General features: G+C 36.4%; 3 protein-coding genes across 3 annotated transcripts in view; 2 read left to right on the forward strand and 1 right to left on the reverse strand.

Moving 5' to 3' along the window:
• Positions 1-7963: 7963 nt before the first annotated feature.
• On the reverse strand, positions 7964-31516 carry LOC110463211. Its single transcript, XM_021517619.1, has 7 exons — positions 31367-31516; positions 24488-24659; positions 23096-23161; positions 19564-19710; positions 15413-15517; positions 14367-14468; positions 7964-8826 (listed from the first exon to the last, which is right to left on the reverse strand). The coding sequence occupies exons 1-7, from the start codon at positions 31505-31507 to the stop codon at positions 8663-8665; spliced, it is 897 nt and encodes a 298-aa protein (XP_021373294.1). The 5' UTR covers positions 31508-31516; the 3' UTR covers positions 7964-8662.
• A 102-nt stretch (positions 31517-31618) lies between these two features.
• Positions 31619-46245, forward strand: LOC110463212 (ras-related protein Rab-18A-like). Its single transcript, XM_021517620.1, has 7 exons — positions 31619-31705; positions 35344-35399; positions 39329-39390; positions 40594-40666; positions 43317-43435; positions 45316-45441; positions 45902-46245. The coding sequence occupies exons 1-7, from the start codon at positions 31635-31637 to the stop codon at positions 46013-46015; spliced, it is 621 nt and encodes a 206-aa protein (XP_021373295.1). The 5' UTR covers positions 31619-31634; the 3' UTR covers positions 46016-46245.
• A 25470-nt stretch (positions 46246-71715) lies between these two features.
• Positions 71716-72089, forward strand: part of LOC110463207 (cytochrome c-like) — a 4964-nt gene continuing 4590 nt past the window's right edge. Inside the window, exon 1 of the mRNA XM_021517608.1 lies at positions 71716-71821. Coding sequence (XP_021373283.1) covers positions 71820-71821 — 2 coding nt within the window. The 5' untranslated portion in view covers positions 71716-71819. The remainder of the gene's footprint in view (positions 71822-72089) is intronic.

Consider the following 72089-nt stretch of genomic DNA (forward strand, 5'->3'; position numbering starts at 1 on the left):
TCATCCCAGGATGCTACAGGCCCAATATCAGTACCCTGGGCCTTTTGGTTATTGAGAAGTCGTTTGAAGATTTTACGACATTTGACCCCTGTGACCCTGAAAATTGGTCAAGGTCATTCTTTGAACAAACTTGATAGCCCTTCATCCCAGCATGCTACAGGCCTAATATTAGTACCCTGGGCCTTTTGGTTCTTGAGAAGATGTTGTTTGAAGATTTTAAGACATCTGACCCTGTGACCTTCAAAGTTGGTCAAGGTCATTCATTTGAACAATGATACAGGCCTAATATCAGTTCCCTTGGTCTTTTGGTTATTGAGAAGAAGTTGTTTGAAGATTTTAAGACATTTGACCCCTTTGACCTTGAAAGTTGGTCAAGGTCATTCATTTGAACAAACTTAGCAGTCCTTCATCCCAGCATGCTACGGGCCCAATATCATTACCCTGGGCCATTTGATTATTGAGAAGAAGTTGTTTGAAGATTTTACGACATCTGACCCTGTGACCTTGAAAATTGGTCAAGGTCATTCATTTTTAAAAACTTGGTAGTCCTTCATCACAGCATGCTACAGGCCTAAATATCAGTACCCTGGGCCTTTTGGTTATTAAGCAGAAGTTGTTTGAATATTTTAAGACATCTGACCCCAGTGACCTTGAAAGTAGGTCAAGGTCATTCATTTGAACAGACTTGGTAGTCCTTTATCCCAGCATGCTACAGGGTCAATATCAGTACCCTGTAACTTTTGGTTATTGAGAAGAAGTTGTTTGAATATTTTAAGACATCTGACCCCAGTGACCTTGAAAGTAGGTCAAGGTCATTCATTTTAACAGACTTGGTAGTCCTTTATCCCAGCATGCTACAGGGGCAATATCAGTACCCTGTAACTTTTGGTTATTGAGAAGAAGTTGTTTGAATATTTTAAGACATCTAACCCCAGTGACCTTGAAAGTAGGTCAAGGTCATTCATTTTAACAGACTTGGTAGTCCTTTATCCCAGCATGCTACAGGCCCAATATCAGTACCCTGGGCCTTTTGATTATAGAGAAGAAGTCGTTTGAAGATTTTAAAGACATCTGACCCTAGCCACCTTGAAAGTGGGTCAAGATCATTCATTTGAACAAACCTGGTAGCCCTTCATCCCAGCATGCTACAGGGCCAATATCAGTACCCTGGGCCTTTTGATTATTGAGAAGAAGTCGTTTGAAGCTTTTAAAGACATCTGACCCCGGTCACCTTGAAATAGGTCAAGGTCATTAATTTGACCAAACTTGGTAGTCCTTCATCCCAGCATGTTACAGGCCCAATATCAGTACCCTGGGCCTTTTGATTATTGAGAAGAAGTCGTTTGAAGATTTTAAAGACATCTGACCCCGGTCACCTTGAAATAGGTCAAGGTCATTCATTTGAACAAACTTGGTAGTCCTTTATCCCAGCATGCTACAGGCCCAATATCAGTACCCTGGGCCTTTTGGTTATTAAGCAGAAGTTGTTTGAATATTTTAAGACATCTGATCCCAGGGACCTTGAAATAGGTCAAGATCATTCATTTGAACAAACTTGGTAGCCCTTCATCCCAGCATGCTACAGGCCCAATATCAGTACCCTGGGCCTTTTGGTTATTAAGCAGAAGTTGTTTGAATATTTTAAGACATCTAACCCCAGTGACCTTGAAAGTAGGTCAAGGTCATTCATTTGAACAGACTTGGTAGTCCTTTATCCCAGCATGCTACAGGGCCAATATCAGTACCCTGTAACAATTGGTTATTGAGAAGAAGTTGTTTGAATATTTTAAGACATCTGACCCCAGTGACCTTGAAAGTAGGTCAAGGTCATTCATTTGAACAAACCTGGTAGCCCTTCATCCCAGCATGTTACAGGACCGGTATCAGGACCCTGCGCCTTTTTGTTATTGATAAGAAGTCGTTTGAAGATTTTAATATAATTGACCCATGTCACCTTGAAAGTGGGTCAAGGTCAGTTATTTGAACAAACTTGGTAGCCCTTCATCCCAGCATGCTACAGGTCCAATATCAGTACCCTGGGCCTTTTGATTAGTGAGAAGAAGTCGTTTGAAGATTTTAAAGACATCTGGCCCCAGTCACCTTGAAAGTGGGTCAAGATCATTCATTTGAACAAACCTGGTGGCCCTTCATCCCAGCATGCTACAGGCCTAATATCAGTACCCTTGGCCTTTTGGTTTTTGAGAAGAAGTTGTTTGAAGATTTTAACAGTTATTAAGCAGAAGTTGTTTGAATATTTTAAGACATCTAACCCCAGGGACCTTGAAAGTAGGTCAAGGTCATTCATTTGAACAAACTTGGTAGCACTTCATCCCAGCATGCTACAGGCCCAATATCAGTACCCTGGGCCTTTTGATTAGTGAGAAGAAGTCGTTTGAAGATTTTAAAGACATCTGACCCCAGTCACCTTGAAAGTGGGCCAAGTCATTCATTTGAACAAACTTGGTAGTCCTTCATCCCAGCATGCTACAGGCCCAATATCAGGACCCTGGGCCTTTTGATTATTGAGAAGAAGTCGTTTGAAGATTTTAAAGACATCTGGCCCCAGTCACCTTGAAAGTGGGTCAAGATCATTCATTTGAACAAACCTGGTAGCGCTTCATCCCAGCATGCTACAGGCCTAATATCAGTACCCTTGGCCTTTTGGTTTTTGAGAAGAAGTTGTTTGAAGATTTTAACAGTTATTAAGCAGAAGTTGTTTGAATATTTTAAGACATCTGACCCCAGTGACCTTGAAAGTAGGTCAAGGTCATTCATTTGAACAAACCTGGTAGCCCTTCATCCCAGCATGTTACAGGCCCGGTATCAGGACCCTGCGCCTTTTTGTTATTGATAAGAAGTCGTTTGAAGATTTTAATATAATTGACCCATGTGACCTTGAAAGTGGGTCAAGGTCAGTTATTTGAACAAACTTGGTAGCCCTTCATCCCAGCATGCTACTGGCTAAATATCATCAGCCTGGGCCTCTTGGTTATTGAGAAGAAGTTGTTTAAAATAAAAAGTTGACGCCGGACGGACGCCGGATGAAGGATGCTGCAGCATGCCATAAGCTCACTTGGCCAATTCAGAAAGCAACGTCTAGATTATATATTGTGCAAATTCTAAAATTTAAACTCGACAGGCAGACATTACAAAATTTATATTTTTTGATTATTAGACCACTTGTAGAATATGCTGATATTGTCTGGGATAGTATTACCAAAGAATATATTTCTAAACTAGAGAATGTCAATTTGGAAGCTGCTAGGATTGTTTCAGGTGCTACTAAGCTTGCAAACTTAGACAAGCTATATACAGAAGTTGAATGGAATACATTAATAGACCGTAGACTCATCATAAAGGAAATGTTACAATTCCATACGGTAAAATGTTTTATCAAAATACTGTTGAGTATCTGTATAATCTCTTACCTAATTCAGTTAGTGATGTTCATAGTTATAATACCAGACTTTCTCGCACCTCAGACAGAGATATCCCACGTCATACCCCATGCTAGATTTTTCTATCTCATCCGAATAGTCTTGTACCTTTACGTGACATTTCGTTGAATATTTACACTGCGATATGTTCATCCGCACGTTAACTGCTTGAAATTGACAATTTGCATTATAAATGTCCTGTTTTGTCGTTATATGTATAGGTTTGATGTTGTTAGATGTTTGATGTTGTAGATAAAATATAATCTACACTGAAATACGTTGTCATCTATGTAAGGAAAGACTACATTTTTACCCTGAAGTGTTGAAATGTAGCTTAAGTAGTGAAGAGGTCATTATCATTTTAGGCCCAAGGCGGGATACTTTTAGTTTTAAGCAAAATTTAATAGTTTTTTTGGACTAAAAGGTGCGAGAAAATTATCAATTACCTGTAAATGAGCAAGATCGGGTTATCTCAGTCGAGGGTTAAGATTCTTTAACATCCCAACCTCGGCTTACGCCTCGGTTGGGATTTTGTTACAGAATCTTAACCCTCGACTGAGAAAATCCGATCTTGCTCAGTTACAGGTAATAGATTTTATTATTCTGACCCTATTCTTTGTAAAACAAATATTTATCTAAATGCATTTTTTCCATCTGCAATTGGAATTCTCTTCCATTACATGTTAGAAATAACCCTTCCATTTCCAATTTAAAAGGCTTTCTGAAATCTAATAGTAAACAATGTCCACCTTCATACTACTTTCAGGATTCACATCTGGGTCAAACCTACCATGCAAGACTGCGTATGTAATGTAGCCACGAAACACTTGTTTACAAAAAACATCATACCCTCACCGAATTGTTCCTGTGGTGCCAATGAAAACTAAAATGTAATAAATATACAGCACTTAGACAGCTTCATATTCTTAGTTTGCCTTATCAGTTATCTATTAATCTTCTACTCTTTGGTGATGATACTCTAACCCATCAAGAAAACACTACAATTTTTCTAGCCCTTTTACAATTTCATTTTGAAATATCTATATCTATGCTGTGTTGCATTCGTTTTACTTATGTTTTAAAATGTATTTGAATTTGTATGCTTTTTCATTGTTTTTGCCATTGTATTAATATACACCATATTATGTCAGTGACTGGCCATGATTATGATAGATTTATAAAGTGATTTGTTAACTTAAAAGAGCAGGATGTGCCTGGGACGAGATGGGAAAGTGTTCTATGGACATATATTTGATAAGTGTGATGGCTAGTATGTGAACTGCAATTTGTCAATAGTTATTTAGTGGTCATTTATGATATGTAATTTGTATATACATTTCTAACATCCATCGAATGTCCATTTACAGCATTGCTGAACGTATCATCATACATAGTTATATTATACAGAATCGTGTTCCACATACTCATTGCAATATAGCAATACGATATTACCATCTGATGATCACATGTAAATTGATATGTTACTCATTCTTGGTTTCCACTGCATACCAATCCATTACCCCCTCCCCTATTCCCGTAATTGTTCTGTTGTACTTATTACTTCATTCTTGTAGCTAGTGTTGAAAAGTTGATTATAAAGCAGGTAACAAATTTACATAAGTGTCATGACACTTGTTTCTGTTTCCTTCTATAAATTACCATTTGTATTACGATGTGTTGTCAAACATAATTTGAATAAAACAAAGTTTAAACCAAATATCTGCCCAATTTTGAATTTTTCCAGGTCATTATTAATATTTTTTCTCTCGATATTCTGAGGAGATGCAACAGAACATAATAAAGACGTATCGTCAGCAGCAAATTTAGACAAGCTTTCGATATATCATTAATATATAAAATAAAAAGTAGAGGGCCTAGTACTGAGGCTTGAGGGACTCCAGCATTGGTAGTTTTTAAAGATTATTACTAATAAAAATATGCTGCCGTCTATTCCTAACATAATTACTTAACCAGTCTAATATCTTTCCCGATACACCATAACTAGCTAGTTTCACCTTCAGTCCCTTGTGCCACACACACAATGATAAGTAGTTTAGCTAGTCCCATTCTCCATTTTCTTTAAACATAGGATTTTAATGCGAAAAGCTATTTTGATATATTCATGAATTTCTTTTTTATATAATGACAAAATTTGGAATCACCATAGTGTACAGTAGGCTACCTGTACGAGTATTACACTCCAAAATGTATGTATCATATAGTTCTCATTACAATACTTTCCAACCAGTAACAGTTGCATGAAATATGTCTATGGTTCAAACAACCAGTGATAATCGTTAAATTTCAGAATGTATTTCCTAATGAATCCTACCATACTTTATCAGACATTACCACATCATTGCATTTCCATGGAAGTACAGAACTTTCAGACTATCAATTTGTTAATATGAGAGGGCCTAATAAATTGTAACAACTTGTACCCAATTCCTTCCACTGTTTAACGTCAATAAAATAAACAAGAGGCCCTGCATCGCACACCTGGTATTAATCTCACAATTGTAACCTGAAAAGTGGAATAATAAAATTGTTTATAGAGAAGATGACTTTTAAAGACCAGATGTGATCATGGAAGTGTGTCCAGGTTATTCACATCAACAAGCAATCACCCTGTATGCTTTAGTTATCCAGAAGAAGTCGTTTAAAGATATCAATCATTTGACCCCTCTGACCTTGAATATGGGCAGAGGTCATTCATTTAAACAAACTTGGTAGCCCTTCATGCAAACATCTTTCTGGCCAAATATCATCACCCTGAACATTTGGTTATACAGATGAAGTCATTTAAAGGTTTTTAAGACAATTGACCCCTGTGACCTTGATTATGAGTGATGGTCATGTGTTTAAACCAACTTGGTAGCCCTTCATGCCAACATCCTTCTGGCCAAATATCATCACCCTGAACCTTTTGGTTATACAGATGAAAGTCGTTTAAAGTTTTTTAAGACAACTGACCACTTTGACCTTGAATATGAGTAAAGGTCATTTGTTTGAACAAACTTGGTAGCCCTTCATGCAAACATCCTCAACCTGGACCTTTCGGTTATACAGAAGAAGTCATTTTAAAGTTTTTATGACAATTGACCCCTGTGACCTTGTATATGGGCAAAGGTCATTCATTTGAACAAGCTTCGTAGCCCTTCATCGTAACATCCTTCTGACCAAATATCATCACCCTGGACCTTTCGGTTTTACAGAAGAAGTCGTTTAAAGATTTCAACATATTTGACCCCTGTGACCTTGAATATCGGTGAAGATCATTCATTTGAACAAACTTGGTAGTGCTTCATCCTAGCCTCTTGGTTATTCAGAAGAAGTTGTTTAAGGTAAAAAGTTGAAGCCGGCCGGACGCCGCACCAAGCCATAAATTCACTTGGCCCTTCGGGCCAGTTGAGCTAACAATGTTTAAATGAATGAAAGTGTTAATTTGTTACACACAAAATTTGCATTGATATCATTCTAGTGAAATATTCCAGAGTACTTTCTTACATGATGTGAAGTTACCATGGTACTGGGTGTTTTTTCCCTAATACAAACGTTCATGGATGCATGTAAAGTAGTCAAGTATATAAACTAAATTTGTTGTTTATATTATGGTATATTCATAGCAACCACAACAAGAGGCCTAGAGGGCCTGTATCGCTCACCTGTTTCTTTTGTTACATGAAACTGACATATAGGTAACTTAGGACCAAATTTGGTAACTAGAACACAAGACATTCCGCTTCTCAAGATATTGTTGTTTGAAATTGTAATTTTAAAGCTTTTAACCCATATTGACTTTTGACACCGGCTAGCACTTACAGTTGACATTTGACCTCATTACTGTGAATAAGAAAAATATTTGCACTGCTGGTCTACATAACATACTCAAGTATCATGACTCTAGTCCAAATGGTTCTTAGGATATTGTTGTTTGAAGTTTTAATCATATTTGACCCCTGTGACCTTGAAACTAGGTCAAGGTCATTTTAATGAGAAACTTAATAGCACTCTATCCCAGCTACCTACTGGCCAAATATTATGACCGTGGGCTTTATGGAACTTGAGAAGATGATTGTTTAAGCTTTTAACCCATGTTGAGATTTGACCCCCGACTAGCACTTAAAGTTGACCTTTGACCTCTTTATTGTGAAAAAGAACAAGTTTTGCACTGCTGGTCCACATAACATTACTAAGTATCATGACTTTAGTCCAAATGGTTCTAGGGATATTGTTGTTTGAAGTTTTTAACATATTTAAGCCCTGTGACCTTGAAAGTAGGTCATGGTAATTTTAATGAGGAAACGTTATAGCACTCTATCCTAGGTATCATGACACTAGGTCCTCCAGTTCTTTAGAAGTCGGTTAAAAGAAACATTTGACGGACGGACGCCGTACATACGGCATAAGCTCACCTGGCCCTTTGGAGCGATGATTGTTTATACAATATTTAAATATTCTATTTGAGATATAATATGTTTCCTTACTTGAAGGGCGAGACAGACAAAGAAGACAAAGGCAATGTACCGAGTTCATAAATTCTTATTTTAATGAACATAAAAATCAATATTGACGATCTAACAGATACACTATATGAGTAGTTACATGTTAGACTGCAGACATATATTTATAATATCTGATATTTAATGTATACATGACAACCGTTGTCGAAGCATATACTGTAACGCCATGTAACATAAACAATGTACTGTATTACTATTTAAACATATATTCAGCACATTTAATTACCTGGTAAATACATAGCACAGCCTAAGGATATACAAAAAAAAAGTGTTTTGTTCAATAAAGTAGACTTTTTATAGATTATGAATAAACATAACACTATTTTTCAATAGGAATGGTGTTTTCTCTTTGATAAAAATCAAGTACATACTTGTTTTCATGAAAAGGTTATCTCAGTTGTATGGTTCAACAAGAAAAACCCTACATTGCAATTCAAGAAAGTTCCTTCTAATACCTCTTGAAAAAAGCAATAACAAGATTTTTTCTTATGGTAAACACAGACGACTGACCAAAGACAAAAGGCAATTGGTAGTGGGTTAAAACAATAGCATCAAACTTGTTAAAACTATAACAGCAAGCCAAAAGTTCAATTCATCTGCACATTTAAATGTGCCCTAAAAGTATTAAAAACATCAGAATGGTTAAACAGAGAGTTTCTTGCTTCTTTTCGTGTAAAACTGAATGTTTGGTCATGATAAAATTCACTGTTGTGCCTGCTCGCTCGAATGTCTTTGACTTTTCTTATCCTGTACAAGCTGCTGAAATCGCTTCCTCATGCACACAATAAATGATCGCAAATTGTTGGTCTTGTTCAGTTTCTCCGCCAAGATTTCCAATTCAGGTACAGATGGTTCACAGTCTGAAACTACCAAGAAACAGGTGGTTCACAATCTATGAGACAACCTGGTACACAGATACAGGTTAACATGGTTCACAATCTGACACTTCGCAGATACAGGAGGTTCACAATCTGACACTTCACACAGATACAGGGGGTTCACAATTTGACACTTCACAGATACAGTTGGATCACAATCTGACACTACACAGATACAGCTGGATCACAATCTGACACTTCACAGATACAGCTGAATCACAATCTTACACTACACAGATACAGCTGGATCACAATCTTACACTACACAGATACAGCTGGATCACAATCTTACACTACACAGATACAGCTGGATCACAATCTGACACTACACAGATACAGCTGGATCACAATCTGACACTACACAGATACAGCTGGATCACAATCTGACACTACACAGATACAGCTGGATCACAATCTGACACTACACAGATACAGCTGGATCACAATCTGACACTACACAGATACAGCTGGATCACAATCTGACACTACACAGATACAGCTGGATCACAATCTGACACTACACAGATACAGCTGGATCACAATCTGACACTACACAGATACAGCTGGATCACAATCTGACACTACACAGATACAGCTGGATCACAATCTGACACTACACAGATACAGCTGGATCACAATCTGACACTACACAGATACAGCTGGATCACAATCTGACACTACACAGATACAGCTGGATCACAATCTGACACTACACAGATACAGCTGGATCACAATCTGACACTACACAGATACAGCTGGATCACAATCTGACACTACACAGATACAGCTGGATCACAATCTGACACTACACAGATACAGCTGGATCACAATCTGACACTACACAGATACAGCTGGATCACAATCTGACACTACACAGATACAGCTGGATCACAATCTGACACTACACAGATACAGCTGGATCACAATCTGACACTACACAGATACAGCTGGATCACAATCTGACACTACACAGATACAGCTGGATCACAATCTGACACTACACAGATACAGCTGGATCACAATCTGACACTACACAGATACAGCTGGATCACAATCTGACACTACACAGATACAGCTGGATCACAATCTGACACTACACAGATACAGCTGGATCACAATCTGACACTACACAGATACAGCTGGATCACAATCTGACACTACACAGATACAGCTGGATCACAATCTGACACTACACAGATACAGCTGGATCACAATCTGACACTACACAGATACAGCTGGATCACAATCTGACACTACACAGATACAGCTGGATCACAATCTGACACTACACAGATACAGCTGGATCACAATCTGACACTACACAGATACAGCTGGATCACAATCTGACACTACACAGATACAGCTGGATCACAATCTGACACTACACAGATACAGCTGGATCACAATCTGACACTACACAGATACAGCTGGATCACAATCTGACACTACACAGATACAGCTGGATCACAATCTGACACTACACAGATACAGCTGGATCACAATCTGACACTACACAGATACAGCTGGATCACAATCTGACACTACACAGATACAGCTGGATCACAATCTGACACTACACAGATACAGCTGGATCACAATCTGACACTACACAGATACAGCTGGATCACAATCTGACACTACACAGATACAGCTGGATCACAATCTGACACTACACAGATACAGCTGGATCACAATCTGACACTACACAGATACAGCTGGATCACAATCTGACACTACACAGATACAGCTGGATCACAATCTGACACTACACAGATACAGCTGGATCACAATCTGACACTACACAGATACAGCTGGATCACAATCTGACACTACACAGATACAGCTGGATCACAATCTGACACTACACAGATACAGCTGGATCACAATCTGACACTACACAGATACAGCTGGATCACAATCTGACACTACACAGATACAGCTGGATCACAATCTGACACTACACAGATACAGCTGGATCACAATCTGACACTACACAGATACAGCTGGATCACAATCTGACACTACACAGATACAGCTGGATCACAATCTGACACTACACAGATACAGCTGGATCACAATCTGACACTACACAGATACAGCTGGATCACAATCTGACACTACACAGATACAGCTGGATCACAATCTGACACTACACAGATACAGCTGGATCACAATCTGACACTACACAGATACAGCTGGATCACAATCTGACACTACACAGATACAGCTGGATCACAATCTGACACTACACAGATACAGCTGGATCACAATCTGACACTACACAGATACAGGAGGTTTATATATAATTGACTGACACTATACAGATTCAGACGGTTCAAACAGAATGAGTCAGTTCACAATCTGAAACTAGACTAGGCTTTTCTTTATTTAAAACTTTTAACTTTAGGAATCAGGAACGTACAATTCCACTAGCCGTATGGCCTGTGCTAGTTGATTTGATTAAGTTAGTGAACACAACACCCAGAAACAAAAACGGTTAGGGGTATTCTTATCAATAACCTTTTTAGGAAGTGTCAGAGTAACTGTTTGACAATTATTTTTGTTTGGTATTGCTGTATGGCCCATCAACAATTGGAGTCACTAGATTTTGGAAATTAAGTCACTAGACAGTGATTTTGTTTGCCTTGGTTTCCAGTCGAATGCAGGCTACTTCCCTAGCTAAAAAGAACTTTCTTTTCCTCAAATGAAGAAAAAAATCTTGAATATTCTTCCCTGTTTCAATAAAAAATATTTCTATATTATCTCAATTCATGCATGAAGGGAACAGACTGCTCTAAAAATTAGTTTGAAAATCACTGCTACAGTTATGACAAAAAGATGAACCTCTACACACGTACATACATCTATAACTCATTGTGAACCTCTACACACATACATACATCTATAACTCATTGTGAACCTCTACACATGTTATACATCTATAACTCATTATGAACCTCTACACACATACATACATCTATTACTCATTGTGAACCTCTACACACTTACATACATCTATAACTAATTGTGAACCTCTACACACATACATACATCTTTTACTCATTGTGAACCTCTACACACTTACATACATCTTTAACTCATTGTGAACCTCTACACATGTTATACATCTATAACTCATTGTGAACCTCTACACATGTTATACCTCTATAACTCATTGTGAACCTCTACACGCATACATACATCTATAACTCATTGTGAACCTTTACACACGTACATACATCTATTACTCATTGTGAACCTCTACACATGTTATACATCTATAACTCATTGTGAACCTCTACACACTTACATACATCTATAACTCATTGTGAACCTCTACACACGTACATACATCTATAACTCATTGTGAACCTCTACACATGTAATATATCTATAACTCATTGTGAACCTTTACACACGTACATACATCTATAACTCATTGTGAACCTCTACACACGACCATACATCTATAACTCATTGTGAACCTCTACACACATACATACATCTATTACTCATTGTGAACCTCTACACATGTTATACATCTATAACTCATTGTGAACCACTACACACGTACATACATCTATAACTCATTGTGAACCCCTACACTCGTACATACGTCTATAACTCATTGTGAACCTCTACACACGTACATGCATCTATAACTCATTGTGAACCTCTACACACGTACCTACATCTATTACTCATTGTGAACCTCTACACACTTACAGACATCTATAACTCATTGTGAACCTCTACACACGACCATACATCTATAACTCATTGTGAACCTCTACACACTTACATACATCTATAACTCATTGTGAACCACTACACACGTACATACATCTATAACTCATTGTGAACCCCTACACTCGTACATACGTCTATAACTCATTGTGAACCTCTACACATGTTATACATCTATAACTCATTGTGAACCTCTACACACTTACATGCATCTATAACTCATTGTGAACCTCTACACATGTTATACATCTATAACTCATTGTGAACCACTACACACGTACATACATCTATAACTCATTGTGAACCCCTACACACGTACATACGTCTATAACTCATTGTGAACCTCTACACATGTTATACATCTATAACTCATTGTGAACCACTACACACGTACATACATCTATAACTCATTGTGAACCCCTACACACGTACATACGTCTATAACTCATTGTGAACCTCTACACACGTACCTACATCTATTACTCATTGTGAACCTCTACACACTTACATCCATCTATAACTCATTGTGAACCTCTACACACTTACATACATCTATAACTCATTGTGAACCACTACACACGTACATACATCTATAACTCATTGTGAACCTCTACACATTTACATACATCTATAACTCATTGTGAACCTCTACACACGTACATGCATCTATAACTCATTGTGAACCTCTACACATGTTATACATCTATAACTCATTGTGAACCTCTACACACGTACATACATCTATTACTCATTGTGAACCTCTACACATGTTATACAATACACCAAATCATATCATTCTATTAAAAGGCATGTGAAATCATTTTGTCCAATAACTTCACAAAATTCTATAAAAGAATTGTCATCTTTTTAAAATAAAGCATCACAACAATTTGAGACTGTAGGGTGAAATGTATGACAAACGACGTCAGCAATACATGAATTGGTTATTTTTGTACGAAAAGCAGAAATTGATGTTTTGGTTGTAGTTCAACTTTGATATAATGCTTTTTTTCACTTGCCACCTTGCTTTAATATATGTACCACTAACATACTTCAAATTAGGGCTGCAGCGGTTAGAAATAATGTAAGTCTGATAACGGAGTGTATTTATCCTACCGAAACTGGGTAACCCTGTGGGTTTTTGTACAGCAACAAATGGCCCTTTATTTTGATAAAAATATGATACTTAATTCGCTAAATGCATAAATACATTTGTCAAACATTACAAATTCCCAAAATCTTTATGAATCGGCTACATATCGCTAGCCTCCTAACTGGTAAATTTCCCTACTTTTCACTTTACATTTATGTGTTGTCAATGCTATCCACACATATTTCTGTGCATCACTTCCGGTAGAAACACAGACGATAGCTGCCAGTGAATGATAATACATTATTCAACAGAATGTCAGTCAGTATTATGTAAGTTTATTGTATGCATGCACTCAATGGTATGGCAAGTATACTGATCACAAGTGTTTTCAAGGTCTGTCAAACAGCAGTCGGGAAAGACATTTCTGACTGGGAAAACTAATAAATGTTGACCTAAATTTTGGGACGGTTTTCGGGTATGTAGATTTGCTAACCGGATAGTATTCGTAACCAAACCGCAACCGGGTTCTCGGTTACCCATTCCAGCCCTATTTTCCATTTCCATAAAATAAACCGATACAGCCTAACTATTACAGTGGCAGTATAATGAGGTTTAACTGTACTTTGTCTCACATACTTCCATAAATATGCCCACAAGTCAAATCAATTGTCACAGAATTAACACCTACCGACATATCGACGGTCGTCACCTTCCACTTTGATGAAGAAATAAAAGACAGCTTCTGGATCGTCTCTGTCGATGTGTTTGAAGAGGCATTGCAGACGGTTACCTGGTAACACATGAAATCTCAAGATCACTCCCTTTCTCTAACTGATTTTCCTTGTCTTTCAGCTAACATAACAATAATTCTTGACACACAGTTTAAAGTGATGAAGCTGAATTAAACACAAACAACTTTAAACCTTCATTCAGTGACCCATTCATCCAATGACACAATGAACTCCATTAACAATGAACCTTTTACTGACATTTATTGTTTTTATATTGTGAAGCAGGATGTTTCTGCTGGGAGTGATATTTTCACGATATTGCAGGTCAAAAAAAAAAATTCCCCTCTGATTTTTTAAAAACAAGCGGCCCAGAGGGCCTGTATTGCTCACCTGTTTCTTTTGTTACATGAAACTGACATAAAGGTAGCTTCAAACCAAATTTGGTCACTAGAACACAAGAAATTTTAACATTTCTTAAATGCTTCGTAAGATATTATTTGATATTTAAAATTTTAATTTTAAAGCTTTTAACCCACATTGACCTTTGACTCAGGCTAGCACTTAAAGTTGATATTGTTGTTTGAAGTTTTTAACATATTTGACCTGTGACCTTGAAAGAAGATCAAGGTCATTTTAATGAGGAACTTTATAGCACTCTATCCCAGGTACCTGCTGGCAAAATATCAGGACCCTTGGCCTTATGGAACTTGAAAAGACATTGTTAAAGCTTTTAACCCATGTTCACATTTGACTCCTGACAAGCACTTAAATTTGACCTTTGATCTCATTACCGTAATAAAGAAAAAGATTTGCACAGCTGGTCTACATAACATACCAAGTATCATGACCCTAGTCCAAACGCCGAAGTATGGCATAAGCTCACGTGGCCCTTTGGGCCAGGTGAGCTAAGAATAGAATAGATATTTCCCTGAAATTTTACATCGACACCTGGTCATGATTACATTTGACCATTGATTTGTCATTGAGCCTCAAAATAACTAACCTGTGGTCTTTTTGAATGTCAGTCCGAGTCTGCTGTGGAACATGGAGGCTGCCTTGTCCAGCTCCACCAGTTTCTGCTGTGTCACCTTCCCCTGTAGTGACAGGTCTGGAAACATATTTCATACAGAAATATTGTAAGCAATGATTACCTCCAGTCTATCTTAATTTGGATTCTACATTTTTCGGCAGCAAATACACAATCTGGTTTAAGATATGCATGAATGCAAGATGGTAGCCTCCCTATTAAATAAAATGTACAACATCTTAAACTGTGTTGGGCAGAAACACTTCAAACAACCCATATTATAGGTAAACATTATTGAGGTTAGATTTAAACATGTGAGTATCAAGCCGTTGAGACATATGTATAGCTTGAAACTGGAAAAAAAACCACCCACTTATACAGAAGTTAGACTTTTTATAGAACATGTAGGTATTACGGTGAAAATTAATCATTTAATCCATCAGAATTTATTAACCTCATTAACTGTCTGTAAATATGCACAAATCACATCAGTTGGCAAACTAAGCATGAGTCGGATGTGCATACGGAATTTGGTTGAAATATCTGCACAATATCTACAGCAATTATCACACAAAAACCAGAGTGCCCGAGATGGGTGGAAAGACAGAGGAACACAAACATTGTTATCAAGTTTGAAGGAATTTGGTCATCGAACTTGGTCGAGCCCTTTAAGCAATTAAGCCTGGTACCAAGTTTGAAAAAAATCAGTTAACATTTGTTGCAGTTATTGCACGGAAACGGCAGATAATGATGTTTTTCTTTATTCAAGGGGCCATAACTCCTCCAAATAAAGTCCGCTGAAAGTGGTCATCGAACTTGATCGAGCCTTTAATGCATTGAACCCGGTTACTAAGTTTGAAGAAAATCAGTTAACATTTGTTGCAGTTATTGCGCGGAAACAGCAGATAATAACGTTTTTCGTTATTCAAGGGGCCATAACACCCCCAAATAGAGTCTGCTGAAAGTGGTCATCGAAATTGGCAGAGCCCTAATGCATTTAACCCTGTTACCAAGTTTGAAGAAAATCAGTTAACATTTGTTGCAGTTATTGCATGGAAATGAAGCGTGACAGACAGACGGACAAACCGCAATTAATATCCCCTGCTTTCACGATAACAAAATTAAGTGGGACAGACAGGTCACATCTTTGAGGAAAAATTTACGTAGCTAAGTGTTGGTTTACAAATATATTATTCTATATTTTTCTTAAGTATATGGGTAATATTTTTTCCAGGCCCTTTTTGAGGTTAATGCTTTCCAATTGAAAGGTCATCAACTTATCTTGATTTTTCACCAAATGAAAGGTGCAGGGTGTGTACTCACTTTCAGTCAAAAAATATGTAGGAATATAGGATTTTTTTGTTTTTAAAAATATAGGAAACTTATGCCCAAAAATATAGGTAATTTATAGGATTTTCTATCGATGTTTTGTGCCGAGTTTTAAATGCTACATATAATGCATTATCATCATAGACCCCATTCCATGTTACATGTACATGGATCACAGATAAAAATGGTAGTGAACTAAATGATTCCAAACTCTGTAATCAGAATCTGCATACACACACATGATATTTTAATGGTTTCTTGACTTTGGACCAGCTTTTACACAACAAGAGCTGTTGGAGAACTGCACAGCTCACCTATTTGTGATATAATTAAAGTACATGACTACATCTTAATGCTTTGTATGTTGCTTAACTGTTATTTTGAGTTTTTGTTTTGTACAATGTAAGCAAAATTCATTAATTTTTCGACAGTCGCCCAAACTATTTTTGTTCGGCCAGTGACTACCTCACTTTTTGACAACTTTTGGTCACTCGAGCAAGACTTTAACCGCCATTGGCGAGCAGGCGACCGTCCATTTCAGGCACTGCTACACAACAAGCGAACAAGGAGAACCTACATATAAAATTTGAGAAAGATCCCTCTGGTACTTCCCGAGAAATAGCGATAACAAACTTTCACTAACAAAATCCAAGATGGCTGCCCGTCAGCCATGTTGTTTATCTGATCACTGCACAGCTAGGGACCAAGGGAAACCTACATATAAAATTTGAGAAAGATCCCTTTGGTACTTCTTGAAAAATATTGATAACAAGAATTGTTTAAGGACAGACGACGGACCACGGACGCAGGGTGATTTGAATATCCCACCATCAGATGATGGTGGGCTAAAAACAAACAAGAGGCCCAGAGGGCCTGTATCGCTCACCTGAATATGTTTAAAATAATTGGTATGAAGTAGGTGCTGCAAATATATATGAAATTTCAGAAAGATCCATCCAGTACTTGAGATATAGCGAGGAACAAACTTCAAATAGAGCCCCACCCCTATGCAACCTAGGGGGTCATACCCACCATTTATACAAAATTGAGTCCCTTGGTCCATTGATGCTCCAGACTAAATAAGGATAAAATCCCATAATACCGGTAGTTGAAGTAGGGTTTTAAAGGTTTTACCTCTATTTCTCCAATTGAGCCCCGCCCTTCTGCCCCCTGGGAGACCACACCCACTGCTTATACAAAATTGTTTCCCCTTCACCCAAGGCTGCTTCATACCAAATTTGGACAAAATCCTGTCATTCCTACAGAAGAAGGATTTGAAGAATTTGCTGTTTCCCCTATTGGGCCCCTCCCTTCTGTCCACAGGGGGGCCACACTAGCTGTTTTTACGAAATTGTGTCCCTTTTGCCTAAGGATGTTCCAGACTAAATTAGGAAAATATCCCTTTATCCCTATGGTAGAATTGGGATTATAAAGGTTTTATCTATATTTCCCCTATTGGGCCCCGCGCCTCAGGTCCCAGAGGGGCCACCCCCACCGTTTATACAAAATTGGTTCCCCTTTACCAAGGATGCTCCACACCAAATATGGACCAATTCCTACAGAAGAAGGATTTTAGAGAATAATCTGCTATGTTTCCCCTATTGGGCCACGCCTCTCAGGCCCGTGGGGGGCCAGACCCACGGTTTGTACAAAATTGGTTCCCCTTCACCTAAGGATGCCTCAGACCAAATATGGAACAAATTCTTTCATTCCTACAGAAGAAGAAGGATGGTAAAGAATTTGCTATATTCCCCCTATTGGGCCCCGCCCCTCAGGCCCCTGGGGGGCCACACCCACGGTTTAAGCAAAATTGGTTCCCCTTCACCCAAGGATGCCTGAGACCAAATATGGAACAAATCCTTTCATTCCTACAGAAGAAGGATTTTAAAGAATTTGCTACATTTACCCTAATGGGCCCCGCCCCTCAGCCCCTAGGGGGGGCCAGACCCACGGTTTATACAAAATTTGTTCCCCTTTTCCCAAGGATGCTTCAGACCAAATATGAAACAAATCCTTTCATTCCTACAGAAGAAGGATTTTAAAGAATTTGCTACAGTTACCCTAATGGGCCCCGCCCCTCAGCCCCAAGGGGGGGCCAGACCCCCGGTTTATACAAAATTTGTTCCCCTTTTCCCAAGGATGCTTCAGACCAAATATGAAACAAATCCTTTCATTCCTACAGAAGAAGGATTTTAAAGAATTTGCTATATTTCCCCTATTGGGCCCCGCCCCTCAGCCCCCAGGGGGGCCCTACCCACCATTTATACAAAATTTGTTCCCCTTCCCCCAAGGATGGACATTTACTTTGAACATCACTCTAGTACATGGAATTTCATCTTGTATGATTAAAGTACTACATGTACTAATTCTCAACACTACTCAATTTATGAAATTCTGAACAATATGACTGATAATTTTGTTACAATGTACCGGGGTATAGGAATTTATAGGAATTTTAGCAAGATATAGGAAAAATATAGGAATGGCCAAATATATAGGAATTCATAGGAATATTATATACCTATAGGAAATGGACACTCTAAACATTTTTTTTTATGAACTGAATCTTTAAATGGTAAGAAATTCAATATAGAGAAGTACTATGGCTGGTGGATTCAAATCCAGATCTGCCTACTTTTCCTTCCTTATATCAAATCAGTTTAAGTATTTGGTGGGTGGTGGGGCCTCTGAAAAAGTGCCTCCAGTCATATCCCTCCCAAGTATGCACTCCAATACAGTTCTTTTTCGGAAAGAGCCCTTATTGGAAAGACACAGCAATAAACATTTGCGTTACTTACACTCCTTCTCTTTGAGTATCTGTTTTGACTCCTCATTCACCTGTGTGGCTGCATTCTCCTTCATGTGTAGTAAGGTGTCTGCCTCTTCCTGTAGTCTTAGTAAGCTACCTTTTAACTCCTGTAGCTTTTCAACACGTTCCTGTAGTTCTGATACACAAAAATAGTACATGTAGTTATAATCACTAATGCATTTTCAAAATTGAAGATTTCACAAGTTAACTTCAAACTATTCTTTAAACTACCCACCATCACTAGGGGATAGATTTCTCCTTATCTACTCGATTTGCTCTTAATCATTATGACTTTTCAATGATATTAGTACATGTTTTATAAGATTAGCAGTGGTTCAATCATATTATGAGTGGTTTTGTGATATTACGAGTGCTTCATGTGTATTAAGAGAAGTTACCAGGAGATTAAGAGAAAGCGGTAGAGCCTGTTTACTTGTAGGCACCGAGCCAAACTTTAGCGGATCGCTTGCGGGCACTTTTCTTGCTGCGACAGTCATTTGTACCTGTGCTTGTCGGGAGCCTAACGTAAATTCAGTATTGGTTCAAATGAGGGTACCTGTTTTTTGTACATTTAGGAGGGTTGGTGATGAAACAGTGTTTACACAGCGATTTTGGCATTTTCGTGTATATCAGCCAATCGGAGTCAAGGATCGATTGGCAGGTGTAAAACACAGGGGCTTGGCACGAAATCCTGGTGTAAAAGCCAGGTCAATCCCAGTCAAGTAGGCGACGATCCTGTTCTCTTTTGTATGAAAAGACAATCTCTTAATCATGACGATAAAAATACACAAATTCGATCATTTTTCAAAGACAGGTCCATTTTATTTCACAGATATGTGGTACATACACACCTTTTTACCATCCTTTACCACGATCATCAAACCAACACTGTCTGGAATATGAATGGTTAAAGAGTTGGTAGAGTTCACTGCATTTTCAAGCCCGTTTTCCTTAGATTCGTCCGGGTCCTTTTCCACTGAATTGCTGGTGGTTTCACGTGCACCTGAACTTGATTGTAATGGAATAAAGTTCTTCCCAGTATGGGTGTTTTCCAAGTTTCCAACTACAGGGGGGTTCAGAGAGCTAATATCCTGGAGCAAAGGCGTGAGTTTGCACTTGTACAGTTACAGCTTTATCATCAAACCCCTGATTATACATTGTAGTACAGCATTTGACGCGTCCGCTATGATTTGAAATATTTCAAATACTGAAAAATATTGAAAAGTTTCAAATACCAGCGTCATTGTAGAACTTTTTTTTCACCATATTTCTCAATGTCTTTCTCAGGAATATTTGTAGCACTGAAACAAGGATATTTAAATTTATCCGACAATGACATGGGCTTCTTGTAAAAGTTTCTTTTTCCGGGAATAAGTGAATAAGGTTCAATGAATATAATTTTACCAAACATCTGGGATTTTCTGGGCTAGCAAATGTTTTACCTTTTTCGGTGCTATTTTCAGGTGGTTCAGTCCTCCTTGAGTGTTTTGGTGCTTTTTTCCGGTAGTTCAGTCCGCCTCGAGTGTTTTTAATGCTATTTTCCGTTGGTTCAGTCCTCCTTGAGTGTTTTCGGTGCTATTTCCCAATGGTTCAGTCCTCCTTTAGTGTTTTCTGTGGTTTTTCCGGTGGTTCAGTCCTCCCTGAGTGTTTTCTGTGCTATTTTCCGGTGGTTCAGTCCTCCTTTAGTGTTTTCGGTGGTTTTTCCGGTGGTTCAGTCCTCCTTGAGTGTTTTCGGTGCTATTTTCCAGTGGTTCAGTCCTCCTTTAGTGTTTTCGGTGGTTTTTTCCGGTGGTTCAGCTGTCCTTGAGTGTTTTCTGTGCTATTTTCCGGTGGTTCAGTCCTCCTTGAGTGTTTTCGGTGCTATTTCCCGGTGGTTCAGTCCTCCTTTAGTGTTTTCGGTGGTTTTTCCCGGTGGTTCAGTCCTCCCTGAGTGTTTTCTGTGCTATTTTCCAGTGGTTCAGTCCTCCTGGAAGGTTTCGGTTGTATTTTCCGGTGGTTCAGCTGTCCTTGAGTGTTTTCGGTGGTATTTTCCGACGGTTCAGTCGTCCTTGAATGTTTTTGGTGCTATGTTCTGGTGGTTCAGTCCTCCCTGAGTGTTTTTGGTCCTATTTTCTCGTGGTTCAGTCGTCCTCCTCAAGTGTTTTCGGTGCTATTTTCTCCTGGTTCAGTCCTCCTCAAGTGTTTTGGGTGCTATTTTCTCCTGGTTCAGTCCTCCTTAAATCTAACCGCCAAATTACAACATAACACGAGAATTTGCTCCAGAGATCTTCGTGAATTCGAAGAGTTTCCTTGAGGAGGCCAACCCTCAACTGGGCCTGAAAGTATTTATTATATGTAACTGCAGTACATCTCCGTCTCTGTTTGTCTCTTGTGGAGAAAACATTCATGTATTTAAAACAGAACAGAAGTTTATAAAAGACAGTGGTAGGTTCTAAAATCTCTTCTCCTTCTCTGTTTTCTTACTTCTCTCTCTCCCCCTTTTTTTTAATTCTCATTGATGATTTGTGTTATTTTTATTGTTGATGCTGCCATGTACATTGTGCTTAATCCCATTGCAAATTGCAATAAAATATGTTTAAATCAAACACATATTTGTAATTACTCCTACAACAGAAGAGGCTGCAAGTCGGCTCTTTTTTATCAGTTAAAATTATGCCAACTGGGCTTGTCAAAAGTATCTCTCCGTGTTAAACATCTAACATTGTTGTCATATGTAGTGACAATTAGCAAACAGTAAAACAAAAGGCCCAATAAGGTAGGGCATCTTTAAGAAAATGTTTGGGAAGAACTTTGTTATATACCCTCATAAAATTTATAAAGATGCTTTTCGATCCTTATAAATGTACTTCACTTAAACAACAAAGAAAATTGTTTAAAATTTATGGATTTTTTCTTAAGTCCATGATACATTTTACAAAATAGTGGAAAAGTCATCTTTGCAGGAACAAAAGTAAATCAGAAGCTGCTCATTAATTGCCATTATTATTTGACTGGTCCAAAATTACCCCTAGGGTGTGACAGAACCGGAACTGATTCCAATAGGTTTGGTTTTGGAATTATAGGGTTCAAAGTCCTATCGACAGTTAAGGTCATTTAAGGATGTGTTTCTGATAGGGAATCATTTACATATAATAGTTTTTCTGTTATCAATTGATAACAGCATCTGAGGTGGTTAGGTTTATCTAAGGGCTATACAAAGGAAATATAAATATACACACAGGGACCTCTGGGTTTTACACGAGGCAATCCTGATTAAAATACTCCCATTTTCAATTACAGCACCTCTATAATCTGAACACATGTGTCCCCATGACCCCCTGAAATGACAGCTTAAAAACTACCAGTCTCCAAATGTTAATGATGTATATGACTAAAAGCAATGAATACTGAAAATCATCATTTATGAGGACCCCAAATATTTATGTAGAACCCCCAATTTTCAATCAAGTGGGTCCCAAGGACTCTCAAAGTCAAAATGGGACGTAAAACCATGGACACAGTGACAATTGAATGGTTCATACCTTTCATATTGCTTTTACTGAGCTGTTCCATCCTCTTCACATTGCCCTGGTGCTTTTTGATTTCCTCTGCAAAGATAGACAATATACAAAAATCTTAATTTGCATTTTGATTGAAAACTACATGATGACAACTTGACAAGACAATCCACCTGTACAACATTCACAAACATGCTGGGAAACATATATACATTTGATGTACATGGATAATGATTTTAAGAGATTGGTGCCAAATTGCAAACACCTTGATCTTCTTATAGTCCACTGCTTCACATTAGAGGTTTCCTCTACAAACAAGCCTTTCAGATTGATATGTCTCGCCTGTGCCCAGCGTTGACCAGCAATGGTCAAAGCATAATGCACATGTCAAGTTTGGTTGGTCTAGCACTTATAGTTTCAGAGAAACTAACTTAAACACAACAAGCAAATTTGTGGAATTTATATCCCCTGCTTGCAGGACATATTGTAGGTTAACATGATTGAGGTTAGGTTTAAACATGCGAGTATCGTGCTGTTGAGACATAATATATAGCTTGAAACTTGAAGAAAAAAACAACCCTATACCTCATTGATTATCCGTAAATATGTACAAATCAAGTTGGTTGGCAAACTTTGCATGCGAATGTGCATACAGAATTTGGTTAAAACATCTGAACAATATCTACAGCAATTATCACACAAAAACCAAAGAGTGCCCGAGATAGGTGGGAAGACAAAGGAACACAAACTTTGTTATCAAATTTGAACGAATTGGAATTTATTTGCGAGAGTTAATGAACAGAAACGGCCGATAATAAAGTTTTTCATTATTCAACGGGCCATAACTCCTCCAAATCAAGTTCGCTGAAAGCTGTCATCGAACTTGGTCGAGCCCTTAAAGGCATTTAACCAAGTGATCAAGTTTGAAGAAAATCGGTCTACATTTGTGGTAGTTATGGCATGGAAACGAAGTGTGACTGACAGACAGACAGACAGACTGACAGACAAACCCAAATTAATATCCCCTTTCGGTGAAAGCGGGGGATAAAAACTTAATGTTGATGGAGATGCTGACAAGGTTAATGACCATGAATGGTACATTGTAGGTTGCATCCAGTATTGGATGCATGGGCTGAGATGTACTACCTAAGATGCATCTATGGTCCAAGATTGGTTGGTCTAGGATTTATTCAGTGAAACTAACTTAAATGCAAAAGCTTAACGTTGACGCTACCATCGCCAGAAAAGCAACACCTTAGTCTCATTTCCACTTCTTCGTGGCGGCGAAACACAAACTGAATGCATTCCCATTTTCTTTGAATACATTGCAGTATTTTCCCAATTTTGCACATGTATGTGTTGTATCTAAAAAATAATTGAGAGGTGAAATTATTTTGTATACTTATATTGTAGTACCTTGTCCTTTCTGTATCACTTGCTGATGCTTGGTCTGGAGACCAGCGGCCAGCTTCTGGTACTCCTCCCCTGTCCATTTTGTAATTATTTTATCACGTATGCTGGATAACTTTTCTTCAAGTTTGATGGATTCTTCCTGAAGACCTTCAATTTCTGCATTCTTTACTGTTGTCTGAAATATACATACACCATTAGATCCAGAAACATGAATGGCAGAGGGACTAGGAAGTTGGGAAAACTTGCAACTATTCCCTAGCTATGAATCGATCAAATGTTGAATTTTCCAGAAACCTGTAAAGGGTTATATAATACACTCACTTTGTTCCTGGAAATATCATTTCCTGCTTTATTAATCTCAACTATTTTTATTTTATTTATTTATTTCTATATCTAAGTGTATTTGTATACATGCGAATATAGTTAGAAGGTTGTATCTCAATTATTTCCCTGCTATGACTCTTGGACCAAGTCCCCAGGGTTGGGCCAGATCCCTGGGCTCTCTTCATGCTAAATGTAAGCAGCTATGGGATTCTGTTTCTAAGATATGGAACAGGGACTTGAGAAGTTTTCCCAAACTTTAGGTGTGGCAGGTGGAGCTGGGCCCACAGGTCAATCCTTGTAGCATGGATGTATTGGTCTTTCCATGCCTACTAATTTTTGCATGTGGTTATAGGATCATGTGAAATTGTTTGAAATAGTACAGCTGTACATTCATACACTCTAATTTCAATGTTGGTGCAATCTTATATTGACTTTGTCGTGTATAGTTTTGTGTAGTGTTGTCAGTCGCATGACTCTCCTTCTGTCTTCAAGTGATTGCCAGTTCAGGTGTTGGTGACTAATCTGGCTGCTCTACGCTGCACCATTTCTATTTTGCTTATGTCTGTTTTAGTATAAGGGTCCCAAACTGAGCAGGCATATTCTAGGGATGGTCTGACAAGTGTTTTATATGTCTGCTCCTTGACAGATGTAGAGTTTATCTTAACATTTCCCATGAGAAAGCCTAAGCTGGAGTTGGCGTTCCCACAGATGTTATTTATATGACATTTCCACTTGAGATTTGACTGTACAGTGACACCTAAATATTTTGCTTTCTCTACGTGTTGTAATTCCTTTCCGTGCAGCATGTATTTGTGATGCTGTGGGTGTTAGTTGTTGGTGATGGAAAGGACGTTACATTTGTCAGGATGGAAGGACATTTCCCATGCTATCTCCCATAGAGCTAGTTTGTCTAAATCTTGTTGTAATCTTAAAGCTTTGATGAAGACTTGGAGTAGGAGAATTCTTACACCAATAGGGAGAAATATAATAAAGTCTATCCTAATTTTTTCAATTTAATCACTTATTTATCGCTTTACCAAATCCTGATAATACATTTGTCAAAAAGATAAATACAGAAATATATAACTTCCTCTGGAATAGTAAGATTGATAAAATTAAAAGAGATGTAATTATTAAAAAAAATTCTGATGGTGGTTTCAAAATGATTCATAATAAATCATTTATAGACTCATTAAAACTAACTTGGATTAGAAGATTACTCTCAACAACAGGAACATGGCAAATTATTTTTAATTCAACTATTGATAAAAACCTTCTTGTAAACTGTGGACCAGACTATATTTCCTTTTGTCATAATAACTGTACAAATCTTTTCTGGAAAGATGTCTTGCTTGCATGGAAAAATCTTACTATTCTTGAGGAAAAATATACAGATTCAAAACAGATCTCTGACATGCCTATATGGTTTAACGAAAAAATCAAAATAGATAATAATAGTGTTTTTTATAAGGATTGGTAAAGGAAGGGAGTTGTAGTAGTTAATGACTTAAAAAAGGATAGCAACAACTTCTTCAAATATATGGTGTTAGAGCAAATTTCTTACAATATCACGGAATTGTTACAGCTATAAACATTTGTAAAACTGAAATTGAAACAATAGAGCATACGCTATGGAACTGAAAAAGTTCAAATTTTACTTGTTAACTTAGAAAATTTGTTGAATTCACTGTTCATTCCATTTGAATTTAATAAGAACTCTTTTCATTTTTGGTACATATCGTCAGAATGGAATAAACAGAAAAGTGGATAATATGATCATCCTTACAATAAAACAATATATCTACAAATCAATGTGCCTCAAGAACGAACTCTGCATTATTGCCCTGAAAAATACACTAAAAGATACATATACAACTCAAAAATACATTGCTAGAAGTAAGGGAGAAAGCTACTTAAACCAGTTTCAAAGAGAATGGGCCAAAATGGCAAAACATTTTTTGAAACACCCAAACTTGAAATTACGACTGATTTACCATAAGTAACTGATCAATTTATAAATATAATTGTTATATTGAGTAAATGTAAATATTGATTACGCTCACACTGACATGTACAGCTAGCTTAGAAATTCAAAATGTAATACAAATTTTCAACAATCCTACCTTTCCTTTCTGATAATTGTATTGATGTTTGTATGATAATGAATGAGTGTGTGTGTCTTTATATACAATGTATATGTTTGTGTTGTCATGTTATGCATATATATTGTAACTGTATTGTATACTAAATGTAAAAATTTGAAAAAAACCACAAAAAACCCATCTTGTTGTAATAGCTGGGCATCAGATGGTGATTTGATAGTAAGATAGGCAATGGTGTCATCTGCAAATAGACGTACAGTGGAGTGAAGGCAAACAGGAATGTCGTTTATATAAAATAGAAAGAGGGATGGACCAATAACCGAGCCTTGAGGGACACCTGTCTTGACATCGACAATGCTAGATTTTCCCCCTTCAACGAGGACAGCCTGCTTCCTATTATCCAGGAAGTTTTCTATCCAGGTGTTAACCTTCTCATTTACACCATAATAATGAAGCTTATGACAGAGAAGCGAATGACTAACCTTATCAAAAGCTTTGGAAAAGTCCATCATCAAGACGTCCGTTTGTTTTCCCTTGTCAATGTTGGAGCTGACAGCATCAACAAACTCTCACATGATACTAACCTTCGAAAACCGTGTTGGAGTGGTAAAGTATGGTATGTTTGTCAGCGTGGTTCATGATGTTACTGACCACTATCTGTTCTAGAAGTTTACTACAAATACATGTGAGAGAGATTGGCCTGTAATTTTCTGGATTTGATTTAGAGCCCTTTTTATATACAGGAGAGACATGCGCTAACCTCCAATCAGAGGGAACTGTGCCAGAATGAAGAGATTCGTTTAAGGTGGCTCCACACTTTCGCAATTAACCAGCAAAATTTGTTGAAACTTTCATATAATGGTTATGCAACTATGTAGAGTTGATTTTATGAAAATCTAAACATTCCGATAGTTTGGGGCCTTTTTGGAAAATATACCAAAAAATTGAATTTTCGTCAATTTTAATATTTTCCGTTTTTGTGTGTGTGTGGCATTGTTCGGAACAATAACAAAATGAAAAGAAGCATTTCTAATTAACCCTACAAATATTTTATTTATCGCAAAATATGTAACACATGTTAGACAAAGTGTTTTTTTATTGAATTTGTACGGATAAAAGTTATTATCTACAAGCTAAAAGCAAACAGGACACAAAGATCTTTACATATAGAATGGGAAATTGAACAAAATATATACAATGGCTTTATAATTAATTTATTTTACATTTTACAATCACTTCGATCCGGGTGAGAGTTTTCTTCCTTGAAAAAAATCAGGACTTTTTGCAGAGGGGTGACATTTACACAATGACAGTTGTCTCTGTTTACATATAACAAAAATGATGGAAATAAATAAAAAATATGATATCAAAATTATCAATTTATTGTTCTTAAATGGAACCAAATTACCCTCAGTCATGTACACTTTGGACATCATTCCACAGTCCGCTAACTCACGGTATATTTATAATTACATGTCAGGTACATTTGTGACTAGAGGCTATCGCATGGTATGACGTTCTCACGTGCACTCACACATGTATTTCATAGGTATCTTGATATTTTACAAAACATTATTTTCACAGAATAAGTAGACTACATTTGTAAACACGATTTAATCGACAGAGCGAAACTCCCTCAACAGCGAAAAATCGTAACGACCTCAAGCTTATCAACTAGTGTAAGCACGTGATATGCACATGTGAGGTCGATACATCCACATTCCATGCGTTTCCTATATGACCTTCTTGAGGTCGTTTGGTCTCATGTTAATGTCTTCCCGTGAGTTTGTTTATGTCTATGAATTGGAAAGCTTTATTCCTGAAGTACATGTTATTATACATTTCCCGGTAAAATCTCGATATCGGGTGTTGACATATCATCGGCACGCACGTGTACTATTGTTCACCAGGGGCCTGTTCGTTTATGCGGAGCAACCGGTTTGACCGTTTATAAATGTAACAATTTCGGGTGTAAATCCTGGCGGACCTGCAAATGTGTTTGCAGGCCTTGCAAGGCTTTCTCAAGGCTCGCCTGAAAGCAGCATCAGATTACTAGGTCTGACCTTATTTAATAAACGAACAACAGTGGTCTGATCGGTTTGACTGTTTAAACGAAAACGACCCAGGTGTTACTATAATTTGCACTACGATATTGAATGCCCGATACGCAATACGGAAATGACAACACGGTGTACATGCACATTTCGATCAAGATAATTGAGTCCGAGCTTCACGAAAATGGACGCTGATGACGATGTGTGGAGCCACCTTAAGATGATAGAGAGGACAGGGGCAATTTCAGAAGAGAGTTCTTTCAAGATCTTGGGCTTCAACTCGTCAGGTCCAGTTGCTTTACTAGGGTTTAAATTTTGCAGTAGTTTTTGTACGCCATTTGGAGTGATTTCAAATTCTGGCATAATGGGGTACTGGGTGGAAGATGGGAAATTCATTTTTTTAAGGAATTCATCAGAGGATAATTTACCACCCGGGCTAAAAACAGACTGGAATTGAGTGTTAAGGGTCTCAGCCTTACCTACAGGGTCAGTTACAAGTTTACCATGTGATTTTAGAGATGATATACCATTATAGTTGATCTTCTTATGCTTTATTTATGACCAGAATCTTTTGGAGGCACTAAAATTACTGTCATTTTCTTGTGGGGTAAGAATGCCTTCAACATATTGCCAGTAGGACCTTCTGAGTTTCTTTCTTAGAGCCGTGTATTTAGTCCTCATGTTCAGATCACCAGACTTTTTAACCTTTTTGTAGAGTCGATCTCTTTTCCTGAGAATGTGTTTAATGACAGGAGTAACCCAAGGTAGACTAGGTTTGGGTTTGATGGTTTTATGAGGTATGTTGTCCTTAATGAGATCACAGAGGGTTGATTTGAAGAGTTTCCATGTATGTTTTAGCCTTTTGTAGACTTAAATTAAGCTCAAAAAAGACATGCACATGCAGTCGTGGTCTGATATACCAGGCATGACCTTAGATAAAATAACCTGGTTTGGTATGTTTGTAATTACTAGGTCGAGGGTTATCTTTCCTTGTAGCTTGTTCTACGATCTGTGTAAGACCCATATCGTCCAATAAGTTACCAAAATCAAAGTGTAATTTGGGATGATTTGTTTTGGGTTTTAGGATTTTGTTTTTCCAGTCCCAGCCTGGATAGTTAGAGTCCCCACCTAGTAAGATTTGGGCGTTGTTTATGACCTTCCTGAGTGATGTTTCTAGACCCTTTAGACTATTCTCATCTGATGTTTTGGGATTATAAAAGGAAGCTAGGTATAGTGTTTTCATTCCAAAATTTTTTACTTGAGCCCATACTTATTCAGTTGGGTCCTCTTTACTGGTGAGGTCTGTTCTTCATCGCTGACAAAGTCAGATCTTATTGCGACGAGTACCCCACCCCCTTTCTTATCCACATTCGACATTTGACACTTATCTGGTATAAATTCCGAGTCTTTTATTGATGGATCGAGCCATGTTTCTGTTCCGAATATTACATCAGGCTTGGTACTTTCGAGTAGGTTTAGGAAGAGATGTTGCTTATTTTTCTCTGACTGGAAATTTACATTTAGTACCCGCAGGGGCTTTACATTTTTTGGTTTGACCATGTTGTTTCTCCGCTTCTCCGTCGTAACGGAGTCGAGGCATGAAGGGGTCTATTTGGCATATATCATTGCTTTTGTTGAAGCTACCGTCTGTGGGACTCATGATGTTATTGAGTGTATCATAACGATTTGATGTGCTCGATGCCATGTAGATCATAAGCTATGAGCTGTAATTTGGTTGGTCACAAATAATACAATACCAGCTCACCATGCTATCATTGAGGTCCTGGTAAGTTTTACAATGAATATTTTGGCAGCTTGTATGGTACCATTGATCACATGACTCGCACACAATGCCTCGGTGTTCCCAGGTCACTGTATTGTCGCATACATGTGCCACACATATATTTGGTGCTATCATTACTTTTGTCAGACTACAGAAAAGACTGGTTCATGAATGAAATATAAAAGGTTTTTTTCGGGTATGGGTTCATTTTGAGCAAGATAAAAAGTGCATTAAGCAAAACTGCATATTTATGCTTGTTTTTTTAAATCAGTGATTATTTCTTATGTTTTCCGGACGAATTTCCGATAATTCTGGTGTCAGTTTACAGACGATGACCAAACGTCTAAAATATCCTTGTTGATCACGTAGTTACGAGATACAGCTTGATAAAATGGCTGCACGGAAATACATGATACAGTATCTACCCTACTGTACATGATACAGTATAGTACAACTTTGCCAGGTCCCTGTGTCGGATGCTGAAGCAGCCTACCTTTTTAACATGCATGTTAGCATCGTAAAGATTTTGTATTTCACAAAAAACGTTGACACTGGGCTGTAACAATTTTGAAACTTATTACATGATGTGTCAGTATGACTACATTTATGAGCAGTTTACCATTTTAGTAACAACAAGTGCTTCTTCTCTTGTCAAAACAGCCGCCTTCTCTTGTAACTCCCAATTGTTTGACCAATCATATTTGCCGACACAAACGGCACTTTGTTCCCGACAACGCAATTTCTGATGACGTGTACACATATGGACGTAAACTGCGCCATATCATTTTCTGGATTCATACATTGAATCATCGTCTATTTTTACCAGCCTGCGTTCAATTACTCTTGTTTCTTTTTCCAAGTACTCTCATCTGCGTGAAGAAGAAAGCATGGACGAACACGAAGTTTTAACAACATTGAAGATTTTGATAATAGGTGAAAGTGGAGTTGGGAAATCAAGGTACACAAGAGAAAAAAATTGACATTTGATAAAAATGTTGCTTGGCATTCGTTTTATACAATTTATGCTGCACCGTTTACCATAGTTTAAGTTTGACTTGTTTTGAAAACAGGACACCTATAGGTTTGAATGCCATAAGGTTCTGTTATCAAAACAAACTTTTATTCTTGTGTCACGTTCGTTTGTTTTGATGTCTCAAGTCTGTTGTTACTAAAAATAGACATTGGCATATATATGAATAGGGTCATGGTTACTGAACCATGCACATTTTCTATTTAAGTCCGTGATGCACACATATTTAAACAGACAGTTATTTGGGAGTCATTTTGTATCAACAATAAATAAATATTGATTACTTGTGTGCATTTTACAGCACATTTCACTCATCACATGCTTTTAGGTCCACACTGACTAGTAACGTTACTGCTGATTCAGTGATTTAGCAGTGTAGCCTAGGGTCCCCAAAATGGAACGCTTTTGATATATTTGATGCAGCATTTTTCATTTTCCATAAAACTGAACGGTATGCATTCTCAACCAAGATTTATAATATTGAAAAAATTGAAATGAAAAAAACCTCCTGGGAAACAGAACGGTGCTTCAAGTTAACATAAATATTCCATCATATTTCTAAACATGGAAAATTGTATAATTACTAAAATTTGTCAGAAATTGTCAAAACTTTTTTGAAATATAGAAATATTATTTCAAATGCTGTCAGTTATTTTCATAAACTGACTTATATGATGAATTGTTCCATTTTGGTTTCTCAAATTTTCTTAAGATTCTGTCTTCTGTGATCAACATAATGATGAGATGTTTGTTAAATTCAACTGAGTGTCAATTTCTTAAAAATAGAAGAAAAAAAGCTCAAAAGAGCTATTTCAGGAAGGTGGATATACAGCTAGAGATTTACATACAATAGAGCTCAGTAGGTATACATATTAGCCAGGCCAGACTAATACCGCATTTCTTGTATAACAATACATGTTCCCCTCTAGGATTATATAATCCGTTTCATACATGCACACCTGTCAACTCACCCAGGTTGTCCGGGTCACACCCGGAAACAAGACCCCAGGCCCCCACCAAGAAAAAATTATGTAACATGACATGTGGTTCTGTTTATCTCTTGTCTGTTTTATATAACATCACTTCATTTGGACCATCAAAAAGAATTGAAAGATTTACCTGTGTTGAGGTACACAACCAGGTGTTCATTTATATAATTATCAGTGTCATTAATTACTTTTGGCTTACTGCCCACCAATGAACCATGAAACTTAACTAGGGTATATTATCTCTATACAGGGTGTATGATCTATTATGTGAGAGTTTACATATTTGTAGGTATCTGTACTTTCACATGACCTTATTAAATTTCTCAAAAAACTTTTTATCAATTGGAAATAAGGAAGCTATAGGCAATGTTAAATTTCAGAAAACAAATCTGATTATTAATTTCCTGTTTATTTATTATAATTGTTTATTATTCCAAAAAAGAATTTATTGATTTCCTGCTCATTTTTAGCTCGCCTGTTCTAAGAACATTAATACCCCCGGCGTGAGCGTCAGGGTGAAAATATTAAAGTTTTACCTGCAAGTTATTTAGACGCTTGTCATTCATTAAATTTGTGTATTAGGATGCTGATATTTTGCATGGAGGTTCCTGTGGGGTAAGATATAAGAAGTCAAGTTAAAATTAAAAAGTAATTTCAAATATTTTAGACTTTTGACCTGTTTTGAACTTAACATTTTTAGCTTACCTGGCCTGGAGGGCTGGCTAAGTGAGCTTATGGCATGGTGCGGCTTCCAGCGTCCGGTGTCCGTCAGGTGTCCGGCTACCGTCCGGTGTCAACTTTTTACTTTAAACAACTTCTTCTGAATTCCCAAAAGGCCCAGGGTACTGATATTGGACCTGTAGCATGCTGGGATGAAGGGCTACCAAGTTTGTTCAAATGAATGACCTTGACCCACTTTCAAGGTCACAGGGGTCAAATGTCGTAATATCTTTAAACCACTTCTCAATAACCAAAGGTCCAGGGTACTGATATTGGACCTGTAGCATGTTCGGATAAAGGGCTACCAAGTTTGTTCAAATGAATGACCTTGACCCACTTTGAAGGTCACAGGGGTCAAATTTTGTAAAATCTTCAAACCACTTCTCAATAACCAAAAGGCCCAGCGTACTGAAATTTGGGCCTGCAGTAGCATCATGGGTCAAATGTCGTAATATCTTTAAACCACTTCTCAATAACCAAAGGCCCAGGGTACTGATATTGGACCTGTAGCATGCTGGGATGAAGGGCTACCAAGTTTGTTCAAATGAATGACCTTGACCCACTTTCAAGGTCACAGGGGTCAAATGTCGTAATATCTTTAAACCACTTCTCAATAACCAAAGGCCCAGGGTACTGATATTGGACCTGTAGCATGTTCGGATAAAGGGCTACCAAGTTTCTTCAAATGAATGACCTTGACCCACTTTGAAGGTCACAGGGGTCAAATTTCATTAAATCTTCAAACCACTTCTCAATAACCAAAAGGCCCAGCGTACTGAAATTTGGGCCTGCAGTAGCATCACGGGTCAAATGTCGTAATATCTTTAAACCACTTCTTCTCAATAACCAAAGGCCCAGGATACTGATATTGGACCTGTAGCATGCTGGGATGAAGGGCTACCAAGTTTGTTCAAATGAATGACCTTGACCCACTTTCAAGGTCACAGGGGTCAAATGTCGTAAAATCTTCAAACCACTTCTCAATAACCAAAAGGCCCAGCGTACTGAAATTGGGCCTGTAGCATGTTTGGATAAAGGACTTCCAAGTTTGTTCAAATGAATGACCTTGACCAACTTTCAAGGTCACAGGGGTCAAATGTCCCTACAAAATGATATGGTTAATAAAACTTAGGTAAAACAATCTTTAAATTATTTTCCATGAAACCGCAGTTATCCCATGCCAACAATTCGTTCGATTACATTAAAAGAAGACCGCATTAAGCGGAAGCGGCAAAATCAGGAAATTTGGGAGGGGTGTGATATCACTTTTCTAGGGGGTGTGATATCAGTTTTCTAGGGGGTTTGATATCACTTTTCTAGGGGGTGTGATATCACTTTTCTAGGGGGTGTGATATCACTTTCAAGGGTGTGTGCTATCACTCTAAGGGGTTGTGATATCACCCGGGCTGATATCAACTTGTGGAAATTTTAGACTTATTACACATACAAAAAGGGTGTTATTATTAGTAAACATATGATAAATAGATTAATCAAACAGAAAATTGCTAAAAAGTTAAAAACCATAGCAGATATAGTTTTATTACCAAACAGAAATTACTTGTAGATATGGGTGAAGGATGGAGGTGCAACCAAACTTCAATAAAAGCTTACACCAGTTTCCCCTTAATAAAAAAACCTTTTAATTACTGACATCTTTATTTGAAATACTGTATCCTTGATATTGTACCATATTCTTGTAAGAATTATGATTGTACCTGTAATTATCAATCCAAAATTCACTTCAAATTATTAGATCCTGTGAGGTATTTGTTTTGATTAGTTATTAGGCCTGTACCGTTATTAGGCCTGTACCCAGACTTTGAACTCTTATTACAATAGATCTATTGTTTGTTGTAGTTTGTTGCTGAGATTCACAGATGACACATTTGACCCAGAGCAGGCAGCCACAATAGGTCAGTATTACATGTTTACCTGTTTGTCAATCCATATCACTATGTCCCCACCACAGTTCGTTTACCTTTTCCATTGAATCTTCATCTGTCTGTACAAAATCTTGGTTAGACGTAGCATTTTGCTCCATTACATAAAGATGAATTAGCCTTAACCCTTTCACCCCTATGTAAATTTTTAGAAAACTCTTCCATGCATTGATCTGGATAAGTCTATCATGGTCTACAGTGGTGAAGGGTTAGAGGGGAAAATTGAAAGAAGTACTCTGTACTACACATTTCTTCACAAATGTTAAAATATAAATGTTGCAGTACAAGTATCCTAACCTGCCTCAAATATATTCCTGGCAGTACAGATTTAACTGATCTTATTAAAATGGAAGTATTTTTGTTAGCTTATAATTGCTATAGTATTAGTACATTGGCGGGCAAATTTTAACAAACAGGGTTACCAGTAGTGTACTATACTGTTTAAAAGTTCAATAGTCATCATATTTCATATGTGGGTGCATCTTAAGGAGTACAACACCAATATTTTAAAGGTACAGTAGGCCACTGTGACATATATTTTCTGTTGAAATATAATATCTATGAAAATCCTTGATCTAAAATTCTTGCTCTTATTAATAAGTCTTATAATATATGACTGTTGTCTATTCCTACTTACAAAGAGATTATTTTCAGACTTGTGTCATATACTATTAAGTTAGATTCTTTACAAAGTGTAACATAAGTTATCCATTTCTTGTAAACCTACTCTTTCAGTTTTTTGGTAACTTCCAGATCACTTTAGCTATTAGCTAGGCACCTTTGGTCAGCTGCAGTCAAAGTAATGCGACTCCTAGCTGTCGCCTATCCCTCATTAGGAGGAAGACTCCCTCATTTTGACCAAAATTTACCAATCTCTCTTGAAACTCCCCATTCAAGTCCAAACTCACACAAACTTGAATTCTACATTTTGTGGTCAAATGATCTCCTAGTTACTGCAGGGTGTGTTATTATCTCCTAGTTACTGCAGGGTGTGTTATTATCAAAACAGGCGTGTCTGTATCTAATGAATGCTTTTCTGAGTTATTTTGATACACAAAATGGAAAGATAAGTCGAGCAAAGCAGTTTCAGTCGCGTTTCACACTCTTTCATTTCACACTCTTTCGTCACACACTTTCGTTTCACACTCTTTCGTTTCACACTCTTTCGTTTCACACTCTTTCGTTTTACACTCTTTCATTTCAAACTCTTTTGTTTCACACACTTTTGTTTCACACTCTTTCATTTCACACACTTTCATTTCACACTCTTTCGTTTCACACTCTTTCGTTTCACACTCTTTCGTTTCACACTTTTTCGTGTCACACTCTTTCGTTTCACACACTTTTGTTTCACACTCTTTCGTTTCTCATTATTTCGTTTCACACTTTTTTGTTTCACACACTTTCGTTTTACACTCTTTTGTTTCACACACTTTCGTCACACACTTTTGTTTCACACTTTTGTTTCACACACTTTGGTTTCACACTTTTTCGTTTTACACACTTTCGTTTCACACACTTTCGTTTCACACTCTTTCATTTCACATTCTTTCGTTTTACAGGCTTTCATTTCACACTCTTTCGTTTCACACACTTTCGTTTCACACTCTTTCGTTTAACACTCTTTCATTTCACACACTTTCGTTTCACACTCTTTCGTTTCACACTCTTTCGTTTCACACTCTTTCATTTCACACTCTTTCGTTTCACATTCTTTCATTTCACACTCTTTTGTTTCACACTCTTTCATTTCACACACTTTCGTTTCACACTCTTTCATTTCACACACTATCGTTTCACACTCTTTCATTTCACACACTTTCGTTTCACACTCTTTCGTTTCACACTCTTTCATTTCACACACTTTCGTGTCACACTCTTTCGTTTCAAATACTTTCGTTTCACACTCTTTCGTTTCACACTTCCGTTTCACATTCTTTCGTTTCACACACTTTCGTTTCACACTCTTTCGTTTCACACACTTTCGTTTCACACTCTTTCGTTTCACACTCTTTCGTTTCACACACTTTCGTTTCACATTCTTTCGTTTCACACACTTTCATTATGAAATTTCAGGGGTGAATGAGTTAAAGGCACCCAGCAGAATAAGTGAACAGGTTAATGGCATTTCAGTGAGATAGCGCATTCAAGCGTCCCTTTGAACTTAATAGTCATGATTTTGCTCCATCGTCTAGATCTTTGGACAACATATCCATATGACTAGAAATTAAACTTAACTTGGTTCCGAAGATGGCATACCTAGTGTGCCAAAACATATAAACTATAATAAATAGTGCTGAATAACCTCCCGTCGGATGTTGTATAGCCCATTACACCTGAATTACGGTAAACCTTCGGTCAGTTCGAACAAAATTAAATAAATATTGAAGAACCTGTTCGGATTATACAAAATTATGCTTCAGAAAATAAGCGTGAGTTCGAACTATCGGCAAAAATTTCGGCAAAGTGCAAATGAAGTCACAAACATATACCCGACATATTTTCTTCACCAGAGTAATATGCCTCTATATATCCAATGTAAGGTCGATACGTAACAACGACGGCCTGGCATAGAACAATGGCACATTTATAAATGGGTAAAATGATAGTATATTATTTAATTGAATGTTAATTGATCATTAAACTTTCTTCATTTCGTGATAATTATGATCGTTATTGCGAAGCAGAGGCCCTTGTGTAGGCCCCGAAACAGTACACGTTTCATTTGTGACACAAAAGTTAAGACTACCTATACTAGCTTGTATCAGAGACCTAAATATCTGCGTGGTTAGGTTTTATTTGAATCAGAAACTATTGTATATGTTATTTCGTAATGAATGGTCCGTTTAATAAATTGAAAACATAGTCTACATAACCTGTTGCGTTTACAAGGCGCTACTGTACAGTAAATATAGGTCTATATGTTAGTAAAATTATGTCAGAACATCAACATGTCTGCTTTAAATTATAAGTGATATAGTCCTAATACCTACCAAATTTATTTGAAACCTTCAAAATTACCCATCGCTAATTGGGACACCTGTGGATTGTTTGGGCTTTGACATGAATGCTAATCTCGTCGCTCACCATGACCATATACTGTCCCTGCCATGGCTGGGCGGCCGATTCCTACCGCGACATCGTGTCCTGCCCTACGGTACCCAGATACCTGGTGTGAGGGCACACGTTTACAGGTAATACCTTGATTGGCAATAATTAAGGGATGTCTGGTCGCAATAAAATAATCATAATGCTTAGTTAACACTGTATTTGACAACACACGGGCGATTTCTTAGCGTACAGCCATACAGCGTGACATCAGTTCGTACTGATCGCATGTTATTTATACATTGTCGGGGCCTAAGTTGCAATTGGCTGTCTCGTGCACGATGTATTTTTCAAACAATGTAAAAAAAATGAATCAACGCTAAAATCTGTGACATATATTTATGGTTTGTCTGTCACAGCTGTACTGCAATGCTCACACATACAACCCATTACCCTTATAGACGTGTCTGTTGATCAAAGCATTTTTCCGGGGCCGATCGCCGCAAGCTTTCAATGGAGTTTGCCGAAAAAAATCTTACTTTACGTTTTCATTTGACAAGTTCAGACTATCCGAAATAGGGTCAATCAGAGTTTGAACTATCACTAGCTAGAAAATTATTGTTTTAATTGAAAAAAATATGTGTTCGAACTATCCGCCGATTCGAACTGACCGGAGGTTTACCGTAAATTTAACGTTGTTATTACGACACAAACCAGTAAATAAACATTCGCTTTGAAGAGAAAACAAGAATTACATTTAGATGACCTATTGGAGTATTACCATTATAATGTAATGTATACATGCATGTACTCAAAGATATGGATCGTTACTTTGATTCTCGCATTTCTGACAGGTGTCGACTTTAAAGTGAAAACTCTACAGGTTGATGGTAACAAAGCAAAACTTGCAATCTGGGTATGTATCTTTTTGAAATAAACTGTAAGTATGTACTCTTAACGTGAAATGTTCATGTCCCACAACATGATATGGCAGTGTTGGCTTATATTGATCAAAGTGTTAACTTTTTCCTGGGTCTGTACGAAGGTTCATCTGTCCGTATGATGTCTTGGTTTAGTTCCAATATATGATATCAGACTGTCAACTGAACTGTCATCAAACTTTGAATTTGGTTATATATATATATATATTTATCTTGAAGAGAACTTCATCAACATTTCAAATGTAGGTTATTGTTATCTATATTGTCTAGTTTAGATCCTAAGAGTTCTTTTCTATCAAACAGGGAGTGGAGATTTATGAACTGTTTACAAATATTTTCTGGTTTTGGGGAGATATTTTTTCACTGTCAGTAGATATGTGTTAAGCTTTGAATTTTTCTTTCATATCTTTCCTACAATTTATGTAAAATCTACATATCAGATGAAAATACTGGTGACTGCAGGGCATGACATCACGTCATCTGATTGTAGGGCATGACATCACGTCATCTGATTGTAGGGCATGACATCACGTCATCTAATTGTAGAGCATGACATCATGTCATCTGATTGTAGGGCGTGACATCACGTCATCTGATTGTAGGGCTGACATCACATTATCTGATTGTAGGGCATGACATCATGTCATCTGAATGTAGGGCATGACATCACGTCATCTGATTGTAGGGCATGACATCACGTCATCTGATTGTAGGGCATGACATCACGTCATCTGATTGTAGGGCAAGACATCATGTCATCTGATTGTAGGGCATGACATCACGTCATCTGATTGTAGGGCATGATATCACGTCATCTGATTGTAGGGCATGACATCACGTCATCTGATTGTAGGGCATGACATCACGTCATCTGATTGTAGGGCATGATGTCATTGATTCCATTCCATTATGACGTCACACTTAATGCTCCACGCTCCACTTGTAAATGGCATATAAGATAGAGATTTCTTGCACCCCTACATGACTGCTTATTTATAAACATATAATTATAATTACATAGAATAATATACAAACACAAAAATGCGAGCCCATCTTGTTTTACTGCAGTTTTATTCCATGGCTACAATAAAATGTCTGTTTCCTGAGATAGTAGCAAGTGACTAGATACAACATGTACATATATGATAACTAAGAATGTCTTACTGTGTTTATTATAGGACACTGCAGGTCAAGAGCGATTCCGAACACTGACACCAAGCTACTACAGAGGAGCTCAGGGTGTCATTCTAGGTATGTTTATATCTGATCAGTAAATATATTTCATATATGCAGAAATAATTGATGAAAGGCTCCAATATACACAATACCGTACTACTTATATTCTGTAAAGGCTGATACATGTTGACTCGGATACATAGAGCTGTCAACAATATAATTCTACTATTATTTCCAAAGTAAACATTGATATATACAATGGAACATATAGCACAATTTTTTACATTAATTATCTCCAGTGCTTGACATATTTCCTCCAGCACTCAACTTAGACTTTACATATGAATCGCTTCATAATAGTATTGTTTGCACTCAGGTGTGTCGACCACTTCACTTCCAGCATTCAAGAAAATAAGTTGAGCACTCGAGAGCAAGTTGTCAGTGATGTGTGTTATTCAATGACAATTATAGTATTGAGAGAAATAGTTTGATGTAAATAATTTTCTTTCTGTCTTAATAATTACACATATTTTCTTAATTTCCTGTCATCAAGAATTAATTGAAACTAAGTAAACATATTTGGTCCGAGTCTGGTCTATGAAAATTGCAGTAGGTCTACAAGTGGATATCATCTTCTACTGTATACAAAGTGGATATCATCTACTACTGTATACAAAGTGGATATCATCTACTACTGTATACAAAGTGGATATCATCTACTACTGTATACAAAGTGGATATCATCTACTACTGTATACAAAGTGGATATCATCTACTACTGTATACAAAGTGGATATCATCTACTACTGTATACAAAGTGGATATCATCTACTACTGTATACAAAGTGGATATCATCTACTACTGTATACAAAGTGGATATCATCTACTACTGTATACAAAGTGGATATCATCTACTACTGTATACAAAGTGGATATCATCTACTACTGTATACAAAGTGGATATCATCTACTACTGTATACAAAGTGGATATCATCTACTACTGTATACAAAGTGGATATCATCTACTACTGTATACAAAGTGGATATCATCTACTACTGTATACAAAGTGGATATCATCTACTACTGTATACAAAGTGGATATCATCTACTACTGTATACAAAGTGGATATCATCTACTACTGTATACAAAGTGGATATCATCTACTACTGTATACAAAGTGGATATCATCTACTACTGTATACAAAGTGGATATCATCTACTACTGTATACAAAGTGGATATCATCTACTACTGTATACAAAGTGGATATCATCTACTACTGTATACAAAGTGGATATCATCTACTACTGTATACAAAGTGGATATCATCTACTACTGTATACAAAGTGGATATCATCTACTACTGTATACAAAGTGGATATCATCTACTACTGTATACAAAGTGGATATCATCTACTACTGTATACAAAGTGGATATCATCTACTACTGTATACAAAGTGGATATCATCTACTACTGTATACAAAGTGGATATCATCTACTACTGTATACAAAGTGGATATCATCTACTACTGTATACAAAGTGGATATCATCTACTACTGTATACAAAGTGGATATCATCTACTACTGTATACAAAGTGGATATCATCTACTACTGTATACAAAGTGGATATCATCTACTACTGTATACAAAGTGGATATCATCTACTACTGTATACAAAGTGGATATCATCTACTACTGTATACAAAGTGGATATCATCTACTACTGTATACAAAGTGGATATCATCTACTACTGTATACAAAGTGGATATCATCTACTACTGTATACAAAGTGGATATCATCTACTACTGTATACAAAGTGGATATCATCTACTACTGTATACAAAGTGGATATCATCTACTACTGTATACAAAGTGGATATCATCTACTACTGTATACAAAGTGGATATCATCTACTACTGTATACAAAGTGGATATCATCTACTACTGTATACAAAGTGGATATCATCTACTACTGTATACAAAGTGGATATCATCTACTACTGTATACAAAGTGGATATCATCTACTACTGTATACAAAGTGGATATCATCTACTACTGTATACAAAGTGGATATCATCTACTACTGTATACAAAGTGGATATCATCTACTACTGTATACAAAGTGGATATCATCTACTACTGTATACAAAGTGGATATCATCTACTACTGTATACAAAGTGGATATCATCTACTACTGTATACAAAGTGGATATCATCTACTACTGTATACAAAGTGGATATCATCTACTACTGTATACAAAGTGGATATCATCTACTACTGTATACAAAGTGGATATCATCTACTACTGTATACAAAGTGGATATCATCTACTACTGTATACAAAGTGGATATCATCTACTACTGTATACAAAGTGGATATCATCTACTACTGTATACAAAGTGGATATCATCTACTACTGTATACAAAGTGGATATCATCTACTACTGTATGCAAACACATTTTCACTGCAGTTTAACTCTCGCTGTTTTTGCCCTCTGTAATGAGGACGAATTTATCATAACAGCAAATATTAGTTCACATTATATGGTGCATAGTAATTAAATATTAAGGGCGACGAATATGGATTTTACCAATGAAGGGCGAAGATTTTCTGCTCTACGCTGCAGTATTTATTTGCACAAGGAACTATTCATCTGTTAGACTTAAACAATGTCTAATCTAAGTAATGTTTGTCTTCTCATTATGTACAGTGTATGATGTCACCAGCAAGGCCTCTTTCAACAAACTAGAACAATGGCTAAATGAATTGGAGACTTTCTCAACAAAACATGATCTCATCAAAATGCTTGTCGGAAACAAGATAGACAATGTAAGAACATTGATTATGGTATATATATATAATGTTGATTATGGTATATATATAATGCCAATTGTGAGTCGCAAAACATTTTTTATCATCAAAGGATAAGGCTTGATTTAAAATTTTCAAGTAAGATATAAATGAAGAACCTGTTTGGGTCTTAACTGCAGTGTACCCTGCAGCTACAGCTGATAGAATCATCAAATTGTTTTTATACGCCCGTCAAATTTGATGGAAGTATTATGGTATGGGGTTGTCCGGCCGGCCGGAAACTTTTGTTTGTCCGGCAATCTCCTACATCCTCGACCGATCTCTTTGAAACTTGGTATACATTATAATCATGATATGAAGTTGTGTCTCCCTTAAAAGAATTTTGATTCGACAATTTTTTCCAAAAGTTATTGCCTGTTGTTCATTTCAGTATTTGATTTTTTGTCCAGAGATTTTCTCCTACATTCTTAGCTCACCTGGTCCAAAGGACCATAGTGAGCTTATGTTGTGGCGCAGCGTCCGTCGTCGTCCGTCGTCAACTTTTTCTTTAAAACCTATCTCCTCCTAAACGCCAAAGAGGATTTCAACCAAATTTAGTCTGAAGCATCAGTAGGGATGGGCAATCATTTCTTAAACAAATGAGGTTGGTTCGACCCCTGGAGCCGTGGGGGGCAGGGCCCTGAAGGGGAACATAGCTAAATTTGCTTTAAAACGCATCTCCTGCTTAACGCCAGAGAGGATTTCAACCAAATTTAGTCTGAAGCATCACTAGGGGAGGGCAATCATTTCTTAAATAAATGAGGTTGGTTTGACCCCTGGAGGCGTGGGGGGCAGGGCCCTGAAGGGAAAGTTAGCTAAATTTGCTTTAAAACACATCTCCTAAACACCAGAGAGGGTTTCAACCAAATTAAGTCTGAAGCATCAGTAGGGATGGGCAATAATTTCTTAAATAAATGAGGTTGGTTTGACCCCTGAGGCTAGGGGGGCAGGGCCCTGAAGGGGAACATAGCTAAATTTGCTTTAAAACGCATCTCCTGCTTAACGCCAGAGAGGATTTCAACCAAATTTAGTCTGAAGCATCACTAGGGGAGGGCAATCAGTTCTTAAATAAATGAGGTTGGTTTGACCCCTGGAGCCGTGGGGGGCAGGGCCCTGAAGGGAAAGTTAGCTACATTTGCTTTAAAACACATCTCCTAAACACCAGAGAGGATTTCAACCAAATTAAGTCTGAAGCATCTGTTGGGATGGGCAATAATTTCTTAAATAAATGAGGTTGCTTTGACCCCTGGAGCCGTGGGGGGCAGGGCCCTGGAGGGAAAGTTAGCTACATTTGCTTTAAAACGCATCTCCTAAACACCAGAGAGGATTTCAACCAAATTTAGTCTGAAGCATCACTAGGGGAGGGCAATCATTTTTTGAATAAATGAGGTTGGTTCGACAGTGACGGTTACAACCAGCCAATATTATGAAGGGAGACAACTCAGGTGTATTGATTTTGTAAACTAAATGTTAAAGATTCATTTATTTAAGAAATGATTGCCCATCCCTACTGATGCTTCAGAGGATTGAAATACACTGAACATTTGGGTATTATATGTGATATTTTATGTTGGCAGGAAACACAGGTAATACATTTTGCAAATTGTGATACCAAATTAAGTGAAATGGGAGATTTTTCTGCTTAAATTATCACTCAAACAATCAATATCACTCAACATTATGAAGCGGAAAAAAAAAGAAGATTTTTAAAATTTAATTTTTAAAGAAAAGAAGCAAGAAAACTCCTGTGTATTGATTTTGAAAATTTAATGATTGTCTTGTTATTTGGTTGGTCGACTTTTTGAAAAATCACATATGTTGAATTCTAGTGTATTTTACCTTATGTGTCGTGTTGGCAGGAAAGACGAGAGGTTAGTAAGGAGGAAGGACTCAAGTTTGCGAGGAAACACCACATGTTGTTTATAGAAGCCAGTGCCAAAACAAAAGAGGGAGTGCAGTGTGCTTTCGAAGAACTAGTGGAAAAGGTAGGAGTTGTGATGGACAATTGATATTGTGATTCTGTTTTCCTATGTAATCTGTTCAGTATTAGATAAACCAGAAACGCTGCATTTTGAAAAGTTCACTTCACATTTGAGAACTTCTATGAGAAAACATGATAGATGATAAAAACTGGCTTGAGCAGTGGACCTCCAGTCATTATGCTGTCACTTTAACCAGCTGAGTTATGTGGTTACCGTTAGTAAACTAGCCCACATGCACTTCAGTTATATCGAAAACCAAATCAACTCATTCACCCCTGAAATTTCATAATGTACTCTTCCAACCTTTGAATTGAAAGGAGATAAAATGTGTTTTCAGGGGTGAATGATTTCGGGGAAGGTCACAATATGTAGGAATAACTACAGTAGAATTCTCATGTGTTTTGCCTGCAGTTGCACATTGATCCTTAAAACTAAATATCAATCATTTGTTAACTATTGACAGATCATACAGACACCTGGATTATGGGAGACAGACACACAGGGCAGACGTATAACAGGTCAAGATTCAAATGGAGGTCAAGGAGCAGCATGTGGTGGATACTGTAGTGTAATATGAGTGGACCAAACAGTATGCAGACTGACCAATCATAACTTGCGTAACAAACTTAAGAGAACATGAAGAACCATTGTTTGTGATATTAAACCTTGATTTAAAACCATTGACTATGTCATCCTCAATATTCAGAGGTGACGCTTACCTTTGCTCTCCACACCCCTGGAATATGTTATAGCAAAATTGAAGGCACGCGACTAGCTATTTGATTGGTCTCCGGTAAAAATACCTGACCAATCACTAGGCTGATACCTGACCTTTGAAGATTACAGATGAGCGACACTCGACTTCAAAGCAAGTCAATTTTACCGTTATGCGATTCTTTTTAAAGTACATCAAAAGATCAAACTAGTCTTCTCGTCTCGTCCTGAAGCTTGAGTTTCAAAACTGAGTCTTCAATTTGGCTATGACATATTCCAGGGGTGTAGAGAGCGTAAGTGAGCATAACCCCTGAATATTGAGGATGTGACTATGTATACATATACCATATGTATGTCTTAATGTCTGGCATCGATCATGTAGCAGGGCATGGTTATGCTTCAAGTAGTCAATGTTGCTGCAAGGTCCATCAAATACCAATACCAAAACATAATTTTGTATCTGAAAGTAATATAATGTTAGATCTTTTAATGAGCTTGTAAAAGTTTAAGGCTTAAAGGGAAAGATGACAATTGTTTTACAGTTAATGAAATAACATACACATGTATTATGGTTGTAATACCAGAAATTAAATGTCTAATTATTACTTTACAAGATTATTTCTATGATGGAAAAAATGTTATTCATTGCTAGCTTCTTTAATATTTTTGCAACATTTATTTTTGTTTAAATTTTTATTTTTTTTAGATTCTAGAGATTTTTTCTATAAAAATCTTGAAAAATATAGAAATTACTAGATCCTTTCATGTCCCATTAGTGTTTGTGTCGCCTGCAAAGATGGCATATAGGCAGTGTCGTCATTGTCCACTTGAATGGATTCCGTGTGATAACTGGAGGGAATGCTTTCATTTTCATGAAACTTTTTATGGATAATTATATCATCACTCAGGTGTGTTTTTTGAGCCAAATCTAAAAAGCAACATGACTAGCAGCCGTTCTCTAGGATTTCACGAAAAGTCGCTTTTTTTCCAAATTTTGAGCTTAACACTTGATTGTTGGCTTAGATTTTCATGAAACTTTCTACACCTGCCTTATTATCAATTACCCACTCACAGGCATAATTCCGAAGAAGGCCGTATGGACCTTGGCCATTCAAAACTGAAATTAGTTCTTTCTGTTTACCATTTTTCTTACAATTTTACAAATTATGGCCTCTCTAATTTTTCACAATGACTTAGAAATGCTGAAAATGCTAATGGCTCTCAGCTCAGGATTTTCCCTGACTCAAGTTCAATTTTGACCCAAGCCTTTAGAGGCAGTTGCAGACCCAATTTTGCTGAATTATTGAATCATTTGATAATGGAAATGAAACTATTGTCTAAGTATACAGGAAGTTAAACTCATTCACCCCTGAAATTTCATGATGAACCTTCCAACTTTTGAATTAGAAGAGTTCAAAGGTGTCTTCAAGGGTGAATGAGTTAACAAATGTGTAACAAAAACAAAAAGTTATACAGAGTTAGCGCCATGTTCCACATATGCCAGGTAGTGAATTAAAAAAGTTACAAGAAAATTGTTTTCACATTTTGTCTATTCTTGAAATGTTGTACTTTTCCGTTACCCCGGTATTTATTTAAGTAAGATTTTTAATAAATTTTCATATCTCTGTTAAGTTATAAACTCACTAAAAGGTACACTGTTGAATGGTATTGTTGGGTTGTTATTTCTGTAACAATATATATCACCAATGAAATGTTTTACATGTTAAAGATTATCTAGCATTTATATATTTACATATTCTATGTAAATGTGTTTGTTTTCACTCCGACGTAAAATGAGCTCGACAGATAAAAAGAAAATGGTCTGCGGTAAAACTTTGAGAAAAAAAAATTAATGGCTTTCCAGTAAAACATCTGTCCCACCTCAGGACTCCAGGTTTTGTTAGAGTAAATACCAATAAAATAAAATTAATGATTTGCGCTGACTGATGACCATCCACCTAGTAGGCCAAAACATGTAAACTGGATTAAATTTGCTGTGACTCCCTGTTTGATGTTGTCTGGTCAGCTCTCCTTTTGAATTTCTGTTACTCTTACGGCTGCACTAGTGAATTCCATTTAAGAATCCATCAACTGGGGTACACAGAACTTCACTAAACATCCACTAGGGGACGCTAGATCTCATTTTCTCTTAGATTTGCATAAAAGTTATAGGTGTGAAACCCAATCATGGAGAGAAGTGGTTTCTTTTGGAGTCCTGGGATCGAATAGATTTTAAGAAAAAAAGATTTTTAGGAAAAAAAGTTAAAAACAGAGGTATGGTACATTTTTTTCAGCTGTATATTTTTTAGCCCAATTATGTTGTTTGATTGGAAGGCAGGACGTTATACAACAAGAGCTTCACCGAGCTTCACCTTCTACAGAGCCTTCAAAATCTTCGTCTTACATGTGAATGACTTTGTGATTGGGAAAATTTGCATTAATAAAAAGCAAGGGAGATAACAAAAAATGTTGGTATTGTCAATACAGGTGGTCTTCATACACAGGTTTTATTTATCAAAAAGTGGTCTTTAAGGACAGGTGATCTTTAGATCGGTTTTGCTGTTTTTCTTATTTCCATACCTTTCACTATAAGGAAATTTTCAGATCTTTTGTTACGTTGGGAAACAATACCTTGTGGCCTCAATGTGTGTTATACCTGAATAAGTTTGCCTTTTTTTTTAATGTAGATTATGGTACTTGAATACCTGGATTGGAACAATGAAAAATATGCCCTACTCATTTATAATGATACCGTTGGATTTGTATTATTACATGTATAATATTTTCAGTTACAGGTGTGAAGGAGTGAATTTTGATTTTACATTTGTTATGCATAAATAACTTTACATATAAAAATTGTTACTTATAAATTAATAAATTCTATATAAGCTATAAAGATTTAAATGATTTTCTGTGGATGTAAAATCAAATAAGATTCATTTGTCTTTGTGTTTCTCTTTGAATATCGTTATGAAGCTTTGCTTGTCTGCGAGAGACTTGATGTTGTGTCTGCGAGTTACACAAATTGATTGTATGTCTGGCAATGTTTAAAGAGCTTTAACACTATGTACATCACTTACAGATATCCGGTTCCTTTCCATTTCATGAATAGAGGATTTGTCTTAACGCTCGGTGCTAAATGAAACATTAGTTTTCATCTAGAATAATTTACAAATTGATTAGATAAGGCTTATACCTCACTATTTCAGTCGTTTAAGTTTTTACTTATCATAAATCACTCATTTACAAGAAAACATGGGTGAATGTTAAGTGAGGTTCTGAAAGATATCCTTTACTCTGTGAATTTTATGTCTCATAAATACATTGCTTTAAAAATAATCTGAATAAAAAAATATTCAAATTTAAAAAATAAAGTCATACCACTTTTAGTATTTTCATTTTGATTTACTTAATACTGTCCAAAAAGTGGTCCCTTACCACAGGTTCAGTTCACAGTGAAATCAATACAATGGGGGAAAATAGAATGGGTCTCTTTAACACATGTGGTCACATAACACAGGTGATCACTTAACACAGGTTGTCACATAACACAGATGGTCATGTTACACAGGTGTTCATGTTACACAAGTGGTCACATAACACAAGTTGTCTCACAATGGGGGTGGTCACATGAGCAGGTTCGACTGTAGTAAGTGAAATTAGCAGAATTTTGTACAGTGTTTCATTACTCAACTTAAAAATGGAACATGTTTGATTAATCCAGATTTCAAGAAATGGGAGGTAAAGAGGCAATGGAAGTAATTAATATATGGTGGTGGTGTGGCCTAAAACATTTGTGTAGTTTGCCACAGGAAAAGAGCAGTATGGATCATAAAATAACCTCCCTTCCACTTTGTCCCCCTCCCCTGTTATCTTTCCCATAGTGCTAATTTTTTAAATGAATTATTGAATTAATGCTTTTGTTTGAAAAATGTGTAAAACAAGTTTGTACATAAACAGCTGCAATATGTTTTTCTCAAATTAGACATGTCTTTCAGTGTATTTGTGTGAGAATGAATGAGTGAGAGAGTGAAGTATGAGATGGGAGACAACCCTGTATTTATGCGACATTGTACTGTACATAATCTGAATATTTATGGTTTTAATTATCAAACCATGAAACTCTGTGGTTTACAAGTACATCTTGTAAATAAGCTTTTAAATACATGTATATGGGAATATTTTCTTTTCACTATTTTTTCCCTGTGTACAACAGGCTGTGTTTACTTACAAAATCGAAAATAGTCCTGTGAAAGTTTTAGTCTTGCCATGCTACTTTTATCTTTGTAACCCATCACCATGCCAGATGGAAGTGCTGATATTGTAGTTTGATAATTGATTAGAGTAGCAATTTGATGGCTTACCTGGCACAGTATGTATCAAAATTTAATTCTTTAGATTTGATGCAGGAATTCACTTTTTAGCTCGCCTATTTGAAGAATAGGGGGGCTAAAGTAGTCACCCCGGCGTCGGCGTCCGGGAACCTTCAGAGGTTAAAGTTTTGGTGCAAGTTTTTTCCAAACTGTTGGATCATCACACTCAATACCGCAGTTGTCTATTATGAGTTCAAGTCATTTATATCGAGTGTTAGCAATGTTCTGGGCAATATTTTCATATTTTATGGCCCAAAAACAGCTTAATTGGACTTAGTTAAATTTCAGGTTAAAGTTTTTGGGCAAGTTTTTCCATACAGTGTTGGATCATCACACTCAATACACAGTTGTCTATTATGAGTTAAGGTCATTTATATCGAGTGTAATTGGACTTAGTTAAATTTGAATAAAGTCACTTTAAGATTTCAATAGCTTTCAACAGCTGAAAAATGCCTGAACAACACTTCCGCTGTTAATGCCATTTCTCTTTGAACATCATGTTTTCCTTGGTAATTTAACCTTTTTTCATATTTATTTTTTAAATTGAAAAAAAAATCAATTTTTGTTTCATTGCTTATGCACTGATATTTAGCAATAGGTAATAGTGTATTTTACCGGTTAAAGGATACACAGACGGATAGTGTTATGCAAACTGTAACACTGTTGCATTTTCAAAAAAAGATGCGACAACTTGTGAAAAACACAGTTTGGGAAAGTTGTATATAATATTTTGCACAACCTGTGTAAAAACAGTCGATGAGGGAGAGTAAAAATATTGTAATTATTTTTCTTGTGTGTGTATATATTTGATATCTGTATAATCAAGTATAAAGGGATTGAATGTACTGTAACTCCAGAATTTTGATTGTTTAAAGTTAACTCATTCATCCTTAAAGACACATCTGGGCCCAGTTGTTCAAAAGGTGGTTAGCTTAATCACTCTTTAACGACATTTTTCAACCTTTAATGATATCGTCAATATACGGAATAAAATCTCACAATTTTTCATGTAAATTCACTCTACTAAATATTTGTTATCTGAAAAGTTGTAACTAATCCAATGGTTTTGTTTTTAAGATAAACAAAAAATAAAATTTGCGCTAATCACTGATTAAGCTAAATCACATTTTGAACAACTGGGCCCTGACCTCTTCCAATTCAAAGGTTGGAATAGTCCATTATGAAATTTCAGGGTTGTATGAGTTAAGAGAAATATTTTATTTACTAGATATAAACGCTTTGAACTGGAGCTTTGTTAGTTCTGACTTTATGGTTTCCAAAAAAAAAATAAAAAATGTGAAAGCAAATAATTTCGGTTTTGTAGAGTTGTTTGGCTGAGTAAGGGTATATGTTACCTCACATAATACACTTATTATACCCCGCTTCGACCAAGTCCATAATACACTTATTATACCCCCGCTTCGACCAAGTCCATAATACACTATTATACCCCCGCTTCAACCAAATATAATCCTATAGTGTTTGCTTCATCAATGTGTCCTCTACCATGACCTCTGACCTACGGTTATGAATCTTAGTTTGTGGGTACATGCATGGAAGGTGGTGTGTCGCGTACCATATGTAGGTCATCGTCACCTCTACTGTGACCTTTGACCTACATAACGCGAGACTTAGCGTCTGAAAGGTTTGCGGAGCATATCTCCTGCTTTGTGGTTACTGCGACCTTCAACCTATCTATTTTGACTACCAGAATCACCCTCATCTTAATTCTATTCATGTGCTAAATACATGTACATGTATATACTACGTTGTCATGTATCAAACTACATTCAGTGCAAATACTTGCAGCTTATAAAATCTTCACTTGATTCTTCCAATCCACATGCCCATCACTCCCACTAATTCCTGATCAATCAAAGTGGGGGTATCACGAAGGCCTCCCCTTGGAGTTACATCTAGTTTATGATAGAGTTATCTCCCTTTACTATTTTCCCCATAATTCGGTGAATGTACATGTTTATGAATTACTGAGTACCTGCTAAATGTCTTATCAAGGAATTAACAACTCCAAATTACAAGTCCATAATTGTTTTAAGGCAGACTTAGTCATGTTAATTTAAGATTGTGTTTGAAGATTTCACTTCGATGTATCTAGTCCAGATTTGACTGACCCATCACCATGTGAAACTGGGGTGACACTTAATGAATGTACAAGTTGTTTGTATCATGGCCTTCTGTATCTGTAATGTATATATATTTAAGGATCCCCGTACCACTGCCAAAAATTGTAACAAATTATTGGAAACTGTTTTTTTCTGGCATGGTTGTGACTTTGATAAATCATTTATGAAAAGAAAACTAGAACTTGCTGGAATTCATAATCATCAATTTGATATTTGGTTTCTCTGATAATCCACCCAGATATTTGGTATCTTCCAAAGCTCATCTGTTTATACTTTTCAAATGTGTACAAAACATTGTGTTCTGCGTGGCCAATTTGGTGAGGTTAATAATTAGAAAAAAAACATACAAAGGGACAGGAGAGATGAAATCTGTAGATGTACTTGTTTATCCAGCAATAGACCCATGTCTGGTAATAAGCCTATCCCTGTCTATTGCAGTTCAGAAGGTAATAAGCCTATCCCTGTCTATTGCAGTTCAGACGGTAATAAGCCTATCCCTGTCTATTTCAGTTCAGACAGTAATAAGCCTATCCCTGTCTATTGCAGTTCAGACGGTAATAAGCCTATCCCTGTCTATTGCAGTTCAGAAGAAATGCTACCAAATGCTATTTCATCATCCTTTAACTCATTCTACCCTACATTTTTAAACTGGACTTGTCCAGTCTATCATTTGGTAAGGTTGAAAATTAATGTGATTTAGGCGGTGAATAGGGTCAATAAGCATTTACTTTGAGAGAGAAAAATTACCTATTGGCCCCCTGGGCTTATTGCAGAATAAATATGGTAATCGAACAAACCAATGGATGTTTTTATAAGTCAATAAAATTGCTTATTACTTATTAATTGTATACTGTGAATTAACAAAATATTTCATGCACCACAAATTATGATATTTAGAAATAAAATTTGTTTAAAACAAAAAATGAATTGATAGTATTTAATTGTTTATAAACAAAATACAGAATTTAAGGATTTTCGACAGAATTCAAGTCCGTCAGTTTGCATAAAATAATATTACAATTTACTTGTAGACTTAATTTGTAAATATTTTCAATCCTGATATGATTTTAGTCACACTTGTTTCCTATATATCTTTGGAGGTAGGCTATTTATTTGATTGTTTTGATTAGTCGGATTGCTGCTATGTGTGTATGTATGTAATCTTGCTAAATGTGGACGGATATAAATGCATGGTATCATTGTACAGTTAGTAACATAAATATAGGAATTCGCAACAAATACAAATTACCAAATCATCAAGTTGTTCGTCTCTCTTTATTGTAAACAGGGAAAATTTGGCGTCAGTTTCACTTTCGCCTTCCCCCCTTCCCCAATGAAGGCCAATACACCATGACAGCGAATATTAGTACATTATATATAGTGATTACTTGTAAAGAGAGAGTTTACACTGGGCTAACATGGATTTTAACAGCAAAGGGCGAAGATTTGACTGGATGAAAGTTTTCCGGTATACAGTACACGGTCTTTAAAACTGAGATGTGATCTGTAAGTCGTCCGTCGTACTAAAATAATTACTTTATTACAGTAATGAGGTCAAAGGTCAATTTTAAGTGATAGTAGGGGATGAAACGTTAATATAGATTAAAAGCTTTAACAATCTTCTTCAAGTTCCATAAGGCCCAGGGTCATGATATTTGGCCAGTAGGTAACTGGAATGGAGTGCTATAAAGTTTCCTCATTAAAATGACCTTGACCTACTTTCAAGGTCATACGGGTCAAATATGTTAAAAACTTCAAACAACAATATCCGAAGAACCATTTTGACTAGAGTCATGATACTTGGGTATGTTATGAAGACCATCAGTGCTTTTTAGCTCACCTGGCACAAAGTGCCAAGTGAGCTTATGCCGTGGTGCGGCGTCAGTCGTCAAGCCAGTGGCCGGCGGCAATATTTTACTTTAAATGACTTCTAAATAACTGAAAGGCCCAGAGTGCTGATATTTGGCCAGACGCATACTGGGATGAAGGCCTACCAAGTTTGTTCAAATAAATGACCTTCATCTATTTTCAAGGTCACAGGGGTCAAATATGTTAAAAACTATAAGCAACTTCTTCTGAATAACCAAAAATCCCAGGGTGATGATATTTGGCCAGTAGCATGCTGGAATGAAGGGCTACCAAGTTTTTCAAATAATGACCTTCACCCATTTTCAAGGTCACAGGGGTCAATTGTCTTAAAAAATCTTTCAACAACTTCTGAATAACATAGAGGCCTAGGATAATGATATTTAGGCAATAACATGCTAGGATAAAGGGCTACTAAGTTTTGTTAAAATGAATGACCTTTACCTATAATCAAGGTCACAGGGGTCAAATTTGTTAAAAACCTTTAAACTTCATTTCAATAACCAAGAGGCCGAGGATGATGCTATTTGACCAGTTGCATGCTGTAATAGAGGGCTACCAATTTTGTTCAAATTGACCTTCATCCATTTTCAAGGTCACAGGGGTCAAATATGTTTAAACCCTTTAAACAACTTCTTCTGAATAACCAAGAAGCCTAGGATAAATATATTTTGCCAGTACCATGCTGGAATGAAGGGCTACCAAGTTTGATCAAATAAATGACCTTGACTTACATTAAAGGTCACAGAGGGCAAATATGTTTAAAACCTTTAAACAACTTCTTCTGAACAACCAAGAGGCCTAGGGTGATGATATTTTGTCAGCAACATGCTGGTATAGAGGGCTACCAAGTTTATTCAAATAAATGACCTTGACTTATATTAAAGGTCACTGGGGTCAAATATGTCAAAATCTTTATATAACTTCTGAATAACCAAGAGGCTTAGGATGATGATATTTGGCCCGTAACATGCTGGGATGAAGGGCTACTAAGTTTGTTCAAATAAATGACCTTGACTTATATTAAAGGTCACAGGGCAAATATGTTTAAAACCTTTAAACAACTTCTTATGAATAACCAATAGGCCTAGGGTGATGATATTTTGCTAGTAGCATGCTGGGCTGAAGGGTTACAAAGTTTGTTCAAATGAATGATCTTTATCTTTTTTCAAGGTCACAGGGGTCAAGTATGTTCTAAACCTTTAAACAACTTCTTCTGAATAACCAAAAGGCCTAGGATAATGCCAGTAACATGATGGGATGAAGGACTATCAAGTTTGTTCAAATGAATGACCTTGACATATTTATTCAAGGTCACAGGTGTCAAATATGTTTTTAAAACATTGAATGACTTCTTAATAAGCAAAAGGCCAAGGGTGATGATATTTGGCCATTAACATGCTGGGATGAAGGACTACCAAGTGAATGACCTTCGCCTAAATTCAAGGTCACAGTGGTCAATATATGTTTTATTTTGCCAGAAGCATGCTCGGTTGGAAGACTATTAACTCTGTTCAACCTAATGTCCTTGTGTAGCCGGGTTCAGGTGCTACACAGATTCTTATAAATCACGAAGAAGCAAATTCCTAGTTAAGCAATCGTTTTATTGGAGTCGAAAGACGCTGCAATAGCACAAATAAAACATAAGCACATATTCAATACATAAAAGATCTCCATTATACAATGGACATCAGATTGGCTTTACATAAAAATACACGATACCCGTAACGGTTGCAATTAACATTACGAATTTAATACAGTACATTTGAAATACTTATACATGATAAATTATAGAATTTACCAATTTTGCACATGAACTATGATAATTACGAGATAATTAAATAGTGCCTTATATTAAACATACCTGCCCTATCGCTCCGACAGGGGTCTAATGATGATAGCTCTACGTATAATATACGTTGCCTACACAATATGGTTCTGTTGAAAAGGAAAATAACAAAATTTAATATATAGTAAACATGTTTAGCAAATTACTTTTAAAATACTTTAGAGTGAATTACAGTTTCCATAAAAAGATAATGGAAACCACACCCAAAAATACGTTTATCAAAGAACGATATTTTAACTTCTTCAAATATTTCAACAAATGCAAACATACTAATTCCATAAAGGTTACTCTAAAATATAGTATTTCAAATAGCTCAATACTAAAATGTTTCATACACTTACTCTGAAATAAGGAGAGTTCTGTTCACCGCAGTCGGTATAATATATGTCGGTATAGGTTTCTATGTCTGGTCTGGCCCCTGTCCAGTGCGGGAGTGAAGATACAAGACGTACAAGTGCACGAGCTGACATGCGATCACGTGACAAGACATTTACATAACAAAACAGCACAGGTAACAAACACTTGAGACACACGTTGACCAGACAAACCGGTTGAACGAGTACGAGAATCGGTATATAAAAACTTAAGCATTTTCACTTAGACAATACTATATAGTTTAATAATTTGAATTAAACTCTTATTACAAAATAACCTAAAAAACATAGCACTGCCATACTTGTTCGGCATTCAAGGTAACAGGCGTCATATGTTTAAATCTTTTAATAGGTTCTTATGAATCAAACACTGATATTCTGCCTGTAGCTGTATTTTAGTCAACTTTTAAGATAACAAGTGTGAGATTAATACCAGGTGAGCGATGCAGGCCCATTGGGCCTCTTGTTTACAATCAAACAGTAATTTTAACATAATTAACATAATTTAAAATGTCGAATCCTTAGTGTTTTCATTCTTTGTCCACACTTAATTTGCTCTTGAAAGAAATGTTCGAAATAACTAAATAAAGCATAACTAATTAGAATAGATACCAGGCTTGATTAAGTTTGTCATCAATAGCAATGTGTGTTATGGGACCATAACAACATTTTCTAAAAAAAAATATTTAAAAGAAAATTTCAAATCAGTCAATATGTTTCTATGAAATGTAACCCCGGCAAAGTTGATAGCAGCAATCAGTTTCATAAATAGTTATTCCCATAGAAACTGTCAGCTGTGCAGTTAAACAAAAGAAAAGGTCTTGAGTGCATCCTGTGTCAGTCGTCCGTCCTTAAATAATTCTTGTTGTCGCTATTTCTCAAAAAGTACCCAAGGGATCTTTCTCAAATTTTATATGTAGGTTCCCCTTGGTCACTCGTTGTGCAGGGCAATTTGTGAGACTGATCGGATAAACAACATGGCCGATAGGCAGGCGTCTTTGATTTTGATAGTGAAGGTTTGTTATCGCTATTTCTCAGGAAGTACTCAAACTATATATGTAGGTTCCCCTTGGTCTGTAGTTGTGCATGTTTAATTTTGAGACTGATCGAATATAGAATATGGCCGACACGCCACCATCTTGAATTTTGATAGTGAAGGTTTGTTATCACTATTTCTCAAGAAGAACTGGAGGGATCTTTCCCAAGTTTGTTATGTAGGCTTCCCTAGGACTGAAGTTGTACATGTTTAATTTTGAGAATGATCAGATAAACAAGAGGGCCGATAGGCCACCGTCTTGGATTATGAAATCAAAGGTTTGTTATCACTATTTCTCAGGAAGTACTGGAGGGATCTTTCCCAAGTTTGTTATGTAGGCTTCCCTAGGTCTGAAGTTGTGCATATTTAATTTTGAGAATGATCAGATAAACAAAATGGCCGATAGGCCACCATCTTGGATTGTGAAATTAAAGGTCTGTTATCACCTTTTCCAAGGAAGTACTGGAGGGATCTTTCCCAATTTTTAGCTCACCTGGTCCGAAGGACCAAGGTGAGCTTATGCCATACCGTTGCATCCGTCGTCCGTCCATCTGTCCGTCCGTACGTCAACAATTTCTTTAAACAACTTCTTCAGCTTAACCACTGATTGGAATTCAACTTAATTTGACTGGAAGCATCCCTAAGTGGTGGGGGTTCAAAATTGTACAACTGGTGGGGCTGACCCCCCAGGGGGCTGAGGGGCGGGGCCAAAAGGGGTCGATTTGGCTATATTGCTTTAAGCGACTTCTTTTCTGGAACTAAGAAGTGGATATCAACCATATTTGACTGGAAGCATCCCTAGGTGGTGGGGATTCAAAATTGTACAAATGATGGGGCTGACCCCCTAGGGGGCTGAGGGGCGGGGCAAAAAGGGGACAATTTGGTAATACTGCTTTCAGCGACTTCTTCTCTGGAACTAAGAAGTGGATATCAACCATATTTGACTGGAAGCATCCCTAGGTGGTGGGGATTCAAAATTGTACAAATGGTGGGGCTGACCCCCAGGGGGCTAAGGGCGGGGCCAAAAAGGGGTCAATTTGGCTATATTGCTCTTAACGACTTCTTCTGTAGAACTAGTAAATAATTATGTGAAATGACAAACTCACTTTGAAGGTTGTCTTTCGTACACATCAGTATTAAATTTAGATCAAAAGTTACCTCAAGGTGCATTTACTGTTAACATGACTTCGATCAAACATATTAGAGATGATAAATAAAGATGTATTGAGATGATAAATAAAGATGTATGGAGAGGATCAATAAAGATATATGCAAATGATAATAAAAGATGTATGCAGATGATAAATAAAGATATATTGAGATGATAAATAAAGATGTATGGAAATGATAAATAAAGATATATTGTAATGATAAATAAAAATGTATGGAGATGATAAATAAAGATATATTGTAATGATAAATAAAAATGTATGGAGATGATAAAGATATATTGAGATGATAAATAAAGATGCATGGAGATGATAAATAAAGATGTATGGAAATGATAAGTAATGATGTATGTAGATGATAAATAAAGATATATTGAGATGATAAATAAAGATGTATGGAGAGGATAAATAAAGATATATGCAGATGATAAAAAGATATAGTGAGATGATAAATAAAGATGCATGGAGAGGATGAATAAAGATGTATGCAGATGATAAATAAAGATGTATGCAGATGATCAGTAAAGATGTATGCAGATGATCAGTAAAGATGTTTTGAGATGATAAATAAGGATGTATGAAGATGATAAAAAAAGATATATGGAGATGATAAATAAGGATATATGGAGATGATAAGTAAAGATGTATGAAGATGATAAATAAAGATATATTGAGATGATCATTAAAGATGTATGGAGATGATAAATAAAGATGTATTGAATAGATAAAAAAAAATGTATGCAGATGATAAATAAATATATATTGAGATGATAAATAAAGATGTATGGGAATGATAAGTAAAGATGTATGCAGATGATCAATAAATATATATTGAGATCATTAATAAAGATGTATGGAGATGATAAATAAAGATATTTTGAGTAGATAAATAAAGATGTATTGAGATGATAAGTAAAGATGTATGCAGATGATCAATAAATATATATTGAGATGATAAATAAAGATGTATGGAGATGATAAATAAAGATGTATGGAAAGGATAAATAAAGATGTATGCAGATGATAAATAAAGATGTATGGAAATGATAAATAAAGATATATTGAGATGATAAATAAAGATATATTGAGATGATAAGTGAAGATATATTGAGATGATAAATAAAGATATATAGAGATGATAAATAAAGATGTATGGAAATGATCAGTAAAGATGTATTGAGATGATAAATAAAGATATATTGAGATGATAAGTGAAGATATATTGAGATGATAAATAAAGATGCATGGAGATGATAAATAAAGATGTATGGAAAGGATAAATAAAGATGTATGGAGATGATAAATAAAGATGTATGGAGATGATAAATAAAGATGTATGGAAATGATAAATAAAGATGTATGCAGATGATAAATAAAGATGTATGGAAATGATAAATAAAGATATATTGAGATGATAAATAAAGATATATTGAGATGATAAGTGAAGATATATTGAGATGATAAATAAAGATATATAGAGATGATAAATAAAGATGTATGGAAATGATCAGTAAAGATGTATTGAGATGATAAATAAAGATATATTGAGATGATAAGTGAAGATATATGGAGATGATAAATAAAGATGTATGGAGATGATAAATAAAGATGTATGGAAAGGATAAATAAAGATGTATGCAGATGATAAATAAAGATGTATGGAAATGATAAATAAAGATATATTGAGATGATAAATAAAGATATATTGAGATGATAAGTGAAGATATATTGAGATGATAAATAAAGATATATAGAGATGATAAATAAAGATGTATGGAAATGATCAGTAAAGATGTATTGAGATGATAAATAAAGATATATTGAGATGATAAGTGAAGATATATTGAGATGATAAATAAAGATGCATGGAGATGATAAATAAAGATGTATGGAAAGGATAAATAAAGATGTATGGAGATGATAAATAAAGATGTATGGAGATGATAAATAAAGATGTATGGAAATGATCAGTAAAGATGTATTGAGATGATACATAAAGATGTATGCATATGATCAATAAAGATGTATGGAAAGGATAAATGAAGATATATGGAGATGATAAAGATGTATGGAGATGATCAATAAAGATGTATGGAGATGATAAATATAGATGTATTGAGATGATGAAGATATATTGAGATGATAAATAAAGATGTATGGAGATGATGAATAAAGATGTATGGAGATGATAAATAAGGATGTATGGAGATGATGAAGATATATTGAGATGATCAATAAAGATGTATGGTGATGATAAATAAAGATATATTGAGATGATCAATAAAGATGTATGCAGATGATCAGTTATGATGTATAGAGATGATAAATAAAGATCTCCTCTATCTAAGTGTGTTTCCTCTGGATCTCTGACTCTCCACTCCTTGACTGTGTTTCTCCTACTCCTCTATCTGAGTGTGTTTTCTCTGAGTGTTAACTCTAGATCTCTGACTCTCCACTCCTTGACTGTGTTTCTCTGACTCCTCTATCTGAGTGTGTTTTCTCTGAGTGTTAACTCTAGATATCTGACTCTCCACTCCTTGACTGTGTTTCTCTGACCCCTCTATCTGAGTGTGTTTTCCCCGAGTGTTAACTCTAGATATCTGACTTTCTGCTCCTTGACTGTGTTTCTCCTCCTCCTCTATCTGAGTGTGTTTTCTCTGAGTGTTAACTCTAGATCTCTGACTCTCCACTCCTTGACTGTGTTTCTCCTACTCCTCTATCTGAGGGTGTTTTCTCTAAGTGTGAACTCTAGATATCTGACTCTCCACTCCTTGACTGTGGTGCTCCGACTCCTCTATCTGAGTGTGTTTTCTCCCAAGCGTTCACTCTAGATATCTGACTTTCTGCTCCTTGACTGTGTTTCTCCTTCTCCTCTATCTGAGTGTGTTTTCTCTGAGTGTTAACTCTAGATCTCTGACTCTCCACTCCTTGACTGTGTTTCTCCGACTCCTCTATCTGAGTGTGTTTTCTCCCAAGTGTTCACTCTAGATATCTGACTTTCTGCTCCTTGACTGTGTTTCTCCTACTCCTCTATCTGAGTGTTTTTTTTCCGAGTGTTATCTCTAGATATCTGACTCTCCACTCCTTGACTGTGTTTCTCCTACTCCTTTATCTAAGTGTGTTTTCTCTGAGAGTTAACTCTAGATATCTGACTCTCCACTCCTTGACTGTGTTTCTCTGACTCCTCTTTCTAAGTGTTTTCTCTGAGCGTTAACTCTAGATCTCTGACTCTCTACTCCTTGACTGTGTTTCTCTGACTCCTCTATCTGAGTGTGTTTTCTCTGAGTGTTATCTCTAGATATCCGACTCTCCACTCCTTGACTGTGTTTCTCTGACTCCTCTATCTGAGTGTGTTTCTCTGAGTGTTAACTCTAGATATCTGACTCTCCTCTCCTTGACTGTGTTTCTCCTACTCCTCTATCTGAGTGTGTTTTTTCCGAGTGTTATCTCTAGATATCTGACTCTCCACTCCTTGACTGTGTTTCTCTGACTCCTCTTTCTAAGTGTTTTCTCTGAGTGTTAACTCTAGATCTCTGACTCTCTACTCCTTGACTGTGTTTCTCTGACTCCTCTATCTGAGTGTGTTTCTCCGAGTGTTAACTCTAGATATCTGACTTTCTGCTCCTTGACTGTGTTTCTCCGTCTCCTCTATCTGTTTTCTCCGAGTGTTAACTCTAATTCTCTGGCTCTCCTCTCCTTGACTGTGTTTCTCCGTCTCCTCTATCTGTTTTCTCCGAGTGTTAACTCTACTCTACATCTCTGACTCTCCACTCCTTAACTGTGTTTCTCCGACTCCTCTATCTGTTTCCTCCGATAGCTAACTCTACTTTACATCTCTGACTCTCCACTCCTTAACTGTGTTTCTCCGACTCCTCTATCTGATTTCTCCGTGTGTTAACTCTACTCTACATCTCTGACTCTCCACTCCTTGAGTGTGTTTCTCCTACTCCTCTATCTAAGTGTGTTTTCTCTGACTGTTAACTCTAGATATCTGCCTCTCCACTCCTTGACTGTTTCTCCTACTCCTCTATCTAAGTGTGTTTTCTCTGAATGTTAACTCTAGATATCTGCCTCTCCACTATACATAAAGATGTATGCATATGATCAATAAAGATGTATGCAGATGATAAATAAATATATATTGAGATGATAAATAAAGATGGATGGGAATGATAAGTAAAGATGTATGCAGATGATAAATAAAGATGTATTGAATAGATAAAAAAAAATGTATGCAGATGATAAATAAATATATATTGAGATGATAAATAAAGATATATTGAGATGATCAATAAAGATGTATGCAGATGATCAGTTATGATGTATAGAGATGATAAATAAAAATCTCCTCTATCTAAGTGTGTTTTCTCTGAATGTTAACTCTAGATATCCGACTCTCCAATCCTTGACTGTGTTTCTCTGGCTCCTCTATCTGAGTGTGTTCTTTTTAACTATCTCTATCTAAGTGTGTTTTCTCTGAGTGTTAACTCTAGGTCTCTGACTCTCTACTCCTTGACTGTGTTTCTTCGTCTCCTCTATCTGTTTTCTCCGAGTGTTAACTCTAATTCTCTGACTCTACACTCCTTGACTGTGTTTCGCTGACTCCTTTGTCTGAGTGTGTTTTCTCTGTGTGTTAACTCTAGATATCTGCCTCTCCACTATACATAAAGATGTATGCATATGATCAATAAAGATGTATGGTGATGATAAATAAAAATATATTGAGATGATCAATAAAGATGTATGCAGATGATCAGTTATGATGTATAGAGATGATAAATAAAAATCTCCTCTATCTAAGTGTGTTTTCTCTGAGTGTTAACTCTAATTCTCTGACTCTTCACTCCTTGACTGTGTTTCTCTGCCTCCTCTATCTGAGTGTGTTCTTTTTAACTATCTCTATCTAAGTGTGTTTTCTCTGAGTGTTATCTCTAGATATCTGACTCTCGACTCCTTGACTGTGTTTCTTCGTCTCCTCTATCTGTTTTCTCCGAGTGTTAACTCTACTCTACATCTCTGACTCTCCACTCCTTGACGGTGTTTCTCCTACTCCTCTATCTAAGTGTGTTTTCTCTGAATGTTAACTCTAGATATCCGACTCTCCACTATGGAAATGATCAGTAAAGATGTATTGAGATGATACATAAAGATGTATGCATATGATCAATAAAGATGTATGCAGATGATCAGTTATGATGTATAGAGATGATAAATAAAGATGAATGGGAATGATAAGTAAAGATGTATGCAGATGATCAGTTATGATGTATAGAGATGATAAATAAAAATCTCCTCTATCTAAGTGTGTTTTCTCTGAATGTTAACTCTAGATATCTGCCTCTCCACTCCTTGACTGTGTTTCTCCTACTCCTCTATCTGAGTGTGTTCTTTTTAACTATCATCTCTCAATCTATCCATTCTACACAAAAACTAAGAAAGTATCCGACATGCAAATTAACTATAACTAACATTTCTATTGGTGAACTATTTAATATTGGTGGGACTTATCCTCATAAGATGGACAACCATCGGGTGGTCAAGTGTCCACTTACGCATGAAGGTCCCCAGGCTTCAGTCTGTAAATCTCCCTTGCTCTTTTCACTACTTTAAAGTCTGCATCCTGTCCTCAAATCATCAACATCACTCTCTCACAATAACACCTTAATGTCCTCAACAGTTTGTCTTTCATTCTTTCACTTTTATCTGACATCAATTCAGTTGCTTTCTCTTACATCAATTCCATCAATTTCTCTAATGTTTCATATCATTAATTATATTTAAGGATTAACTTGAATATATTTTTCATGTTATGGAGATATAACACAAAAAACCGAGTTGTACTCTAAATATAAACCGCGGTTTATGATGAGAGTACACTCCGTTTTTTTGTGTTGTAGCTCCATAACATGAGAAATATATTCAAGTTAATGCTTATAATTTAATCTACTATACACCAACCCTGTAGAAATACACTTTTATTGATGAACTCTTTTCTCTTAGAAATTATTGCGCTGCTGTATCATCCAATCAAAAGCGACGTTACAATTGGCGATGTCATTTTACGTTAAGGGCTGATAACATAAAGGATTAAGCCAATGACAATGCTTGTTACATGCAAGATTAAATTATAGCACATTAATTAGATAACAGAGCATACCGTCATAGTGCTCCAAAAGCTAAATAGGAAACATTTATATCTTATCTTAAAAAAAGTGTTCTAATTTGGGAATGGTCACGTTGTTGTACTACTGTAAGTGTACACATTTTAGCGTTGGTCGTATTTTAGCACTTTTCGCACTATAATTATGGCACCAATTTAAGAATGTGAATTGGAACTCTTGTATATTGCTCTCTATTGCAAATTTTCGTGGTGCACCAATTTATCGAGGAGCTAATTTATTAAAGTTTGATACTATACTAAAATTTGATAGCATGAAAATATACACTCTAACAGTATAGGTTTAACTGTATGGATATGAGCTTGGGCTCCATATACATGTTTTAGTTATTACTAGGATTATTACATCTTTTGAGGTTACTCGTAGTGAACATGTATATTAACATATTGTAAAGCACATACATATTAAAAAGCTGAGGTGGTCTTCAGTGAGTCAACACTTGAGAATGGGCAGCTCAGCCTTGGAAATTGTACAGTAACGGGAGTTACAATTGGGTATCTGCTTACAACAATTTGACCATTTCACCACTTTGTGTGCACCATAACTTATGTTTTTCAATTTACTGTCTATAATGTTCATGATTATAAGTCCCCTTCCTACCCTGAAAAACTTTAACAAGGTTTGATAAGGCTGCTTTTGCTGACCTGATGAATTTTGATTGTTGAATTTTTACATCTGATTCACATAGCAGGTTTCAAAGAGTAATTCTCATGACTTTATTGTTCTTTAATGGTTTACCTGTATGCTTGTGCTCCCTTGGTAAATTGTACTACTGGAATGTCCTCCAGTACTTGTGTAAAATCAGAAGCTGTTGGCTTGTGCCCCCAGGTTCCTTGTTAAGGTAATATGAAGAATGAAGTAAAGTTTAACATTTGTTTAAAGCTCAGCTGGTTCAGTAAAACCTTGCAATTTTGGCGGTATAACAAGGGAATCACCGCAAATCACCATAGTAACATGTCCATGCGCTTGTGACAACACGAGTTAAACTCACTTTCAAGTAATTACCCGGACGGAGGCAATAGTTAAAGAGGGGTTCCCAAGGTGTTTTAGCACTTTTGTTTTTCAAACGAGATGGCGGTATGCGAATTTGGCGGTTAAACAGAGATATTTCAGAGGGAAGAAATATGTTCCTCTCAAAATGTTGGCAGTAGGCAAGGGTGGGGTTGAACGGGTGGTGATAGAACGAGATTTGACTGTATGTTGATTATTTGTTTACTAGATGAAGCAGCAGTCCATGTTACCATGTATTATAAAGAAGTAATATTTGTTTAACAGGTTTTTATTCAATACATTGAATTTTTCACTTTGATTGTTTGGAAATAATAAAGCTGACCTATTATCATGGTAATATTTCATTTTGTATTGTGTATAAATAGATACATATATGTTGTATCGAATGGTACCAGTCTTTTTTCTTGCTGCAAATTGTTTGAGTAGTGTGTATTGAATCAAGTGTGAAAGTGAACTATGAAGTATAATTCATTTAAAAATGAAAACTAGAGTTAATGATATCAACTGTAATGTTAAATGTCTAATGTATGGAATGTATCTTATTTGCTATTGGTAGTATAGGGCATATACTGTCAAAACGTTTTTGTCAATGGTCCTTTAAGAACAGTTAGTGCAGCAGGGCCCTTGCTGACCTGTCAGTATTCGAGGCACATTGCTCATTACTGTAGCTAGAAAACAAAACTATAAATAAAGCATCACTAGCATATGTTTGTTCAAATATATAACTTTTTTTAACTTATGACGTTCTGGTTAATTTCATTTTTATAAATTTTTAGTTCACCTGGTACAAAGTGACAGCTGAGCTTATGGTATGGTGTGTTGTCCGTCGTCGGTCATTTTTTCTTTGAACAACTTCTTCGTATGAACTGGAGAACCTAGGGCCATGATATTTGGCCAGTAGGTACCTGGCATGAAGTGCTATAAGGTACGTTGTCTCAAGTAAATTACCATGACCTTCTTTCGGGGTCACAGGGGTGAAATATTTTAAAACATTTAAACAACTTCTTCTGAATAACCAGGATGCCCAAAGTAATACTACTTTGCCAGTAGGTACCTGGCATGAAGTGCTATAATGTGTCCTCAAATAAATGACCTTGACCTACTTTAAAGATCACATGGGTCAAATGTGTTCAAAACCTTTAAACAACTTCTTCTGAATAACCAGGAGGACAAGAGCACTGATACTTGACCAAGATGTGCCTGGGACAGAGTGCTATTAAGTTTCTTCAAATAAATGAACTTGACCTACTTTCGAGGTCACAGGTGTCAAATATGTAAATATCTTTAAAAAACTTCTTTCACAATACCAGGAGGCCCGTGAATGATGATATTTGACTAGAAGTGTGCTGGGATAAAGTAGTTCAAAATTTTATTTAGTCAGGAACATTCATAAGCCAAGGAGACTCAATATATGGAAATATTTGCAAAAGTATTTTTGTTGAAAATATATTCTCATGATTGCTCAAATATCCAGCGATACAGACCTTCTGGGCGGGCTCTTGTTAGCTCATCTGCCCGAAGGGCAAGTGGGCTCATGCCATGGTTCAGTATATATCATCCGTCCGTCCATCAACTTTTCGTTTAAAACGCTACTAGTCCTGAACAGCTGAGTGGATTTTAACTAAATTTGGTCTGGAGCATCCATGGGCCAAGAACACTAAACTTTGTATAAACGGTCGGTGTGGCCCCTCTGTGAGCAGAGAGGCAAGGCCCAATGGGGAAATAGAGGTGAACCTTTAAAATCCTTCTTCTACCATAGAGATGAAGGGATTTCATCCCAATTTGGTCTGGAGTATCCTTGGGCCAAGGGCACACTATTTTTGTATAAACGATGGGTTTTGCCTCCCCTGAGGCAGAGGAGAGTGGCCCAAGAGGGGAAATAGTGGTAAAACTTTTAAAATCTTTCTTCTAGCGTAAACCCTTTATCCCTATTTAGTCTGGGGGATCCTTGGTCCAAGGGTACTCAATTTTGTATAAACGGTGGGCGTGGCCCCCCTAGGGCTGTTGGGTAGGGCCAAATAGGGGAAATCCTCTGAAATCCTTTGTCACCCAAAGGATTTAAGGGATTATATATCAATTTTGTCACCATCAAGTTGTCTAGTAGTGCCTGGTACTGTGAGATTGATTTCATTAAAACAAGATGGCTACCAGGCCACCATCTTGGATTTTGACATTTGAAGTTTGTTCTCGCTATATCTCGAGAAATACTGGATGGAACTGGATGTACAGACAGTACCTACAGTGGAGTGCTATACCTTTTCCTCATATCAAATACTTTAAACAAATCCAGGTGAGCGATACAGGCCCTCTGGGTCTCTTGTTTGTTAGAAAAACAAAATGTGAAATAGATTAAGACTAAATTAATGATGAAATACATTTGGAAAGGTGTACATAGTACCAACAAGTTTTGTACAAAATCATTCATTTGTTTATTTTCTTTGCAATTAAACTAATAAAATCATAAAAAATGATTTTTGTATGCATCATGTACTAATTGGCTATAAGCCGAAAAATTGCATATAACATTTACATGTGTACAATGATCTCTTCTGCCATTATTTTATGCATTCAGAAACTGCCATATTGATGTACTTTGAACATGGTGAATAAGTCACAAGCACTTTCAAAAACATTGCTTATTGTGAGATTTCATTTATATCATTTCAATTATGTAAAGATTGATGTAAAAAGTAGAAATGGAAATTAAATTATGACAATGTAAATACAAATTTTATCAGAGTGGGAGAAATAATCTCATTCATGATAAAAATTTCAATATCACATAAAAAATGAAGTCACATTTTTATTTCCACACTTTTCAAACAATTGTCATTCCTGAAAGCTGACTGTGGAGGATGAAAATATTACCAAACTACCGGGTACCAGTGTGCTCCCACTACACAGGCCTCTCATATTTGCTATCATAGTGTTGCGTCAACCTCACGGACCTCCTATCAAAAGTTATATTTAACTTCGGTATGTTTAAAAACAATACATTAGCTCTAATGAGCTATTAAAACCGACAGGTAAAAGACATGCACAGCTCCACAATAAATATTTAGCAGACATATTAAAAGATGAGCACTATCTAATAGAGAGATGACATAAGTAGAGGTAAGAAACATGTTGTATAAAACTGTATTGTGGGTCTATGTTTTGTCTGCATGTGTTGCATTTGCATATTGGCTCATACCAGCTGTTTATTAATTGTGTAAGTGTAGTTGTTGTTCTGAAGTGGTCTGGTAGGGCATTCCAAATTTTAGGTGCTTCAGATCGAAATGAGTGTTTACCATACTTTGTAGTCCTAACATGTGGTATATCTGCTGTGTTGTGATATCTGAATGTGTATGATTTTTCTGTGATGTTGATTAGGTCATGTAGGTATGTTGGTGATTGTTTATTTGTGAATTTAAATACTTCTATTGCAAAATTTCTGAGTCATCTGATTTTGAGTGATGGTAATTTTGAACGGGCTAGTAAATTTTCATTTGTATTTTCGTGTTCATCGTAAATCAATTTTAGAGCCCTTACTTGGATTTTTTTCCATTTTTTGTGTTTGTCTGACCGCAAAAGTGCCATGTAAGTGGACAGAAATTAAAATTTGAGAGGATAAATGAATAGTATATTGTAAGTTTGCCTAATCTGTTACGGTGTTTTCTAATGCTATGAGTGAGTTGAGCTGTTTACCAGGTAGATGCTTTTTTGCAGATGTTGGATACGTGTGTATGGAAGTTTAACTGGAAATCTATGGTGACCCCTAGTAATTTTACTTCTAGTTCACATTTTATTGTGTTGTTGCCTATGTTAAAAGTAATGTTTTCATTGTGTGCTTTGTTTCCTACGGCCATGGCTTGAAATTTGTCTGGGTTTGCTTGCATATGATTGTTTGCGAACCAGTGAATTGCAGTGTTTTGACTGTCTAGTGAAGTGTGTGATTTACTATTTGTATTGTCATCGGCGTAGTTGTAGAGTTTACAGTGTTGTATGATGTGGAAAATGTCGTTTATGAAAATATTGGACAGAATTGGGCCTAAAATTGATCACCGAGCAACTCCTTTGAATAGTTCCTGAAAAGTATTTTCCTAATTTGACATTTTGTTTTCTGTTTTTGAGGTAATTCAACAATAGGTCGGAAGTCGAAATAGAAAGTCCATAATTTTGAAGTTTTAGAAGGAGGTTGTGAGGCAGACAGTCAAAAGCCTTAGAGAGATCCGTAAGTGTGCAGCCTACATACTTGTTCTTGTCAAGTGCCATTTTCCAATCCTCAAAGACTCACAATAATGCTGTCTAACATCCGTATCCAGCTCTGTATGCAGAGAGGTAGGGATGAAAAACACCATCAAAAGAAGTCACTGAGTTGGGAGTGTATGGATCTCTCAAAGACTTTTAGAAAGTGCCGGGAGTATACTTACCGATCTGTAATTTCCTTTCTCAATTTCTTTTTGTGTATTGGTCCGACTTGTGCTGTTTTTAGTGTCTGGAAATGTTGATGTAGTGAGAGAGAGATTTACAAGTGTGGTGACTGGTTTGATAATGCTGGGTTGTGCCAGTCGTAGTAGTTTGGGTGAAATTTTGTCGTGTCCTGTTGCTTTTCTAGGGTTTATTTTGTTGAACAGTTTGTTTATGAAATCTTCATCTACAGGTTGAAATGTGAAGTGTTTATCTTTTTGTCTGTTTTTATTTGTGATTACCTGTAGGCTAGGGTGTTCATCATTTTTTTTATCTTTGCTACTTATCTTATCCACTACATGGGCCTCTCATATTTGCTGTTATAATGTTGTGCCCGCCTCACGGGCCTCCTTTATTTGCCATTATAGAGTTGTGCCCACCTCACAAGCCTCGATCCTATCTTTACTATTATAATGTTACGCCCACTTCATGGGCCTCCTGTCTTTGCTAATATTCTTATGTTTCGCCCACCTCACGGGCCGCCTAAATTCGCTTTTGCTCTGTACCTTAATATTAAAACGAAAGTAAACGTAGATGACGTCATCATGTATTTATAGACTTAAAAATTGACGGTCAAGAGAGTGAAAAACGTGAAACGTGAAAAATATAGACAATTTCTTTTCCGCCTCCAAATAAAACACATACTCACTTTCTGAGTAAGGCCCGAATTATATAACCACATACTTATATAACCAACGTGATGTAACCACGTAGCCCGCTTGCGTGCTCAAATGAAAACGGGCCGATCCTTGGGGCGAAAAGGTGAAGGTCGTTAAATTTGTCGAAAATAGAAATTATGAACAACGTTACAAAATTGTTTATAATCAGTTTACATGTAAACAAAATAAACACAATTTAAGAAACAATGCCATAAAAATTATGTGCAAATTAAAATTTCTGAAAAATGTAGTTGTCGCCGAGTCCACTTGAAATGAAATCAGCACATATTTCCCTCCGTGATATCAGCTCATAATATCGTAAAGAGTGTTTCTTAAACTTAATCTAATGCAGTGTAATATTTTTATATGTCTAATACTTTAAGTTCGTGAATATTTTAACATCTAGGTATATGATTTGTAGAATTAAAAAAATATTATATAACGGGTATTTACCCTAAAAATGAAATCGTCCAGGAAGCTTATTTGTGACGTCAGACCCATCGTCCTTTTCGACCGGTAATTTTCCTCCGTCAGACCAGCGACAATACGTTGTGAAAAATGTAAGTACCTTTCCATGAATGGGAATTTTGAAATCGACTCTGCATATGAGTAATTTAGTAGACTGTAGTTGTAGTTAAATATATAAACGTACTTTTAAGAATGATTTGGGGCTCTTTCGTGGTATTAAATCACCTAACAACGAAACCGACGTTTCACCGGGAATTCAAGGACAACCACATGTCATTGCCTTTGTAGCCGTTTTCGTAATTCATTCAATTCGCTGTTTCATAACAATTGTTCGCCTGTTCTCATCATCAATGAATAAGT

The sequence above is a fragment of the Mizuhopecten yessoensis genome, unplaced genomic scaffold (assembly GCF_002113885.1).
Source record: "Mizuhopecten yessoensis strain PY_sf001 unplaced genomic scaffold, ASM211388v2 scaffold10877, whole genome shotgun sequence".
Classification (NCBI taxonomy): domain Eukaryota; kingdom Metazoa; phylum Mollusca; class Bivalvia; order Pectinida; family Pectinidae; genus Mizuhopecten; species Mizuhopecten yessoensis.

Coding starts and splice junctions, on each gene's coding strand:
- LOC110463211 (XM_021517619.1), bottom strand. CDS start 31,507: ATGTGTACACGTCATCAGAAATTGCGTTGTCGGGAACAAAGTGCCGTT. Junction 15,518..19,563: donor GATACTCAAAGAGAAGGAGT/GTAAGTAACGCA, acceptor ATATGTTTCCAG/ACCTGTCACTACAGGGGAAG. Junction 8,827..14,366: donor TGACGACCGTCGATATGTCG/GTAGGTGTTAAT, acceptor GTTTCTTGGTAG/TTTCAGACTGTGAACCATCT.
- LOC110463212 (XM_021517620.1), top strand. CDS start 31,635: ATGGACGAACACGAAGTTTTAACAACATTGAAGATTTTGATAATAGGT. Junction 40,667..43,316: donor AGCTCAGGGTGTCATTCTAG/GTATGTTTATAT, acceptor CATTATGTACAG/TGTATGATGTCACCAGCAAG. Junction 45,442..45,901: donor TCGAAGAACTAGTGGAAAAG/GTAGGAGTTGTG, acceptor AACTATTGACAG/ATCATACAGACACCTGGATT.